This window comes from Catharus ustulatus, chromosome 8 (assembly GCF_009819885.2).
Source record: "Catharus ustulatus isolate bCatUst1 chromosome 8, bCatUst1.pri.v2, whole genome shotgun sequence".
Lineage (NCBI taxonomy): Eukaryota > Metazoa > Chordata > Aves > Passeriformes > Turdidae > Catharus > Catharus ustulatus.
Window position 1 is genome coordinate 26,697,308 of NC_046228.1, and position 65,140 is coordinate 26,762,447.

Here is a 65,140-nt window from a genome sequence, read left to right on the forward strand (position 1 = left end):
CATCTACCACCAAAGAACTGTGTAACTACTGCTGGCTGAACCTCGGTGCTTTGAGATAGAATTAGGAGGAAATTAAAAGAGAAGCAAGCATTGCAAGCATAAGTAAGACAAGCAATACCTTAGTGTCTTTTATTACATGGACCAAATGATAAAATTGGTGTTCTTTTGCAGTTACTCTTTCTCAGAATCCATTACCAGCAAAAATAAGTGTATTAAAAACAAAACTAAGGAATTCAGGACTAGAGGCATGTCAGAATCCTACCACCCAATGGTCCTTGCTTACATTGAGCATTTATTAACTTCCTTGTCCTATAATATTTCAGAGGCCTGAGCTTGCCACTTGTTCTGGTTTTGGCTGGGTTAGAATTAATTTTCTTCATAGCAGCTGCTATACAGCAATGTTTTGGATTCAGCGTTTATAACACAGGAATGTTTTCCATATGGCTGATCAGCATTCACACAAAGTCAAAGCCTTTTCTGCTCCTCACCCCACCCCGCTGGGGGTACACAAGGAGCTGGGAGAGGACACAACCAGGACAGCTGGCCCCAGCTGACCTAAGGGATATTCCAGACTGTATTACATCATGCTCAGAATACAAAGCTGGGAGAAGAAGGAAGAGGGGGACATTCAGAGCAATGGCATTTTTATTCCCAAGTAGCTGTTACATGTCAGGAAGGTTGGCTTTCTTGGGGATGGCTGAACACCTGCATGCCCATGGGATGTGCTGAATGAATTCCTTGTTTTGCTCTGCTTATGGACGTGGCTTTTGTTTTACCTATTAAACTGACTTTATCTCCACCCACAAGTTTTCTCCCTTTTACTCTTCCCATTCCTCCCCATCCCGCAGCGGGGGGAGTGAGTGAGCAGCTGTGTGGGCTTAGTTGCCGGCTCAGGGTTAAACCAGGACACCACTGAAATCCACTCCATTGATTTACCACCACAAAGAGAACACAGTGCCTCAGACAAAGAGGAACAAATAATTGTCCAAAGGGTGTTCTCTCCTTGGATGTCTTTAAATGGTGACTGTTGTTTTTCTGGCTGAAAACTACTTGTAAATATGGACAAATGACAGGATAGCAACAAGAAAGTGTCATCCTGTGAGAAAGGTGCCATATGGTACTCAAATCCCATTAGGAGGGTTTAATTGTTATTTAAAAGCCTACAGACAAGCAGGAATAAAAAGGAGCCCAGTTCAGACATTCTCTGGATGCCAATTTTGCTTCAGTTTCGGTTGCAGTCAGGATACAAGATCCGTCCCTCCTCCCACTGGTAGCCCTTAAATGCGACTGGAAGAATGCAGAATAACCCCCAGCAAGCCAGTGCTGTGCACTGTATCTTACCAAGTCACCAGGCTCCTGCAGTGCCTCGGGGCCAGCAGCCAGCCCTTTCTCAGTTGCACTGACAATTTAGCTCAGACAAGCTGGTTCATCGAGAGCACATCATGGGAATTCCATGGTTTAAAATTTTTGTGTCTCTTCTCAGAAGTAGCCCACCCTCCTGCCAGAGCCATAAGGCCGTGGCTGCAAACAACATTACTTGTTGTGAGTCTGTTTCTTCTTTCTTCTTTTATTTCTCTCCAGGTGATGGAAATGAAAGAAATTAAAGAAATTAACTGTGAGGTCTTTTCAGGCGAGGTGGCTGTGCTGTGACCAAGGGGCAGTGCTGGAGCTGCAGAGCTGCCATCTGCACTGCTCCTCACATCCCAGCCTGGGCTTTCTTGTCACTGTCATGGAGGGAGGAATACAGATGAGGAGCTGGCAAACTACTGCTTCCAGCAATCAAAAATTATGGCACAGAGCTAGCTTGCCAAGCTTCAGGCAGTGGAAAAATCTGACCTCTGAAAATGTGTCCTGGCTGTTCCACCAGGGGTAAAACTGAAGTGTCTAGTTTGATTTTATTAAATTGGTGTATGGAAATATTACAAAATTTAGAATCATAGGCTTTGGTTAAAGCTATGATTGCAAGGTTTTAAGCAGGTCAGGGGCCTAATTAAAAAAATTAAGTCCACAAAATTTAATCCCTCTGTACCTTTTTACTTCAATGTGACTCTTGTTAACTCCCTAAAATTAGATTTTTAATCTCAGATTGGCATCCCATTCTCTGCCACTCAAGTAACACAAGCAGTGAGAAGATTATGGCCACTTATGTAGTATCTATTTTCCTATAATCCTTTTAGCACCATAAATGCTAAATATAGCATCCAGTTTAAATTAGCTTTAACCTCAAGTTGACTTCAGTTAGCCATGCAGGAACAGTCAAGGAAAAAAAAGCAAAACCAAAAACAAACCACACCCCAAAGAAGGCTAGAAAGAGGTAGAAATATCCCCATACTTTAAAAAAAAAAAAAGGTAGTAAGCTGTTCGGTGCATATTAAGAGATGACTCAACAGCTTTTTGAAAATGTGGGGCCTGTGAGCCCTTAGTCTGCCACATGAGTGGCTTGGTCACAGCACTCACCCTTACAAACAACCATCCCAAAAAGCACAACAAGAAATTGGGGCTCCTGCAGCTCCTTATTCCTGGCTATATTTATAAATCATTAACACTGAACATGGAGGCATTGCTGTGAATCAAACTCCCGCCAGTTTTCCCAGGAAACGCTTTGTAGGCATCAAGAGATGTTCACAAGGAAAACTGATGCATGCCCTGATTAGGGGAGGACCACCATCGTCAGTCATAGTGAGAAGAGCTAAAACAGGCTCAAAACCTACAACAGGAATGATTTCAGTGAAACACCTGCAGAGAAGCCTGCCTTTTGCTTGGCTATTGCTTCAGGAGGAAATTGCTTCAGGTTCTCAGCACCAAAGCTGGGGCTTCAGGAGGTCTCCCACTCTCCTAGAGGGATATCCCTCAGGGTCCCAGGGAGGGGCTGCCAGCTCCTGCTGACCACAGCAGCTCTACAGCTCAGGACCACATCACCCCATGCATTTGTCCTTGGACATTGACAGGTTACATATTTAGTTGTTAGCCTGTATATTCTCTTCCTGCCTCTGCAGCAGCGCTTATTCTGACCAGCTCTGGTTTTCCAGCAGCCAGTTTGCCTAAGGAGCATAACAGCAAATGAGTCCCAGATCATCCTGAAGTAAACAACCCCACACCAATAAAGTTACAGGTTAATCTCAAAACCTAATACTGGATTTATTTACTGCATGTCTTACTTTTGCCCTTTTCAAACACCACATGGAGAGAAGGGAAGCCCACGCTCAGCAAGCCTGGCATTTTTTCATACTCCAGAGACAGCATGACTGCCAAACCCTCCTCTGGCATGGGAAACGTCATAGAGATGCAAATTAAAATATATCTGATTGTGTCTGCCTGTCCATTTTGCTGCAGCTTGTTTGGAACAATTAAACAGATGCCTAATGCTGAGCAGTAAAATGAGTACCCAGGAACTCTTCCCACAGTTTTCCTCCTTCACTTGGAGGACTGCCACATACACAGATTGCGACATTCTCAAATGTTCATTATTGAGACACACTCATCTGTTAAACACAGATTAGAGCAGAGGATAGACAGAGCTGGGCAAAGGAGAAATAATGAGTCAGGAAATGTTCGTGTGTACTGTCACAGCCACCACCAAAACATGTGGTGAGCTTCCCTTCAAAAAGCTGTGAAATCCCAGCAAAATACACAAGCATTGATGAAATGGAATTGGGGTTCTACATCAAAAGCAGAATCAAACTGACTGTAGGCAGAAACTCCAGAGTCCGTGGCACACTCATGCTGCTTCCAGAATATTTTTCCTTAAGAAGCATCAAATTTGTTTTCTGGAAAAGTTGTGTAGTAGAAGAGTAAACAAAACATTTTCAATTACACCTGGCTACAAAACCAAGGAGCAATAAGATAGCAACCAGTATAGGTCATATCTGGAGGAAATATAAACTCCAGGGTTTTATTTTGGTTTTCCTGAGGTTAGACTGAGTACCCCATGGAGCACAGCAGGAGCATCACTGCCTGAGGGGCACTCAGTCTCACTGAGACATGAGGGGAGCAGCAGCACCACAGAGAGCAGGGGGGATACAGAGGTGAAACACAAGGACACAGTGGTAGAATCACATATTTAGAGAAGAAATTCATTCAGTTTTGCTATATTACATTTGCAAACCTGTTCAACTCTTGACTTCAGCAATCTCTTTCACTTGGGACCAAAGCCCCTACAGCTGGTGATGGACAAAGATCCCGAGTAGGTTACATGAGAAGTTACCTGCCTTTCATAAACTTGGCCCTTTGGAATAAAATCTGATTGCTTTCATTCTGCATAATTTTCAAAACTTGCTCACTGATACTTTTAAAGTGATTAGCAAGTTGAGCAATTTTCTAGGCTGTGATTTCCTCCTGAAATACAGGTTAGTTCAATCTTCTTAGGCTCTGCAATAGTACTATGGCACACAACTATAGTACAAAACACTCCAGATGAAGGAGGCTGTAAAGGTTTTGCTCTCCTCTTTTTTCTTAAAAACAAATAAAAAACAAGGTCTCATCATAACATAAGAAAGACCAGTCTTAGAAATTGGAAGAAAGATATTAATGTTATTGTGCTAGTAGGGCCATGGCCTGTAATAGTGAAGAGTCAGCATAACTTCTCTCCATATCTTCTCTTTATTCAGTCCTGTGTTGCCATCACCAGAGTACACTGAAATGGCAAAGTTCCCCCAGAGGAGCAAAAGAAGTGTCCCTATGCCAAGTGACCCCATCCTGTGCCCACAGCCAGAAAAGATGCACAGCTGGTGCACACCTGAAATTGCCTAATGACATTTCCCATCACTGCAGCAGCCTCAGTGGGCCCCAAGGAAACCTCAGTCAATGCTTTTTTTCTTTTTTTTTTCCCTTAGTTCTTTTCCTATCAGAAAAAAAAAGACTTCTAAACTCCCAGTCCTGCAGACATATTAAACCTCTTAGGGACCTCTCTAACCAGGTCTCTGTCATTACTTCCAAATAATGACAAAATAATTTCTCCAATAAAGTGTTTTTAGTGAGAGTAAAGTGTTGGAGGGAGAGAACAGTCCCTGCCTCTCGTGCTGAGGGGACCTGGTGTCCTGAGCACACACCAGTCCATTTAATACAGTGACCCGTCTCCATTTACTGAATTGATCTGGCATATGAATGTTTACACTGCTGAGTGTATTTAAACTAATGGCTGCTAAAGCAGCTTATGTGACTTTTTAATCTAGCTTTTCCATAGAGTCATTTGTGGAATGACTGTTTGAAAGGGAAACAGACAAGAAACTGGGGCAAAACGTTCGCTGACAGACACTGGAAATGGGATGATGTGGCCGCAGCAGCTCCGCAGGCAGATTTCTGGCTCATTCATTACCATCAGACTGCTTCCCACAGCTGAGCTGAGCTTTGCTAAAGGCCACCTGACCCGAGGCAGAGCCCACTCCCACTCCCTCAGGCAAGCCCTGGACAGCCTGGACTTTACAAAAATTAATTTCATCCTCTGAAGCAGAAAATACAAATTCCTCTTTCTCCCCGAGGAAGGGGCTGGTGGGGAATGTGGGAATGTGACCAGTTAAGAGATGCCCAGCTGGGTGGCTCATTCCCCTGTTCTCTCAAGGGCTTGACTCCAAGATCTTTTCCAACCTAGCTGATTTTGTGATTCACACATTGTTTAAAGGATTCTGTGTGAATTACAGTGAACCTTAAATGTTGCCACAGATAATTCTATGTGACTGCCATTAAGCACTGAGCCAAAAGGACCATTGGTGGCTGAAAGATAGTTTCAAGGGCCTGCTGCAATGTACAGAGACTGGGTCTGATCACTGATTACCTGATTTATTGAGCAGGTGTAATATTCCGTGTCATTGTATGGTGGAAGTCTCTTTGTGCCATTTTCCCTTAGAGAACATCATGTTGATCTCTTACAAAACACTGAGATCTGTTGATCTGCCACCAGATGTATCTGTATCATACCATTTTCATTTTCTAAGTTTTCAAGCCTTTTTATAGTAATTAAGCACGCAATGTCAAAAATCAAATCTGTGCAAAATCATACTGAGCCACCAATATGTCAGAGAACTCATATGATGGAAAAAGTGAATCAAGGGACAGAAAATAGTCTTTGCAGAGTAATAATTAGATTTACTTCTCCTAATTCCTTGCACATGATCCTCCAATTTGCACTGCAGGCTTATCTACCCACCACACTGCAGACCTGCAGACAGCACAGGAGCAATTCTAGGTATTCTATATAAACCATAACTCCTTCACAGGCTCCCTTGTAGGCATTGCCACTGCTGTTTCACATATGACCAATAAATTGACCTAATGTTCATTTTTAAAATGAGCATTGTCTAAGCCTGCTATTCTGACACTGATATGTCCTCAACAACACTTGGTACAAACATTGCCTCAAAATTAGAGACAACAAAACCAAAAAGCTCCTTCAAGAGGACTGGTGCCTGTCCCATCAAACATCTCCACCTTCAGATGTCCCCACAAGGCCAGGAGCTGGGGCTGCTCTCACAATCACAGATCCCTGGTGACTGTCCCACTGCACTCACAGCTCTGCTCAAAGCACAGTGTTGGTGATCCAAGATGCAGACATAGGAAAATGAGATGGGAAGGGATACATAACACAGTTCTGGTTCCCATCTTTAGTTTCCTGAAGGAAGCCCTATTCCATCAGAGTGACTTTAAAGGTGAAGAGTCAGTTCCCATCACCTGTCACAGCAAGAAAAGAAGAAATCACCTTTGGGTAATCTCATCCTGTGGATAATCATGTTAGCTCAGCCTGACAGCCACTGCAGATCTGAGAAGCAGGAGGAGCAGATGCAGCATGATGTGGCCAGCCCAGCTCTTTGTGAAAACCACCTTTCCCTGGGTGGTTGAAGCCATGCTCTGAGCAGGGCTTTCCACTTTTCTGGGTATCCCACCTCTCCACAGCAATGGCAGCACCGGGCTTTTGCTGCAGCAAACAAAACTTGAGAAGGAAATGGTATGATCTCCTCAAACCTCGAGATCCGGTGGATTTCTGAGTGATTATCACACACCTTAGCTGCCCCGGGACTTTAATCACCCAGGAAGTGTGATAATCCCCAAAATGCATGCCCTGGAGTGTTTTATCAGTGACGGAAACCACAGTGATGCATAAACAATGAGTGGTGCTTTCCACAGCCCTTGGATCTGGCATGAGTCCCCGGAGCCAACCCATGCCCTCTGCCGGGTCAAGAGCAGAAATCACCTCTCCTTCCACCACTGCCAGCTCAAAGGCACACCACAAAGCTGTCTCCAAACACAGCTCATCAAGTATTTGCTGACTAGATACTTGGATTCACAGCTGGGAAATGGAAGGTCATTCAGCACTGTGCCTCCTCTCAGAAAATAACATCACTTGGAAGAAAGCTGCTGAATGCAGATCGCCAGTCCCAGACTGACGGCACAAAGTGGCAGAAAGCCGAGCAGCGAGAAGGGAAAGCCACAGGACCCTGTCATAATTATATCTTCAGTTTCAGAAATTGCTTTGATGTCCTCTCAACAGGGGATAGCTTCCATTTCCTTCAGTCTTTGCTGAAGCTTTAGAAACATGGGCTGTTTCTGTTGGAGTTTTAATTAGAAGTGTACTATACAATTTCCTGCAGAAACCAGGGTATCCACCCTCAGCACCCATTCAGTCTCTATGAAAAGGGAGGTTGGATAAGTAAGACCAGAACCAAAGGGGTGCCTGAAAATACAGAAAATATTCCTTGGAAGAAGGTGAAGACACAGAGGTGCATTCAGGCTGTAGTTACAAAATAGTGGAAACCTCTAAAGCCTGGCTGTCTCCTGCATTCAGCAGCTTGTCTAAGGAGCCAGGCCATGGCTCAGCCTGTGATTTATTTCAGACTCCCAGGATGGAGCTGGCTGTGGCAGTGGGAGGAGCGCTCATTATCGGGTCTCCTGAGGCCGTGGGCACTGGCAGCACACACCTCACTGCAGCTTAGCCAGCTCCAAGCAGCCCAGACAGCAGCTGCCTCTCGCTCCGTGCTCTTGCATAAATGCTGCAGATCTTACTCTGAGATCTGGGTTTGACAAACTGGGAATAAATAAAGATAGCTGATGGTGATACCCAGGCATCTGAGCAGACCACCCACAATGGGAAAGAACTCTGCCAGGAAGAAATTTGTTTCTTATATTTTTAAGATTAATATTTTTGTTTGCTGTTCACCAAACAAAGGATTTGAACAACATTAATCTCCTACATTGTAACCCACCTCCACTGACATAATCTTAATGCATTGCTGGAGTTACAATACAAAGAAATAAGAAAAAACAAAAGACAATGTCACAAGTGAATTAATATTTGACCTACTCATCATAAACCACAGGGCACTCATTCTCAGAGAGAGGAAGCTTTTATCAGGATCCTCATGAAATTTTTAGAGTACAAAACTAGGACTTCCTCCTGAAAAATGCCTGTTGAAGCCAACAACTTTAAGGTGGCTCCTAAGTGAGAAAAAAGTTGCTAAATGTTCTATCAAGCATGAAGATACCAGTGTTAGTCAAGGAATGTTTTATTTTTTATCTCAAATACACTGCCTTGTACTTCTTAATTCCTTTCAAATAGTTCCACCACTACATACATACCATTGCCCTACACATAATGTAGTGAAAATAGATAACATTTATTAACAAATTGTCTAAACATATAAAACTGCCATCAGAGTCTGAGAGAGATCAAATCAGACAGCTGATGTTTGTGTGCAGAATTCAGTGTCAGCATACACCAGCCAAGAACACTTGCTAAAGCAGCAAATCAGGGTTTATAGTGGTAATAGAGAATGAAGTTCATATATCAAACCCTCTAAGAAACAAGGGGAAATATAAAATAAGTGCACCTTGTTATCTTGAGGATGGAATTAATTTTTTGGTATGCCCCAATAACTAAGTTGCTTCTCACTTCATGAAAACATACTTTTTACATGCAGAAGGTGTCATCAGATCTTTGTGAAAGGAATAAAAAGGCAGAAGACGCTCCGTAGCTGAAACAAAATGAAAAAATGAAAATTAAGTATTTTCCACCCCAAAAAAAAAGACATGCAGAAATGCATGTTGTCAATAACAATAAAAATACTGTCTAGAAAATAGAAATGAGTTTCTGTAAATAGAGGGAACCCCATTCCCAGCCAGGCTGCATCTCCTGTAGCAACTGGCATATGTGCAAAGTGAAGTTAGATTCTATCAAACAATGCTTGTCCACCTGCTGACACTCTGCATCTTCTGCGTTCTCTTTCTCCTTTGTGGTTAAAAACTTCCCTAAAGGCTAGGCACTAAAGAGATGTGGGGCTGAGCTGAAGAAGAAAAGAACTTTTTTCCCCCAAAACACACGCGATCTTTGCACCCTCTACTGGCCAAACAGCCACGAGCAAAGAGTCTCACCACGGAGATCTTCCATCACCCGAATGTAACCACACAGCAGCAGCTTTACCCGAAACAGGGCATTCCTTCTAACCCCGTCATATCAACTGGATTCTAGTCCGAATCTTTACTGACTTTAGCTGGAGACAGTGAAAAGTTCACACATACGACTGATGCATATGAGAGAAGCTCATGAAAACCCTTTATTTACCACATTCTTGTAAGGTAACTCAGGGTTTTTGGTTGGTTGGTTGAGTTTTTCTTTTTGGATTGTGGGAGGTTTTTTTTTGGAGGGGGGGTGGGTTGTTTGTTTGTTTGTGGGGTTTTTTTGTTTGTGAGTTTTTGGGGATTTTGTTGGGTTTGTGGGGTTTTTTCGGGTTTTGTTTGGGATTTTTTTTTGTTTTATTTCTTTGGTTTTGTTTTTGGTTTTTTTTGTAAGGAAGGAGTTCCCTTGTGCTGAGTAGAAAGGCCATTTAAATACCAAAAAACTCTGCAGCAATACATCATTAAATAACATGTCCAGAGGACAAACAGTTGCTAGCTACTGAAAATCGAACCTTTGCTACTGATACACAGAAATGGCCCTGGCAGATTTTCTGTAGTGATGCTGGTGAGCCTTTTCCCGAACCTTGACTCTCTAAGGTAAGCAGCAGATCAAAATATAATATTTTTGTTCCTATCTTTATTATATTTTTTACAAATATAAACAGTAATCCAAGGGAAAAATTTCATGTTACCTGGTAGAAAAATGTGTAAAATTATCCAAGAAAGCCGCCAAAGAAGTTAGGTATTTGTTATCCCAGTTTATCAAAGACGGCAATAAACCCTTTTAGAGCAGCTCTGCTGTTACATTTAAAACCAGAAGGTGGCATTGAATGGCCACAAATCTGCTCCCAGCGTCCTGAACTGCTGCCTGCAGAGCCGAGCAGGGAAGGGTGGGTGGGTCCCGGGCATTTCACGGAGAGTAAATCCGAAATTTAGGGAACCACTCGCATAAACTCCCTGAAATTAGAACGATGTAGTCAATAACTAATTCATGTTACAGTAGAAAGAAAATTATTTTGTTTCTTCTCTCCTGTCTCTTCCCTTTGTACAACCAACCCATGGCATATCTGCTGCAGTTTTTTTGAAGCCCACTGAAAGCACAGGACTCGGAGGGACCCCACTCCCGTTATGTGCACAGCATGGGCAACACTCTCATCTGGAGAGGGGGAGCAGAATCCCAAAAGCTGGGGAGAATTTCAGAGGAACGGGTCCCTATGATCCTTGCCACATCACCTCCAATGATAAAGGTCACACTAGAGACTGGGGGTGTGCTGAATCCTCAGCTGGTTTCCAGCAGCTCCGAAAGTCTTTCCTGCAGTGTTTCTGTGTAACTTCAGGGGCGCGCGGCTATCGATGGCCAGGCAGCATCTTGCCAGGTTTTACCTTGGACAAAGTGCTCTGAGGAGCTGGTGCACGGACAGGAGCCCTGCCCGAGCCGTGGGTTTGCTGCAGCGGTTCAGCGGAGCAGGAGCTCGATTCCCTCCCCGCCCTGCCCCGATCTGCTGCGCTCCCCTCTGTCCCGGGGAGAGGCGCACCCGGAGCGCCGGCACACCCGGCACTGCTGAGCCTGTGCCACGGCTGGAGAGCTGGCCCGGGACACCGACACAGCCGAGCTGCAGGGGATGCTGAGAACAGCCCGTGAATGTGCTGTACCAGGACAGCCCGTGAATGAGCTGTACCAGGACAGCCCGTGAATGAGCTGTACCAGGACAGCGCAGGCAGCGTGACCCGCGGGGCGAGGCAGCAGTGCTGGGGACACGAACAGCACAGCCCAGCACAGCCCAGCACAGCCCAGCTCAGCACAGCACAGCACAGCCCAGCACAGCACAGCACGGCACAGCACAGCCCAGCACAGCACAGCCCAGCACAGCACAGCACAGCACAGCCCAGCACAGCACAGCACAGCACAGCCCAGCACAGCACAGCCCAGCACAGCCCAGCACAGCACAGCACAGCACAGCACAGTACGGCACAGCACAGCACAGCACAGTACGGCACGGCACGGCACAGCACAGCACAGCACGGCACAGCACAGCACAGCACAGCACGGCACAGCACAGCACAGCACAGCACAGCACAGCCCAGCACAGCACAGCACAGCCCAGCACAGCCCAGCCCAGCACAGCCCAGTACAGCACAGCCCAGCACAGCACAGCACAGCACAGCCCAGCCCAGCACAGCACAGCCCAGCACAGCACAGCCCAGCACAGCACAGCACAGCACAGCACAGCCCAGCCCAGCACAGCACAGCACAGCACAGCCCAGCACAGCTCAGCACAGCCCAGCACAGCACAGCACAGCCCAGCCCAGCCCAGCCCAGCACAGCCCAGCACAGCACAGCACAGCCCAGCACAGCACAGCACAGCACAGCACAGCACAGCACAGCACAGCAGAGCACAGCCCAGCACAGCACAGCACAGCACAGCCCAGCACAGCACAGCACAGCACAGCCCAGCCCAGCACAGCACAGCACAGCCCAGCACAGCACAGCACAGCACAGCCCAGCCCAGCACAGCACAGCACAGCCCAGCACAGCACAGCACAGCACAGCCCAGCCCAGCCCAGCACAGCACAGCACAGCACAGTACGGCACGGCACGGCACAGCACAGCACAGCACAGCACAGCACAGCACAGCCCAGCACAGCCCAGCACAGCACAGCCCAGCCCAGCACAGCACAGCACAGCACAGCACAGCACAGCACAGCACAGCAGAGCACAGCCCAGCACAGCACAGCACAGCACAGCCCAGCACAGCACAGCACAGCACAGCCCAGCCCAGCACAGCACAGCACAGCCCAGCACAGCACAGCACAGCACAGCCCAGCCCAGCACAGCACAGCACAGCCCAGCACAGCCCAGCCCAGCCCAGCACAGCACAGCACAGCACAGCACAGCACAGCACAGCAGGCCTGGCTCCGAGTGCCCCTCAGCACAAGGGCAGGAGTTCCAAGAGGACTGTGGCAAAGAGCAGAGCAGGCACAGAAGAGCCAGGCCCTGCTCCCGTTGCTCTGCCACATCCCCTCAGCCAGCTGGAGTCCTGCCATCTCTTTGGAGGAAGGGGCTTTGCTGCCACAGGGCCAGCTGTCCATCAATCATCCTAACACCGTGGTGCTCTGCCAGAACAGGTGCTGTCTCAACACGGGCTCTGGTATACCAACAGAAAAGAACTTAGAACACATTTGGAGAAGAAAATGCCATTTACTAAAACAGTACCAAAAAAAAATTGCAAATTGGGAGGATCAACTATTCAAAATATGTCAACTATAATGCAGGATAAGGTGACGAGGTGAATACTGGGGTTTCCTTCTTCCTGTGATCATTTACATGCAAATGCAAAAGGAGGCTCTTGCTAAGAACAATCCAGTTGTTGGAATCACTCTGTATCTACACAGAATAAGTAGGAATTATCTCAATGAGCTTCGACCTTCTCTCAAGCTTTATGTGTAGCTTTGCTTAGGAAAGAAATAAAAATAAAAATAAAATATATTTTATTCCTGTATTTCAGATAAATATTTCAGAGGTTTCTGAGTGTTTGGAAGTTTCTTTGTTTAGAAGACAAGGGGCTCCAATGATGGACATTTAAAGAAGAGATCAGCTTTGTCAACCCTCGTGGCAGCCCAGACAAAATGAATATATGCATGCAGAGAGAAAGCAGAGAAATAACATTCAGGGTTGGAAGAAACCTTGCCATTTGGGCTGCCAGTCATCTGGATCAGCAGAGCCTCCTGACAGCCTACAAATCTGCATTTCCTTTTCCTGGGACTTGGTAGTTGAAGGACAGAGAGGACAGGCTGAGACCAGCTCCCAGCATGACATGAGCTAGATGTGGTCCTGAGTAACACCTGGGTATACAATATAAACGTGGTGTGTGTTCTGGGGGGTGCTTAGGTGTGAACTCTGTCACTGCTGCCTCAGAAAACCTAAGGCTGGAAAGGTCTGGCGTGAACAGGCGGTGGCAGGTCGATCCAATCAAAAGCACACTGATGCTCAGCTCGTAGCACATGAAACTGCTGAAAGATTGAGTGCTCAGAGACACTGAGGGAAATGCAAACAGAGCCCCCGGAGGGGAACCATTTTTCAGCAGGTCATGAGCAAGCCAATAATGATTTCCACTTCATTTGTATGTGTGCTAAACATACTTGGCATTACTTCAGAGACTGGGGTCAAAAGTTCGATGATTGCTAAAGGCATTGTGCTAGAAGATGCAGCTGGATAGCTGCTAGGAGAGGGGAAAAGCCAGGTTTGCACTAACCCTTACCCCTGCCTGTCCTGGTGAGGTTTCCCGATTGAGATCCATTATCTGTGCAACTGGCACACTGAAAAATGGCCACAAAGTTTATCTTGCATCGTACCTTGCTGCCAGGATCCTTCAAAGCAGCAAGCAGAAAGCAGAGCAACTAGGGCCAGCATTCCTGTTGCCTCTCTCAAAAGCCTTTCCATGCTGCTGGTCTCCTGGGCCAGCAAGAGCCTTTCTCTGCTCCTGGGCCTCTTCAGCATGTCCACCAAAAACAAATCTAAGCACAACACACACAAATTGAGTCATGCACACATGAGCTGGGGAAGCAGCTCCTTCAAACATCCATTGCCACTGGCAGGGGAGGACACTGCACCATTAGCGGCTCACTGCTGGCTTTGCGGTAATGCAGCAGCAGCAGTGCCAGTCCCAGCACTACCTGATGTGCCTCGAGCCAAGAGACACACTTAGCAAGCAAAGGGTTGGACAGCCAATAACTTAATTTCTTGCAGACACCACTGGCATTTAGCCTCACTCTTCAGGCTTTGGTGGTCTGGTGGCTCACAGTGTTAACATCACATGCTCTGAGATACATGGTGGAGCTTCCCCCACATCCAGAGAACTCCTTGAACTCTATTACCTCCTCATGCTGCCCCTTATGGTCCCAGTAACAGTTCACTGTGCTGCTTGGGGAGAAGTGGAAAAGAAAACAATTTGCAAGCACAGGTTTCTCTGCCTGAAGATGATAACAAAGCTACAGGGGAAAAAAAAAAAGGTGAAGTACACAAACACAATGCTGTGAGTACCCCTTTCCACCAGCTCTCAATTTCTTCTTGACTCCCTTGCCTTTCTCTGAAACATACCTGTGTGACAGAGACTGTCACAACTCCCTCAGTTTCAGCACACAGTTCGACTTTCTCTGCATTGAACCAGGAGGAAAGGAGGAGGTTTACATTGGTCCCAGGTACATTACATTGACTGTGTTTTCCAGGCACAAGTAGCCCCATGCAAAAGAAATCTTCCAGGGAAACAAGAAGCAGACTCAAGGGAAATGAAGGAGCAGAGGTTTCCATTAACTCACACAGGGAGCAGCTGAACTGGATTCAGGTACTGAGTATTGGCTGGGGAAGACAGAGGCTCATTTTTCAAAGACCCCTGTGCAAATGTCTGGAAGGAGCTTGCAAAATGTGCTCTAAGACTGTAAGCCTGATAGATATGCATTTCCAATTTGACTTTTCACAAGGTGCGGAGGAGTAAAGGAAACAAACCCGTATCTTTTTTTAGCAACTCTCCCCTGCCTTTTTCGTAATTAAATTCACCATAATGACCACTGTAGTAAATCTAATAAGAAGTCTTAGTTTCTGGTTTCCATTGGCAGCCATTTGCACTGCTCAATTTAGGCAACTCACTAAAGCATAAGAACAGTATGGCAAGACAAGCTTCTTGAGTCAGTAAGTAAGAAGAAAAGCTTACCTAGACAGTATTAAATCACTAAAATTGATTGCACCCTATTGCTTATGCTCTGATTCCACTGGCAGGAAGGCTCTGAGCTGGCTTATTTACACATGCACTAGTGAGCTCATTCACACACAGCTGCTTTCTACCTCAGAGTGACAAAAATTAATAATAAAAATAATTAAACCTCATCAGCCTTCAAGCATCTGGAAACCCCAGAGCCCCATTGCCAGATCCTCTGAAAATGCATCAGCCCTCCCACGAGAGAGACTGGGGCTCAATTCCTGCAGGGACTGGCTGCCAGAACTACCATGGCGCCTGGGCGTCACACTCCAGCAACAGATTATTCCCTGCTATCGACCCCCCTGCTCCGGGTTAATTCTTTTAATTGTCTCACCACATCTTTTCCCATTAGGCTGATGTAACTTGTTTAAGCATACACAGATTGATTTATGACAGCACTAGGGATGTTAATCTGATGCCTGCTCTCCAGTTAATGCACGCTCGGTGAGAGATGCAGGACAGCAGTCTCCCATATGGGAGCTCCAGCCTTTTGCCTTGAAATCAAAGGCAGCCTCCCAGAGAGAGCAGAATTACAGTGCTCCAAGAATAGTGGCTTCCACTGGCGTTATGGGTAAGGCAAGGTCACTGCGTCCTGCTCTCAATTCTCAAGTGCCATCTTCTTTAAATATAGCAGCAATCAAGGAAATGGAAAATCTCTTTAAAAGTTCACTGTTAGGAAATTACTGGAGCCCACTGAATTCCTAAAATCTTGTCAGGAGGTAAATAGTTCCCTTCAAATGCAACCTCATTTGTGTCCAGTTGGAATCAGTTTCCTTCACAGTGTATGTTCAACATCCTTTAGTTCACTGCTGCATGTTCCCTGCATTTCCCTTTTACTCAAGGGATGTGCACATAGTACAGAAACCTGCAGAGAGCAGCCTTCTGTTCCATACATACAGTTCAGGTCATGAAATGAACAGAACACATAATCCTCATATACTATGAGCTGAAAAACAGAGTTCTCAACAGTACCAGTAAACCAAAGTACTTTTCCATTCTGTTGCCATGTTCACCATTAAAACAGTTGGGTACATTTCAAAAGAATTAAGTTCATCTGCAGGTGCCACCATCTAACTGAAAGTCAAAGAAAACTTGCCCCGTAATTTTGTGTTTCTGGGCCAAAAAACAACCAAAAAACCAAAAAAACCACAAAGAAACAAAACAGCCACACAAAAAAAATCCCACACATCCACTGTGACAAACTGTTTAAAAAAGCTGAAATTCTGCTTCTGAATCTAACCTACATAACCAAGCATTCCTTGGGTTTACAACTGGGACACCACCAGTCCCATCACATTTTGACAGCAAATCCCATGCATTTTCCCACCAGCAAGAGGGCTCAGAGCAGGAGCTCTCTCAGCTGTTTCTCCCTGGTGTTCCTCCTGCTACCCAGTTGGTCCTGCCTTGGTTAGTAGCAAATGGACTTCATCTCCTTGGATTTTCAAATCCTCCAGAGAGCTTTCAGTACAATTTCTAAACATAAATTTACTAGACGTGCTGTCAAATCTCACCTCTTCTTATTAAGTTTATTCCACTTATGATCTACTTTGCTCAGTTTGAGGGGGCGTAGACATGCTCAGGCTAAGACATTAACACTAATTCCATGTGCTTCCAGCCCAAGCAGGGAAGCAACAGGAGGTGCTCCACCCCTGAGAGCCAATCAGTGGAGTCCAGATTTCTAATGTCAGGCATCTCATTCTTGCAGCAACTTCTCTGAAAACAACCTTCATGCTAAGAGCAACTTACAATATATTCAAACAAAGTAAGAGACAACTGTACAAGTACCTTCAGATGGTTCATGAATAAAAAGAAAAAGAAAAAAAGATGTCAATTATTAAACTTTATCCAAAAATAGCAAAGACTGCCTTGATAGACGTAAAAGCACCAGCAGGAGTCACTGCCCTTTGTACCTTGCAAAGAGCCCCCAGCTGACAAAAGCCACATATGGACCATATACTGCTCTGAAGCTGCAGTGGCAACAGAGACTTCAGCAGATACTCCCAGTGACAAAAAAGCACCACACAATCACTTACTTCACTCTTCTGCCTCTACTGACAACCAGTTCCAAGCTTTCCCACCAACAGCAGCTTCACAGTGACACCAGCTCATGCCATGCCAAAACCAGCCTCAGGCTAGCAGGCTAAGAATCAGTCTTGTAAACTCCAGAGGTAGGAAGCATGATGTACCCCTGATTTCCCTTCCTAAATCTGTGTGAATACTAATCCCACAGATCTGTAAGGACCTTCAAGGTGGCTTCAGTCTCCACTGGCTTTATCTATGCTGTAGAAAGGAGCATTTTCCTCACCTCTTTACAAGCAGTTGAAATGCCACAGTCATTCAAAATGTTGGCAGAGGATGAAAGCTACAGAAACATAACTTTTTTATGAACAAAAAGTGCACTGGGAAGAGATGGGTAAGTCTGGTGGCAAATGCTGCCACAGACAAACCTAACATATAATACATGCACATGAGTAAATATCTAAGTTTTAGATATTTAGATGGATCAGATGAACATGAGTAATTATCTGGGATTATATTTCTGATTTCCTTAGGTCACATGGAAAAGTAGGATTCACTACAACTTTATGTCGTTTGTCTCCAGACACCCATGCCTAGTTCATACTTAGAATTTTCTCCTTGGTAATAATTTTGTAGAAAGGCATTACAGACTTGCCAGATGCCTGAGCTTTTCCTGACACTGAAATTTTACTTAAATAGTTAGAAGATACAAGATGACTTGTATCCTGTCACTGGAATATGTCACTTACAATATATCTTGCAAACATATATTTAATTATTTGACAAGATATTTGCCTCCCCATTTAAGTAAAATATTCATATTCAATTCATTCTGCTTTGGAAAAATGAATGTCTTTACAGATTACCAATCCAAAATATCTGACATGTTCTTTGATTTATCTTTCTTCTGTAGTCAGCATGAGGAGAATGTCCAGCATGATGGAAATGCACATTTGAACAGTCAGCAAACAAAACTGCCAATCTGACACCATTTTAAAGCCCCAGAAACTATTTGTGAACATGTGGAAGGTGTGTTTCCTGCTATCACAGTTCTGAAAGGCTGTTAAGCAGTGAGAAATTTTATTTGGACTGCAGCAAAGCCCCAAAAGGTGAGCAGAGATGAGTAGCTAGTGGAGGAGGACGCTAAGCATGAGGAAGCGTCCAAACATTCTTCCAGTCCTGTTCCCTGCAAAATTGGATCAGAAATGAACTTGAGGAGTCTTGGAGCAAGGATAGATTCTGTATTTTTACAACAAAAATATGAAAACCAGGATAACATTGGGGGGAAAAATACTTTTGTGGTTGGTTGGAGAACATTTTCACAGGCTTCCCCAAAAGAGCAAAGACATGACAGGACAAAAATGGTGTTCAAGGACCAGGAAGAGGAGCAGTCAATGGAAGGAACAGCATCTTCCCAGATTTTATAGCTGCTTCTTGCATCTCAAAGACAGACACCAGTTGTCATTCTCATGTAATCTGGGACTAACACAGCAAATGTTTGAAGGATATGAAGAAGATAAAAAGTGGTTTGAGGTGATGCACACAGTAGACAAAGGCTTAACATGAGAAAACAGGAAAAGACATTTCAGACTGAACATTAGGAGATTACTCAAGCCCTGAATTTTATTGGAGAGATAAGCATTCTCCAAGAGGGAAAGTGAAAATTCCATTCACTGAAATGACTTTGTCATAGAGAATACCCTGTACTTTCAGAGCTGGAAGACACACAATCATTTACTAGCTTTCTTTAAACTCTAACTGAAGAACTATCTGTTACAACTATCAAGAACATCAACTATTGCTAGAACTGGTATGAGCTTAGACATAAACCCTTGAATTGCTTTTTCTCTTATTTTTCCTATCTTCATCTATTTTTCCTTTCTCTCCAAGCACTATTTCCAAAGAGTGAAGCAGCATGAAGTATAGGTGTAACACAAATTTTAAAAAACCCACCCTGGTTATTTTACCATTCCTCAAAGTATGACAACCACTAATAAAAAGCAGTTTTTCATATTGAACAATGCTTTTACAGAAGTGGAAGGGCACACTTTCATGTACAGTCCCCATCCCACATTACACCTGTATCACACAAGAAGTTTTGACAGAGCTACAGGACACATGGTCACCTCAAAAAGGCTGTGCCTAGTGGCTAATCCTCCTGATCCCAAAAGTATTGATGGTTGGAGGGGCTAAGGCTTGTCCAGCCAGCACTGCCAACCAGCCCAGCTGGGACCCAAAGCAGGACGAGGGCTACCAAGCCCGGCCTGGCATATCCATGCACAGTGCCACCTCATGGCACCACCAGCCACGGGCAGGACTCCCTCTTTCCTCTGCTCTCCAAAGCTCCTCTGTGTGCCTCATGTGCCTCTGTCTCTGCTGTGCGTCCATTTGCCTTGGCAACAAAGGTTTTAGAGCCGAGCAGGAACCTCAGCTACTACTGACATACAGGATAATGCAAAATATCCCTTGTTTTCTTGGTAATCACATTCACAACAATAACTTATTGGCTGTCATTTGACAGCCTGACCGTTTTCTGCACAAAAATGCATTTGAAATTAAGTTGTTGAAAATGGACCTTAACTTCTATCTCTTCCCTTTTCCTCTACCACACTTCTAAAGATTGTAACATACTTGTCTCCTATTTGGCAGAATCATATTAGCAGGTCTTTTAATCAAAAAAGAAACACATAATTAGTTTAGTCTTAAGTGCTAAAAAGTATTGCCATATACTGAAGAGGGTAAGCTCTCTATTGCAGACATTAAGTACTCAGGCCATTAAGAGTATGAATATTTTGCAGACCTGCAAGACTCTTAATTCTCTGACTCATTGTGTTTGGACACCTCTCAGCAAAAACTTTTTCTCCTGTGAAAGAAAGGCTCCTAAGGAGGCACAATTAACTCAGTTCCATTCCTGGTAGCAGAGTGCATCACAGCAGTTGTTGCTTCTCTCCCTCTCTCTCTCTCCCTGTAAAATCACCCTGATACAGCATCAAAAACAACTGTCATTTCAAAGCACCAGGACCATCAATTCAGTAGGTAACAGGACAAACACGAGCAGACTGTACACAAGTAATTTTATCTGTTTAACTACTTATATATTTGTTTTGATGTTTGGAGAGAAACCTCTCTCATTTTTCCAAAATTTTCAGTGGAGGTAGGTCTTCCTTTTTAAATGTTAGACATGTGATCAATCAGTCATTTTACCCCATTTTACCCTTACAGTCAACTTAAACATCAGCAGACATGAAGGTTTGTAGGCTCATATATGTTACATATTTTCTAGGATTTTTTCTGAAATCTTGAAGATTCTAAGTATAATTTCTCTGGGCCATGGGCTTTTTTGGGTTCAATCATAAATTCCTTTTTATTGCCAAACAGTCATCCTGAGCTACTTTTGCATCATCTACAGCCTCTAGAACAAAGAAAGTGGTAAAAGTCCTGGTGCAGTCATCTGTGTTGTTTACACAGGTCCAAAATTTTCTCTATCTCCTTGACATTAACGGTGGTTTTCCAAATCTGCATGTTCTGCACTGGAGGACAAATGAAGTACATCACCTCCTCGGCATTCCTCCTCTCAAACTAAATAATTGTCACATCTCTTGGCTCTGGGATAAAAGCACAAAATTTTAAGGGTCATCTCATTTCACCTTGAAGTCCCTTCCCAAATATAAATTTCTAAGCCAAACACCAGGGAGACTTTTTTTTAACTTTAATTTACTGTGGGTCCATCAACTTTGATCACACTGGAAGGTACATTTTCTCCCCATTAGTTCTGTCTAGTCAAAGAAACTCACGTAGCGATGACGCATCTCTTGCAGATAAGGGTACCCGCTGATTTGATTTACTAAGGAAGCTAAATTTATTATGCAACATTTTACAAGTATAATTCTGCTTTCTCTTGATGGTAATAAATTCGATATCAACTCCCATGAGACAAGAGAACCAGTCCTTTTATTATCCAGACATGACCCCCAGAGCCAGATTCCATTTTAGAGACGGGAAATGACCATATCTCTGATTAAAAGGGAAACTTTAATCAAATAAAGTGCCTCATCAAGCGAGAGCCAAGATTCCAATACTCCTGACTGCAGCACAGCAATGATCCAAAGTCGTATCTGCCCCCAACCCATTACCGCCTACTGCAAACGTGATATCCATCCCAAACAGAGGGCGCTTCCTGCAGCCATCTCCGCATCATCTGGGTAGCTGCTCCTCCCATGCTCACAGTCCTCTGCAGAAACATGTTCTCAACAAACTGCCCCGGGGTCTGTTTGAGGAATCAGAGGATGGACTTGGTAGTGTTTGGTTTGATTTTTTCCCAACTAAATCAATCTCACAGGTGACAAGTATCTTGACACCGTGCAGCCAAGTGCAGCAGCCTTGGCTTTTAGCTCAGTATCCTTCCAGTTAGACTCTTCTATTCCTTCACTTTCCTTCTACACCCTGAAATGAGCTTTTGAAGCATTTAGGACGATAGCTTATTTAGAGTCCCAAGTCAAGAGCTTTATCCCGATTGTCAGTGGTACATTTCTGCAGTTTTACAGTGGATGTAGTAAATGAATAACAGCGGTAACAATGACAATATAGATGTCTAGGGCTATTGTTATTTTAAATATGCTCTAAGGTTCCACTTCTGTGTAAGCACAATCGGATCTGTATGCTACTCCATGCAGGGATCCATCTTAAAGTCTTTCTGGCCATCTAGAATGTTTTCTCGCAACAGAGCAGGATACAGCAACTGACAGATAATTCATCTCCCTTTCAGCTGTGGAAGCCCTGCTACGCAAGCAAATGAAGTTGCCCAAACTCCACATGCACTCAGGAACCGATCGGCTGAGATGGGATTATTCCATACAGCCTTCCGCAGAGATCCTCCTTGGATCAGCCCACATGTCATTTCTGCTACAGGAGCAATGATATGCTGCTTTGTGCTGAGGAGCGCTTCTCAATACCAAAGCCTCTGCACCGAGTGAGGCCCCTTGCTCCGCAGCGCTTCCAGCTGCCGCACTGGCCCGGCAAAATGCGGTGCAACACAACCGCACTTTGAGGATTATTTCCCTGGTGTTTGAGTGTTAGAAACACGCTCGCACGCAGCAAGGCAGCTACTGCGTTGCTCTGTGATTTCCAGTGATGCTGCCGCGGTCTCACGCCCCCCGTGAGGTGGGGCAGGGCTCAGCCCAGCCCTGCCAGCCCCGTTCCCGATTAGCCCAAATCCCCCTGGGCGCACCCACACGCTGCCCTGGCCGGCTACACCAGCGGAGGGCCCGCGCCGAGCCGCTCTGGGTTGGACGGCGGCAGCACAGCGGCACAGCCCGCGATCGCCGGGCTCCGCAGGCTGCGCTGGGGCAGCGGGGCTGACAGGACACGGGACCGCTGCCCGCAGCACCGGCGGGGGCACGGCGCCCCGGCCCAGGGGGAGGCAACGGAGAACTCCGGGAGGCTGCCGGGGAGCCGGGCTCGCTTCCAGCGCTGCCAGCCGCGCCGTCGGGCCCCCGGCTCGGGGGCGGTGCCGCGTCCCCACCGCCCCTCCAGGCACACCCCCGGGGCGGGGAGCCCCGGCGGCACCCCCGCCCCGCAGCCCCCATGCCGAGGCGGGCAGAGCTGCCGTCCCCGGCGCGGTGCAGCGGGGCGGGGCGGGGCGGGGCGGGGCGGGGCGGGGCGCGGAGTGCGGGCGGGCGGGCGAGCGGCGGGGCCAGCGCGGTGGCGGGGGCGGGTGGGGTTTCCGTGCGCGGCTCTTATTAGTGTGGTGATGGAGGACCGGCCCCTCGGAGCCGCCTGGCAGCGGCGGCGCGGGCTGACGGCAGCCGCCCGGAGGTGAGCGGCGGCGGCTCGGGCGGCCGAGGCGGCGGGGCCGCCCCCGCCGTGCCCCATGCGGGCGGCGGGGCGGCGGCGGCGCTGAGGGCGATGTCGGAGGCGGGGGGCGCGGGCCGGGCGCGGGCCGCCGTGGAGCGGCTCTCGGAGGCGGTGGGCGAGCGGCGGCGGCAGCTGGGCACCGCCATGGGGGAGGCACGGCGGCAGCGGCGGCTGCTGCTGGGGGTGGTGTGCGTGGCGCTGCTGCTGGACAACATGCTCTACATGGTCATCGTGCCCATCATCCCCGACTACATCGCGGCCATGCGCGGCGGCACCGCCGGCCCGTCCGCGCCCGCGGGGGGCAACGGGAGCGGCGGCGGCAACCGGAGCCTTCTGACTGCGCGGTACCCGCCGGCCTCGGGGAGCAACGAGGACGTGCAGATCGGGGTGCTGTTCGCCTCTAAAGCCATGCTGCAGCTGCTGGTGAACCCTCTCAGCGGCACCCTCATCGACCGCGTGGGCTACGAGTTGCCGCTGCTGGCCGGGCTGGGCGTCCTGTTCCTGTCCACCACCACCTTCGCCTTCGCCGAGAACTACGCGACCCTGTTCGCGGCGCGCAGTCTGCAGGGGCTGGGCTCTGCCTTCGCAGACACCGCCGGCATCGCCCTCATCGCCGACCGCTACGCCGAGGAGCCGGCGCGGAGCCGCGCCCTGGGCACGGCGCTGGCCTGCATCTCCTTCGGCAGCCTGGCCGCCCCTCCCTTCGGCGGCGTCCTCTACGAGTTCGCGGGCAAGCGGGTGCCCTTCCTGGTGCTGGCCTGCGTCTGCCTCCTCGACGGGCTGCTGCTGCTGGTCCTGGCGCCGCCGGGCGGCACCGGGGCGCGGGCCAACATGCCTGTGGGCACCCCCATACACCGCCTCATGATCGACCCCTACATTGCCGTGGTGGCAGGGGCCCTGGCCACCTGCAACATCCCCCTGGCCTTCCTGGAGCCCACCATCGCCAACTGGATGAAGGATTCCATGGGGGCCAGCGAGTGGGAGGTGGGCCTCACCTGGCTGCCCGCCTTCTTCCCCCACGTGCTGGGCGTCTACGTCACCGTCCAGCTGGCTGCTGCGTACCCACACCTGCAGTGGTTCTACGGGGCCCTGGGCATGGCCATCATCGGTGCCAGCTCCTGCTTGGTGCCAGCCTGCAGGAATTTCGGGCAGGTCATCATTCCCCTTTGTGGCATCTGCTTTGGCATCGCCCTGGTGGACACAGCCCTGCTGCCCACCCTGGCTTTCCTGGTGGACGTGCGTCACGTCTCTGTCTATGGCAGCGTCTACGCCATTGCAGACATCTCCTACTGTGTGGCGTATGCCCTGGGGCCCATCGTGGCCGGCCAGATTGTGCACACCATGGGCTTTGCGCAGCTCAACCTGGGCATGGGGCTCGCCAACGTGCTTTATGCCCCTGTCCTTCTCTTTCTCAAAAATGTCTGCCAAATGAAACCCTCTCACTCAGAGAGGAACATCCTCCTTGAAGAAGGACCTAAGGGACTCTACGACACCATCAAAATGGAGGAGCGCAAAGGCATGGGCAAAAGCCTCCAGCCAGCGGGTGAGATGGATGAGAACGGCATGGGCTCTTACCACAGAGACCTGAAAGGGGTGTCTGAGGAGGACTCATCAGACTATGAGTACAGTTAGGTTCCCCCATGTGGCCCAGACCCAGGAGCAAGAAGAGACATGTGGGAGAGAGGCAAAGAGGGGGATGAAAATGTTACTGCATTATGTTTCTGTACTGACGTGCAATATCTACAGTTTAACCTTTGTCATGATGTAATGGCTTTCTTCTAGACTTACTTTTAATCGGTATTTCCCTCAGCATTCTGGCAAGGTGGACGGGGTGGAAAATGGGAGACGATGCTGAAAAAAATTATTGGAGTAATCATTAGCAGAAATCTGAGGGGATCTTTCCAAAAAAAAAACACCAAAAAGAAAATAAAAAACCCAACAGCCTCGTAGCTGGGTTATAATTGTGCAGAGTGTTCTCAAACTGAAACTATGTGTGACATACTGTATATCTCTGTAAAAAATACAAGAAAAGCAAAAAAGTATGTGTAAAATTTCAAATGGTGTATTCAGGGACTTAGTAAATCTTGTGTACATATACTCAGACTTTCAGTTGGTTTCATATATTTAAGAAGAGCAACAGCTGTCTCATTTTATTCTTCCCTGGGAATAAACTGAAGTATTGTACCTTTTTTTTCTCTCTTGTGCTGCTCTCCGGTAAGTGCAATATGCTGTATTATGTTGAAGTCCAAGTTACAAGAATAATACAATCTGAATAAAAAGAATTGAAGGGGATCAATTGTCTTTTGTTTTGTTTTTGAGGGCTGCTTCAGGGAGGGAGCCGGTTGTGCTCAGTGTAACCCCTAAAGTAACAATTCCCCAGAGCACAATTCTCACTAGCTACCAAAATGGTACGGGAGAAAACCCCAGTACAAAATGTTCTCATTCATTCTTCACAACATAATGGGTCTGAGCGAACGACATCTCGCTGCAACCGTGCTACTGCTTGCTTAAAAACAGCTCCTTGAATTCTCATGGAAATTCAGTTTTAATTCCCCACAATCATGAATTTCAGTTTTCTAATATTTCAAAAATTACATTACCAGCAGTTAGAAGGGAGGTGCCTTTCTCAGTGCTAAATGCTGCCTCAATTAAAAGGCACCCACCTCAGTGACTCGACAGGGATTAAACAAAAACAAAAGACGGGTGAAACGCTTCATTCAAACATTTGCAAATAGTGGAAACCTTCGATCCACTCACAAGGGAACCAGACTGCATCATTTGCCCTATAAATTTCTCTTAATATAAAATAAAATCGTTTATTTTAATTCTTAACCCATTAGGAAACAAATTATTTGTAATCGCAAGAGAGGGGAAATGACATTTGTAAGGACCCATAGCACCCAATAAAGGGCTCCCACCCGTCCCCGGGGTCTGGGCGCCGCGGAGCAGCTGCCGCGCGGTCCCGCGGGGCTGCCGGGACGCGCCGCTCCGCATCCCGCCGGGGCCGAGTCGCTGCTCCGGCGGCGCAGAACTCATGAGGACAGCGGGACGGCGCTTCGGCACGGGGGCTCGGCGAAGGAGCAATGGCCAGTGCGGTGGGAGATGAGACCCACTTCCCTAGACCGCGAAGCTTCTTTGTGGTAAGCGGCAAAAGCGGAGCCTCCGCCGGCCCCCGGGCCGGTGCTGCCGCTGCCCCCGTGGCAGCTCCTGCAGAGCCCGGGTCCTCCCGGCACCGCCGCCCCGTCGCGGCTTCCCCTCCTCCGGCAGCCACTGGCAGCGCCGCCCGCCCCTTCGGCCACCGAGCTTTCAGGGGCCGCAGAAGCGACACTTCTCGGTACTGGCGACAACCCCAGCGGCAGCGCGGGTCTGTGAGCACATTAGCCCCTTGGGGCTGCCCTTGCCGCTGCCGAGGCTGACCCCGACGGCCGTAAGAGCGCCGGCGAGCCCGGCTGTGCCCGGCTGCGTCCAGCTGTGCCCGGCTGCGCCCAGCTGTGCCCGCCCTCACGGTACACGGGGCGAGCCGGCGGCGCGGCACCGCACGGGCACCGCGGGCGGGGACCAGCGCAGGCAGCAGCGCCTGTTGCGCGCAGCGGGAGGGGCGGTGGGGCAGGGCCGGGCCGGGCCGGGCCGGGCCGTGCGGGGCGGGGAGGAGCCAGCGACGGCGGAGTCGAGCCGCCCTCCGCACGCCCCCACCCAGAGGCGACCTGGCCGCGGAGGAGGCGGCGGTACCTTGGACAGAGCCGCCGCGACTCGCAGAGCCCGCCCGGCAGCCGCCCGGAGCTCCCCGACGAGCAGGTACGGGCTGCGCGCCCCGCGCCTGCCGCTGCCCCGACGGCGCGGCTGCGGGAGAGCCTGGGACCGGGAGAACCTGGGGCCGGGAGAGCCTGCGACCGGGAGAGCCTGGGACCGGAGAGCCCGGGAACGGGGAGAGCGGGAGCGGGGGTCCCGCGGAGCGGAGCCGAGCGAGCTCCCTTCACCAAACTCGGCGGGTTAGGCGGCACCCACGCGGTGTCCCGCCGCGACGGGCGCTTCGGGAGGGAAAGGGCTCTTTCGGGGAACGTGGCTTGGGAAGGTGTCGGGACTCAGCAGCCTCCGGAGGAGCGTGAGCGCTCCCCGACGGGTCCGGCTCTCCCTGGCCCGCAGGGAGCTCAGGCCGGCGACAGGGCGGCTCCTGGCTCCGCTCGCAGTGTCCACGGCCGCGGCAGTGCGCGCTTCGCACGTGTATTCCTGACAGCGCATCCCTTCCTCTTAACTTCAAGCATAGATTGCTGAGAACTTTAAGCTTATCCTCCTGATAGCGCTGAGAGTGAGGATGAATGGATGGGGACTGAACACAGTATACTGCGAGCTGCCTCCCGAGTCCACCATGTCAGGAGAACTCAAGTATAAGCACATGGGCTTAGTCCTTCTCTGCTATCTGCTAACGGAGAGATCAGTGCCTTTTGTTGTGGATTTGAGTTGCTGCTTTGAGCTGTGGGGAAGGCCACCCGGCTCCCCAGCCTGCTGTGACTCGCAGCCACCGTGCTAAGCCGCTCACTCTGGCCCTCCAGCTAAGCCAGCTGTAAATAAAAACAGCTAGGATTATTTTTTTCTTTTTTTTTTTTTCCTAATAACTTTGACAATGTACCTTATAGCTTTCTAGTGAGCAACTTTGAAGTCATCTTGAATTTCTGCAGGATTTTCTTCTGTGTCAGTTTTCTTGTCCTTTATTAAGCAAATACAGGATTGGGTGTGATGCTAAGCTGTCAGCACTTGAACCAGAGACAAAGCCTCCGTTCATCCCCGCAACGGAGAAAAGCACAGTTCAGGCTACCACCTCCAAACTCTTTATCACACTGTTTTTACAGATATGCAGGGCTGTTAGTAGCACTTCCCAGAGACACTGAGCCAATATAGATTTTTAGTCAGTGTGGCACCATATTGCAGTTTGACAAAAAAAAAAAAAAACATAAGGAAAGAAAGAACAAAAGTCCCACCAAAAGAATACCATCAGGATTTTTCCTTTAAGGGTTTACAGTTTGACGGGCTCTAAAGACAAAATGGCTGCTCTGTATTTGACTGCAGGTGGGGGGCTGAGGCCAGCCCATAAACAACTGGGCAAGCCAACAGTCTTCCAAGAGTTACAGGACGTGCATTATTTGAGCTTTGAACCTGTTTCAGGATTAGAGTGCATGGCTGAGGGGCTGGCCCTGTGCAGCACACCAGAGGGAGTGGAGCAGTGCAGTAGGCTCATGTGGCCTTTCCATGAGGGAGATTGTCTCTCACCTGGGTAAATTGTGAGCAGATGACAGATCAACACGAGTTTGCTGTGTGCCTCATTGCAGGGCCCCAGGGACAGCTCTCAACCTTACACAACCTATTTCACAGCACATGGCCCTACTGACAGTGCAGGACAGGATCAACACAAGGTGTCAGTGACCACATACACATTGGCAGAGCCACACTGAAGCTGCAAGGCTGGGATAGCCGATTCCTCAGGAAAGGAATAATCCACAGCCATCTCTGCCTATTGCTAAACAAAACTCTTAACTCACTTTCATATGCTGTAGAGTTTTTAACCGAAATTGTTCTTATTCCTGCACAGGAGTTAAGAGGCAGCTTTAGAAGTGAAAACCAGGATAAGCTCAATACCAGAGAGACATGAGTGGAAGTATTTGCTCTGTCACAGATTACTTTTGTGACTTTTGGCAGGTTAAGCCGTGTCCCTGGATAAGTATGTGCTGTTTGGAAAGACTGCTCTACCAAGTGGCTCAAACCCAGGGTACAGCACCCCTGCCCATCCTCCCAGAGCCTTCACAGGCAGGCTCACAGGGTGCCCCAGCCCAGACCTATGCCCCAAAGCGCTGGTACCCTGTGAGATTTTAGGCTGCAGAGGGCAAAGGCACATCTCCATCAAACTCCTTTTTACATCTTCCAGCACAGCACCTCACTGTACCCATGGTGAAGTGCCATGAAAACTACATTTAAAGGCTGTGGTGCTTTCATATAAATTGGCAAGGGAAGGAAATATAAAATCCTAATACAGAAAACTGCATCATTACTATTACCTGTGTCAACATAAGTACATTCAAAGAAAAGTCCCCTCTTTCCTCCAGCTAACATATAGCAGTAATACAGAGCATGCAGATTATGTCACAATAAATTGCAAAGTAAATTACAGTGACAAAATAAACCATGCTGAGAAGGGACCTTTTATGAGCATGAGATAGTTCTGAATAAATAAATTTATAGCAAAATGAGACAAACAATGTCAGAGCAATCTCCACAGGGCTCAGTTCAGCTACTTTGAATGTTGTACTTCTATTTGTCTTCAGGTTTGCATTCTGAAGCTTCTGTGTGTGTTTGCACAGGGAATACTCCCCTCGTACATTTTGGTTATAAATAATGGGTACTGATAGGACTTTAAATCTTTTCTATTTCCAGAACTGAGGCATCAGGCTCCCTAAGTGCCCCCAAGTGACTTCAATTTCTGTCCTCAACGAAAGATACCAAAAGAAATGCAGGAATGCCTGACCTAGAAAAAAACATGCAGAAGAACGAGAAAGATACATGCAGTAAAGATGAAGGAGTAAGTAACTCTTTCTGGGAAAACAAAAAGGAAAAAAAGATGAATTAACAACTTTTAATTCTGTAAATTAATATCATCATTGTAACCCAAGCTCTGTTCTAGAGCCAGTTTCTTAATTTCAGGGAACACCAGTTATCTTGCAACAGTTTATAGCCAGAAATCTTGATCTAACACTAGTGCTTCTCATATGCAACTAAACTCTTTCTCCCAGCATCCTCTGGAGAATTACAGTAAAATAAATATTATTATACAAAAAATACTTTTATACTACAAAGCCAGAGATGGCATGAAATTATTCATGCTAGTACAACACTATCAGACTATCACATATGATTCATTTTCAAGCTGGTTTATAAGGTGCTGGGTGTGTATAGTCAATAGTCAGCCTCTGGGGTTTTTTTCCTAAACAGAATCATGAACTGCACAGGAACCTTACCCAGAAAGACAGGGCCAAAGCCAGGTATCAAAGAGAAAGACTAGTTAGCACATCTGTTTCAAATGACCGAGAAACCAATGACAGAAGAAATATGTCTTGACTAAACATAGCTTGGAACTGTAGAATTGTTATTCTTTTATTTCTGGGTGTACTGCAGGCTAAATTGGAATTGCATTTCCATTAATAACAGGTAATCCTATGACATTTTTCATGAGTATCTAAAATCTTTGGTTTCTAGATAGGGAGCATAGTGCAGCACTGAGTTTTCAGTGGATGCCAAAAGGCAGAGCTGGTACTCAGCTCAGAGGACACCCAGCCCCTGCCTGCTGTTCAGAGCACTTCCTCCCTGCATGCCCTGGACTAACTCTGAGCAGCAGGTGGGACATGCAACTGCCAATCTTTTCTTTCACCCCAAATCACACTATGGCCTGCAATCCTACTAAAATTAATCTCTGTTACAGCAGGAGCTAGCAAAAAAATCTGAACATTGCCTACTTTACGAGATGGGAAGAAATCAAATTAGAAAAACAAAGCCTTCAAAAGTTTGACCTACACTAATCACTAATGGACAAGTGTAGCTGCATTAGATGACCATTTCTCAGCTAGGAGACACAGCTGCCTCCCTGAGGAGCCACTCTTAGAGCATCACAGCCTCTTGCAATTTCCCAGTCTTTCATGAATTACCTCCTTGCTTGGTTTTCTCACTGCCCCCATAAATGCTCTGGCTTTTAAATGACTAATTACACTTTACTTGGTTAATTCTACATTAAAGAACAAAAGAAACTGAATTGCATGGACAGCACGGAACCCTTTACTTCCTAGATACTATTGCTCTGAACAAGGTAAGGATAAATAGAAACGTTTTATCAAGCCTTCCAGAGGGGTTCCAGACTGACTGACAGCAGAGCTTTGGCAGGGTAAAACACCAGCTTATTGAGCACTGCACATGGTCAGTACTAACAAATAGATAGACCTGCGTGTTTTCTACTCCTATACTTTTATAACCATTCATATTACCAATCAGACAAGTATTAACCCATGGTTTTACTAATCATAAGCTAAATGCTCTTCCTTACTAACGAAATATCTTAAGATATTATTTTATTATTTTGTAATGTATTTGCAGATTTCCTAGAGTTTAGTTCAGGACATTTGCTTGTGTCGTGCCTTTGTCCTAGGATTTCTAGAATTTTTACCAAGGAAAAAGTGTCCTTGATAATTTTGCACTAATCCCCTTCTCTATCCATTTGAAACAAACTTTACATTTGTACAAACAGGACATTTGCAGTAATCAGGCCTCTTAACTGCTAAAACAGAATAAACTAATTTTTAATGGGATGTAACATACTAATCAGCAGCCAAAAAAAAAAAAAAAAAGAAAACACAAGAGGACAGATTGGAAACAAGTAGAATACTCACTAATATATATTTCTTTTTAATGACTAGGAAGTGCCAAAACTTCCAGTTCCACCACTGCAGCAGACCTTACACATGTACCTACAGTGCATGAAGCACTTGGTGCCAGAGGAGCAATTTAAAAAGACCAAGGCCATCGTGGAGAAATTTGGGATTCCAGGGGGCTTGGGGGAATCCTTGCAGCAAATGCTTGAGGAAAGAAGTGAAAAGACAACAAACTGGGTAAGTAAATGCAGTGGAAAAAAATAATTGCTGTGTTGGCTGATGCTTATTTATGAGTTCTTTCTGATGTTCTCTATGGAATCACTGTTTTCTTTCAGCAGGTCAATGCAAACAGGGGCCATTCTGACAAAGGACTATCTCAGACTTAATAGGCTAGATTTTTAAAATTATGTCAAAATCCATGTCATTATTATGTTTTCAGATCAACAGTTTGTTGATATAAATGAGGACATTAATTCAACTCAGGTTCATACACAGAAGTGCCACAACACCTGTAGGAAACACGCCTTTTGGATGTAATTTCTTCCTTTCTAACAGGATTTAGAATTCTTATTGGAATGAAAAATACTTTCTGATAAGGCTTTAAAAATGCCTTGCACAGTCATCTACCCGAAGTTCTGATCCACTCCAATTATTCTGGAATGGAATACTTCATTATAGGAATTAGTCTTTTAAAATTGAACTATTATTTGTCATTCATTGTCACACTATACCATTGTAGTTACCCTGAAGAAGTTACTTTGCCAAATATGCACATATATGTGTGTACATGTGCATCTATCACACAAACCATACTGAGACCTCTGCCTTTATAAAAGTTCAGCTTTCTGTTTCCCAAGGCAGGCGAATTAGGTAAATTTTACCATTCCACAAAGTCACAGTTCATCCTGCCCTCATTAACCATGTTAGAATATGGCAGCTGAAAATTAGAGTTTTATTGAAGTCCTTCCATCCCAACAAGGAAAATGATTTTATGGATTCAGTGAAATCCTGAAGGATGTTACTGATGTCAGTGAATTGTGGCTCTCCCTTTTGTGTGACAAACATGAAAACTCCATTGAATTGCTGCTGCAGTCAGGGGGAAAAGGTGTAGAGTGCTGTCAGTGCTTTCATTTTAAAAGCAGTGCTTAATTTCTGAGCAAAACGCTGCCCAGTCTTTTCATATTGTGATCACAGAACTTCATGGTGGCTAAACTAACCAGCATTTAAACAGTGTTCCTGTTAGGAAATAATATTCCAGAAGGCAACTGCTTGTTTAAATGCTTAGAGCATGAAAATTACAGAGGACGGATGCATAAACACTTTCTGAAATTGTGACAGTTTTTAATACTGGTTATTAAAATAAATACCTGATTCCTAAGGTAAATTAGAAATGGGTTTATTTGGAATTTAACTTGCCAGGAGTATATCTCTAGCATGTTCCCCTGAAGACTCCAGAGACTGTAGGGGAAGCATCTGTTCTAACAGCAATGAAATATCTCGGAGGAAAACTTTTTCAACTGATGCATGCATTTGTAATTATTTTTGCATAATTTTGTTGCTGTTTATAGTTACCATATGCAAAGCCTGCCCTCTCAGAAAGACCATTTGATCTTTTTATGAAAGCCTCCATTTTCCAAATAATGATTCTTCAATCTCTGCTCAGACACAAAGGAATGAAGTTACTGTTCATCTGTGTTTTCAGTAAAAATGGTTAGAAATTTAATGTGTGTCTGGGTCAAGAATCAGCAATCTGCATTTGTGTCAGTGGACACAAAGGGAATTCTCCAGGGACCCTATCCACATGCCACTCTCTGCAGGACTGAGCCATTAGGCTTGGGAAATTCTTTTCCCACTCTGTCTTGCTACAGGACAATATCTGATGGGTAGCACTGGAGCATCTTGGCATCATTGACAAATATTTGAAGCCCCCTGAGAAAAGGCATCACCAGAAAAACCCTTGCCCTCTCTTAAACATATTCTAATTGCTATGAAAGACCTAACATGTTGCATTCAAATATTTTCTGGTTGTAGAGAGAAGCAAACAACAAATTACCCAAAGCACCAGAATGTGGAGCATGTTTAGTTTTTAATGGAACACCCTGTAAATTGCCATTGATTGAGAAATAGGATTATGGAATTGCAGCTGACTTCTGCTGAGCTGAGGTCACAGAGCCCAGCCTGAAAATGCTCAGCAGCTCCATTAATCAGAGCCCATGGCTGACACCAAGAGCACCAGGCACTGTCCCCTCACCCCCAGCCTGCTTTTCTGTGTGCTGTTGGCAGCTTTAAGATGTTGTGTCCCCTTCCCTCAGGTGTTTAACTACTGGCTGGATGACATGTACCTCAACAACCGCCTGGCTCTTCCAGTCAATTCCAGCCCTGCAATTATCTTTGCTCGTCAGCATTTCAAGGACGTGAATGACCAGCTGAGGTAACGTGTTACGACTTTGCAGCTTTTGCTAAATGAAAGGATGTTTTAAATGTACTGCTTGTGCAAAAAGACAATCAACTTTCATTAAAAAATAAGGGCTGTAGCCATTAAAATGATTTCCTATGAGGCCTGCTGACTGAGGACAGTGTTTCTGGGGTAACTCATACTGGTATTCAGAAAGAAAGATGTCATTACTATTAAATGTATTCCACAAAAAATGCCATGGGATTAATATTTTTAAAGAATATTTACAAATCTTTTTACTGTACGTGATTCAAGTATGAAATGAAAAAATAAATACTAATTTGTGACACACAGTTTCAAGGAAAATAATCTTTAACATGGCTTCACTATGACTCGTAGCCACCCTGCAAACTGAAAAGGCCATGCTGGCATTAAATTGTCACTCTCAGATGCACAAAAGGGCACCAGAAACACAGGGGACCTAAGAAGAAGAATTCAGAAATCATTCTTCCCCAAGAACACTGCTTCCTTCAGGCCCATCAGTCCCAGCCCTGAACTGATCTTTCTGCTTTGAGCTGTTGAGGGCAATTACTGTTATTTAAAAAGTGAGAAGGTAAGCACGTAGCCAAGCACAGAATATACCTCTCCAGACACCCTTAGAACAGGATTTCATTCTACAGCCTTTGCCAAGACATTCTTCCTTTTTAAAAATGTACCTTCATATAGTGCAATTTTCCTCTTTGCTTTTAGCACTCTCTAGCTGCTCATTACTGAAATAATTAACTGCATGTGAATTTATGCTATTATAAAACAGCCAGAACCTTGAAACCAATATGCGTTATTTTAACATTTTGCATAGACAGCTAATGCATCTTTTTCCTTTACTTTAAACTTAACTATAAATGCTTCAATTCATTACTGCATAAATTTATTGTGCACACAGCTTTCAAAACCCTCCACTTTGCATTTTCTAATGCACATGCTTTAATGAGGAAATATTTTTCTTAAAGCCTCCCATTCTGACACAGTGCGAGCAGACAATGTCAGGAAATAATACACCTGTCCACAGCTCTGCAAAAAGAATATTTGCTTAGGACAGGAAGTACTCTAATACTGGACAGGTTATGAGCATTGATATTGAAACCCATGTGAGGATTCTATTAAATATTCAGTCTCTGCTCCCATTCTCTAAATAAGCACTTTCAGGCTTCCTCCTGTGGTGCTCTGTTTAACCATTTGAAGGGACTGTCTCTAGGATTTCATATTTCTCTTGACATGAATTAATTTAGGTTTTGGGTGGGGGAGGAGAGCTCTTCTTGCCAAGCCAGAAGACTTTCTCTCCTTATGCTGTGTCATCAATCATTCAGGCTTTCCTCTGTCTCCCAGAAACAGCCCAGTGTTGCCAAATGACAAAAGACTGATGTCACTTCTCTCTGCTTCTTGCAGGTTTGCCGCCAATCTCATTTCAGGAGTGCAAGACTACAAAGCTTTACTGGACACGTAAGTACCTTGGAAGGAGAGCTTGAGTACTCACAGGGCTTCTGATCCAAGGCAGCTCTCAGTACAAAGCCAGGCTGTATTGCACCTCTCCACCATGGGGAAGGGCTGGAGCTCCAGCACGCTTCAGGGCAAGTGCTTCAGCAATTTTTTATGCCCTCTCTGCTGTATTCCTGCAGTGTAACAGATTGAAGAAGGATCCTTTTTGATGGCTGGCAGTCATCACTCTGGCAGGCACGGTGCAGCCCAAAAGGACACACACAATTTGCCTAACAGAGTTACTGAGAGCACAAGAGGAAGCTTGTGCTCCCCACAAAGGGCAGCAGCACTGTGGTTGCACAGCCTGCACACATTTCCTGGCACTCTCCACATTCTGCACTCTCCACTCACAGCAGCACTGTCCCTCCTCCCACCCCTCAGAGAAATAACACATCCCAGCAGGGGAGGGAAGTCTCACCACAGAAAGGCTGGCTCAGTAGCCAGGAAAAATAAGCTACTTATGCTCCTGCTACTTTCTGAATAAAAACACGGGGGAAATACACAATTCTTCAAATCATGTATGTTATGCACCTGTACAAGTGATACAGAGAATTTGAGAGTTGGGAACTAAAGCAAATATCCCTGGTTTAGAACTGCAACAGTTCTAAAGAATAGTTAACCAAGATAAACTAGCATAAAACAGTACCCCTCATAAGCTGCATGAGAGTAAACCTCCTTGCCTGTTTCTTCACCCCTGCCCCTATCTGACAAGCTGGAAGCTTATCTTTTGCAGGAGGAAACTGTGTGCATTGTAAGATCTTCCTCCTGTGGTCTTTGCAGCTTGTCCTGACCAGCAGCACCATTATTTCCTGCTGCAGTGTCAGTGGGGTATTTTACAATCTATAATCATAATTGTGGCTGTAATAGTTCTTTTTTTTTTTTTCCCTGGCCACTAAAGAAGCCTTTTAAGAGATGCTTGTTTCACCTACCTTCCAATCAAAAAATAATAGGTTTTCAGCACATATTACTCCATAGGTCAAAGGAAAAATTTGCACAAAAGTGAGGACCTGTGGGAAACAGAAATTCCCACTGTGTTGCACAAGTCCTATTTGTCAGGCAAGGCTCTCTCCCACACTCTGTAACCAGTCAGCACAGTAAAGTGCTGCTGTGATTTGCTGGGAATTTCATCAGTACCTTTCTTCAAGGTGCTGATCTTTCCCAGCTGTTCTGCTGACTTCCATCCTGCCAAGTTTCAGGGGTCCCATCTAGGCAGGCTTCCTGTGCACATTGCAAAGCTGCTTGTGACCTGCTATTTCCATTTCCACTAGATAATAATGCAGTTGCTTAATGAATATGCATTAAGCTGCCAAGAATGATGTATTTAACTTTAGTATGGGAATTCATCTATTTCCCTTATACTGTAATCTCATTTTATTATTCAATTTGTGTTATACCTGATCTAATTGTAACAGAACAAAGGACAGATTAGATTTCTTTTCCTTTCTGTCTCTCTCCCCTCTTTTCCCCTGGCTTTGTTTTTGTCCTTCTCTGCAGCCATGCTTTACCTGCTGATTTTTCTCGTGGACAGCTGTCTGGCCATCCCCTCTGTATGAAGCAATACTATGGACTCTTTTCTTCGTATCGCCTTCCAGGACGTACCAAAGACACCCTCGTGGCCCAGAAAAGCAATGTAATGCCAGAACCAGAACACATCATTGTTGCTTGTAACAATCAGGTACATTAGCTTTCTTTTTTCATACCTTTCTATATTTCTTAATTTGCTTAAATTCATTCCAGAAGAGCCTAATCTAATCTCTGATCAGCAATGCAATTAGCGTTCTACGGATGAGTTCAGTTCTTACCTAGCGTTTGCGGTCAATATTTCCAAAAGATGCTTCGGCAGCATTTTTGTCCTTGGCCCACATTATGTTCCAAGTACTGTGATGCAGAAAGGAGGAATGTGGCAGAATTCATTTGCTTTCTCTTTCAAACAGAAATGTTTAATAAACAGAGATGAAACCACAGAGAAAAAAGAATCCTATTAGAGTGCATTTGCTGGAAATGCTCTTCTTTTGACAGTCAAGTATTGGCACACAGTTCATGGCAGCTATACCACCATCACACCTGTGCATGGCATAGACACCATGTAGGACCCTCAGCTATGCCTGAAGAGTTTAGCACAGATGCAGGCAGAAATACTGAAGTGTTGGAGTGAATCTGCCCCAGCCAGTAATCGCCAGGCAGCAGCAGAATCTGTTTCTTGGGCAGAGCATCTTATAGCCCAGCCTTATTTGCAGTACCAGAGCCATGCCTGCAGGCCTTCTTGGAATGAGAAGGCAGCTTCCACTGAAGTGTTTTCTGCTTTTCCAGGAAGTGCAGGAAATTTTCTAGATTCTCTAGGTTATACTGTTTAAACAGATAATACCATGAAAATTACTTACATACTGCCTGATTTTATCTCTCCAGGTTTTTTTAAGTTTGTTAAATAGCCTATGTTTTATTTGAGTCCAACACACAGTGTAAGTCTCCTACGGCAACTGGCATTACATTGGTGTTAAAACACAGGAGGGGTGAGCCCTGGGCCATTCCCCAGTGGTTTTGTGTTCCATTGCATGCAGGCCTGGCTCTCCAGGCAGGACTTCAGCATCTCAACATCTGCCTAGGTGGCAGCAAAATGTTGGACTACAAAGGGTCCATCCCACCTCTGACTGATCTTCTGACTTGTGTCATTTTTTTGCAGTTTTTTGTTTTGGATGTTGTCATTAATTTCCGTCGTCTCAGTGAGGGAGATCTTTTCACTCAGTTACAAAAGATAGCAAAAATGGCAGAGAATGAAGAGGAAATGCTGCCTCCAATTGGCCTGCTGACAACAGACGGAAGAACAGAGTGGGCAGAGGCCAGGATGATCCTTATGAAAGGTTAGCAGCAGCAACCCCAGCTTTCTCTTCATCATCTTCCTCCTCACCATCACTGCCTTTCTTTGCTGAGAGCAAACTTCACAGCAAATACAGGACTGAATGTGCAACCCCACTGCTGAATTTTTCCAGCAGTAGGAACCTCAGTACATGTAAGATGTGTGTTGCCAGGGGAGCAGCAGGAGTGGCTTGACCCTTTGGCTGTGTATGTTTAAGTGTTATGCCATGTAATAACTCTCACTCCATTCTTTGTTTTTCATCACATAAATTACATTACATCAGATCTTGTGATTTGTCTCTTTCTTCATATCCATTTTGTACCAAGAGGAATGATGTATCCTCTTAGCTTTTGGCAACTATTTGATATTATTGATCTTATCCAACAAAAGCATCTGCAAGTTAAACGCCTACTGAATCTAGTTGTGTACTCTCTCTAGTAAATGGAGAAGGTACCAGGGCTGATTCAACCAATTCTGAAGTAAGTATCTAGGAAAGATGGCACCATTTATTATCTGGGGATCTGCTCTCCCTTTTCCAACAGGCAGCATTTAGCTGTGTCAGATTCTGGACTTGAATGTCAAAGTCGGAAACAGATGAAAATAAAGGGTGGGGTTAAGTGATATCACATCACACCTTATGTATTTTACCCTGAGGCTAAGTGATGTAAATGCCCTCTTTTTGCCATTTTACATGTCTTAAGTATTTACTTTTTCATCCTGAAGAAAACATTAACTTATCTCTTTATCTCCAGTTCATCAATGCCACAGAAAACATTGCTGTTTTACTAATGTCCTGGAGCATACAAGAGTTGCCAGTAGTCTCAAAACAAGTTTATCATTCTAAGGAAGAGTCCCCTTTTCTTATTCAAGTTTATCTGTGCTTATAAAAACTTAATGCGGATGCACACACACACACATACAGAGTCCTGGCCATTATTTCAGCAATACTATATAGCATTACTCTCTCCTTTAAGCTTTCCTCTCCTCTTCCCATCATTTCTTTTTAAAGGAGGAGACAAAAAAAACTTGTTTTAATGAAAATTGAGGTGAACACCTAATAATTTATTTTCATGCCATTCTAAGTAAAATAGTCAATGCCTTGAAACTTACAGCAAAATTATCTTTGTTAACCTGCATCATCCAAAAGAAAAACAAAAAGAAAAATCGACAAAACCAGCAAAAACCCTCTCCATAATGTTTTTAGATTGCCTGGCATTAACCAAAATATTCATTTTAATCAGAAGGCAAACCAGCTCAGTTATGTAGCTGAAAAAACAGATTCTGCAGTAGTAAATCTCATAGCACAATGATGTAAGCCTTCTCTAAATAAAGCAAGATTGCCATCCCAGACCATTCCTGTTAGCACAGCTCTTCTGTATAGGTGAATTCATTGCTGTTACACATGGACATATGATCATTACAGCCCTTCTTCTTTCTTATCTGTGATGGTGAAATGTTCCTGCAGCAATAAATAAGAGAGGAAGAGAGAACCTGGGAGCCAGTGTGAGTGAAAGGGTCACTCCACAGCTGGTCTGTGCTGGGCAGGGCAAGAGAAGGTTTTGGGACAAGAAACCTGTGCAGTGCTTTGCAGAGGCTATGAAGGAGTTATATCCATGGACCTGCAAATATAGCATAGGTCTTCCAGGTGAGAAAATGTCCAAGCTATTGCAATAAACCCAGCCATCACTGATTCATAAACACACTCAGCATGGTAACTGCCTTCAGGCTGCAGAGCTGGCTCACTCTTCCTCAGTACAGGAAGTGAATTCTGTATGAAGTGACTGGCTACAGTCCCGTGTGCACTGCATCTGAATTTGATTCAAAACTGTCCTCCCATATTTTGCTTCCTAAAACTAAATTTAAAAAAACCCAGCTAACCAACAGTTGGCCGACCAATTCAATGCAACTGTGCATTAGACAGGAAGAAATGTCTTGCTTTAGGGGCTTTAGGCTTGGTCTTACTCTCCTCTGTTTTCCTCTTCCTGCAGATATTTTCAATCCCAAGTCATGGTTCATGAGTTCTTGTGCAATTTATTGCCTGCTTCACATGATAATTTTTCAGTGTTTGATCAGCTCTCTGGATATGTCTATTTCCTTCTGTAAAGGCATCTTTCCCCTACTTTGCTGTTTCTGGCACAGCTTAATTTTATTCACTCTGATACCTAGACTCCAGATGCCCTGAAGCCATATGTCAGACTAAGGGCTTCATATCTGTCAAAGATGTGTGGGTAGCAGCCACAATGAAATATATATAAACCTATCAAACAGCGTAAAGCAGAATGCTGAGCAAGCTGGGAGCAGTTTGTAAATCACTATCCAAGCTGTTTTTCCTCAAAGATGCCTGTCTGCAAACACCAGAAGCTGATGCATACAGGGCAAGTTCCATTCACAAGGATCTTTTCAGCCTTTGCACCGATGCACCCAGACTGTCAATTAAAAAAATCCGCAATTATGGTCAGCCCTGCAAGTGTGAGATACTGGAAAAGCTTTACAGCCAAGTGGACAGGGATGTGTTTTCTCTCTTATAAGGCTTCTGAATGCTTTTGAAGACACTCCAAAGGGACACTGGTGTTCACGTTTTACAGGGCAGCAACCTCTCTGCGCGCCCCATCAAACACAATCTCTTGGCTCAAGCCTTTGTAGGAGCTGGCAGGTGCTCCAGCTGCTTTCCCTAGGACTCTTGTTCTGTTAGCAAGGGGACACAACACACTCTGCACTCCACTAGGTCCCCAAGGAGCCTGCAAGAAGTCAGGCTGGCCATCTCTGTCCCTTGAGCCCCTGGCTGCTAATGCTGCCTTGCAGGAGCCTCCCAACAGCAATAGGCAGTGCCTTACACAACCTGCACAGGGCCAAAGCTCCCCCTCCTCCTTCTCAGCTGCTGCTATCACTTGCCTCTCCTTCTCTTGACACATTTTTAATTTCTTGCATATTTGGTCTCTTTTTCACTACACAGCATCTGGAGAATGAACCTGGCTGGTGACAAGTGTCTGGGTTTTTTCTAGCTCCTGACTAACCTTGTACCTGGAAAGGTACATTATGTCTTATTATGAAAAATTCTATTCTTTCAGACCATCAAGCTATTTTGCATACTTAAAAGCCTTGAAAACTTGCACATATTGAAATGGCCCCATGAATGTCAAATGAAAATCAGAATTAACTTTAAATATTTTTCCATTCTTTTAGCTAAAGTAATAGGTGCTCAATTGAGCACATATTTGTTGAACTTGAAAGAAGTTTTGATCAATCTGAATTAATATCTTTTGTTGATATGATATACAAATTTACATTTACACCAAAATCTAGCAAAACCAGCAGATGAAAGCTGATCTGTTAAGAGCAAGAGGAATTTTATGTTGATGCTTCAAAGCCCTTTTTCCTTTGATTTGGTTAACAACCATATAACAGCAATTAATAATGTTACATGTTTTTAAATTAAACAAGTTCTTGTTATAGGTTGCACACTTCTATATTTTCAATGAGGAACTGTAGAAAGTGCTCACAATTAAATATTTTCTGTGCTTCAAATTGGTCCTCTGATGCAAACAAGCCCTTAACCTTTGTAATATTTCTGAGGCAGACAAAGAAACCGAGAAGCACATAAATACACCATAAATAAGGAGGAAAGCACTGAGGACAAAGTTAAAAATACCCCTAGTTGTCCATCCATATAAGAAGAGTGTCAGGATAAGGAGAGGAAAAAGAAAGAGATGCAGAAAAGCCCATTTTATTCAGCAGTACAGGAGTGACAGGAGAGCAGTGTAATGTGGCAACCCATGGGCTTTGCAAAACCGTGTTCAAAAACTAAACCTCAAAACCTCATCCGCAGATGTTTCCCCATGTGATGTAGGCAATATAAACTAATAACCAGATACAGGAGAGACAAGAGGGTTTTAAAACAATAAGACAAAACCAAAGTAGACCCTGCTGTTCCTTATTCTGAAATGGGTTTTCATGGGAGAACAACACAAAAACACTCTAAGCTCTGCTATTCCAGAGCAGAATACTGCAGCAATAGCGTGACCTCTGAAATTTTCTGTTTTCCACCTGTCCTCTGTAACTGTTATATATAAAATAAGTAAGCAATGCTGGCTTTAAGAGTAAAATAGATCTATCTTGTAATATAATTACTTCAAGGAAATGAAAGGCAGAAAAAGAAAGTGGTTATTATTGAATCATGTGAGAGATACACGGAGTTACAAAATTTAACACGGGAATGAATGCCTTGGTGTAATGTCCCCGTGTGCTGAGATGATCTGCTGCTGAGAGAGGCTGTGCAGACACCAGCTCGTTGCAGGGTCAGGGTCAGATCCTCCGTGCTCCCCGAGGCAGAGGGCTGCCCAGCCAGCTGTTCTCAGAGGTAAGAGAATGTGAACATCCCACTCTTTTACCCCCAGACTCCACCAACCGCGACTCGCTGGACATGATTGAGCGGTGCATATGCCTGGTGTGCCTGGACAGCCCCAGCAGGGTGGAGCTCAGCGACACCAACATGGCATTGCAGATGCTGCACGGAGGGGGCTGCCACACGAACGGGGCCAATCGCTGGTACGACAAACCCATGCAGGTAAAAGCCTGACAGCTGTGACCTTGCTGCCTTGGGGTGGGGACACTTAGGGTCAGCTGGGGGAAACAGGGGAGAGTGGTGTCAGCATCTGCCTGGGCAGGGACACTTCCACCTTTTCCAAAGCTGCCCTTTGCTCTTGAGACACCACAGATACACAGATGTATGAGCAGGAACATGTAGGATACAAAAAAAACCCATGTCTTTTTCTATACTGAACCAAATGAAATGAAAATGCAGGCCTAGTATCCCAGAATGATAAAAAAGCACAATATTTTCCTTTGTTTCCGCTTCTTACATGTTTTTCTGACAACCTAGAAATGCTTATAATTTGGCATGTGTTTAAGTCCTCACTTAACAGACTGTTTACTCATTTAATGACATCCTTGTTGAGCCTTTCCTTAAGTATTGACTTCTCCAGCCTTTTCCCATCAGATTTTGATTGTCATATTTTAAAGCATCACACTGTTATTTCCACACTTTGCAATAGACCCAGAGTGAAGTGATGTATTAATCTCCAACTGTCAACAATGTTGACACCTTATGAAAAATTGAAAAAACCCTGACTGATACATTGCTTGCATAATGCTTGTTGCTCTTGCCATATCTAAAAACAGAAATATGAAAAGAGAAAACCCTAAAATAATTTCACTTGCACCAACTTACCCAAGAGCAAATACATTTCAGTAATCATTCCTGATTAATGCCACTGCAAATTACATTATTAGCAGACTCTTTTGAAGAACAAACCATTTGTCTTTACAACACTGTTATTTGCAGGGTCAAGTGTTAAGATATTTCAAGCAGATGAGAATAAACAACATTTTCTTTTTGTCTACTATCATAAAGCAGCAGAAAGCAAATAAAATTGTGTAGAGTGTGAGAGAACTTAAATTGTCAAGATGTATTCAGGCCAAAGTAGTTCAAAGGTGAAGAGAAATTCTTAGGGAAATAAGATCTCATTTCCTTTCATGCAAACACAGATTATGTAGGAAGCCATTCTCACAGTAGAATTTGTTCTTTTTCTCCATATTCCTCCTCCCCTTTGCAGTAAGGCTTCAGAAAATGTCCAGGTGAACTTTTTCATCATGCCCACTCTCTGAAAACCTCATGGAAAGCAGGGAGGTAGGATGTGTGTGTGATACAAATGTGCAAGAGAGAGAGCTAAGTGGGTGAGGTCCAGCCAAAAGCACTTCAAAACAAGTGTGGGGGAAAGCCCAGAAAAAGGACAGCAAAGCTGCAGTATTGGCTTAGACATCCACTTTTGTATGAGATGCAGAAGTTACAAATTGCATGGGTGCATCACAGAGCTGGAGTGCAGCAGGTTGTCACCAGCAGTGCCGTGTGTACACAATAAAATTAAGAATGAAGACAAGTAAGAGGGAAATTAAATGAAGAAAGCATCTAAAAATAAAAGATTCAAAACAAGCTATGAGAAAGCTATCAAATGAGCTTTGTAATAAAATTGGGTCCTAAGGATTTCCCAGATGCACATGTTTTATTGTCCTCAAAAGTGGAAGGAGAACCCTGGCCTGTCTTTGTATTGATGGGTTTTCTGTACCATAAAGCAGATGCTAAATCAGATTTTCAGATTCCATTGGGAATTGCTAAAATTTACATTATGACAGGATTCAGTCCCAAATAGCAGCATGAAAATGCAGCACCTTTCAGAGGACAAGCAATTCTCTTGCAGTAGATCTGTAAGTCACCCACCGACCTGGAGGGCAAGGAAGTTCCTGATATGAGCAATAAGAGAACCACAGGGGAATGATAACACCTTTGTCAGGTTTCCCTCATGGATAGCTTACCCAGAACACTATGTATTGCCTGTGTATGTTGCACCTATTCTTTTCTCGTTTAGTTTGTGGTAGGAAGGGACGGACTCTGCGGGGCCGTGTGCGAGCATTCTCCGTTCGATGGCATCGTCATGGTGCAGTGCACTGAATACCTGCTCAGGCACATGTGAGTTCCCTTCCTGCACATTTCATACCCAACCCAGCCCCTGGGAAGCTTCTGCCAGTGGCAGATTTCCCTGATGCACATGGGCACTAAGATCCATAAAACTGTTGAAAAGCAGGAATTCACCTGCTGAAAGGTAGTGTCTAATAAATGGATTATTCCTGTGAACTTACTGACTTCTGTCTCACATACCAACAGGAAAGAAAATTCCAAGAAGTTAGTCCGAGCTGATTCAGTGAGTGAGCTCCCTGCTCCACGGAGACTCAGATGGAAGTGTTCCCCTGATATTCAGACACACTTGGCATCAGCAGCAGAAAAGCTCCAAAGGTAAAACCATGCCTCATTTTTCTCAGCCGTGACTGCAAGCTGGGAATTACCCAGCACATTGCATGGGCTCCCTCCTAGGGGACCTCCTGTCTTCCTGCTCCTCCTCTTCTTACCAAGCTGCACACACCTAGCATCTCTGCAGGATAGGGACCCTTACTTCTCCCTATTCAGGAATTGCATTACCATTGTTTTCCTTCCATGTAAATATTAGGAACTGTAAAAACCACTGGAAGAACTGCTTACTCATATTTGCACAGGATGCAAACAATGCAGGCCTTCTGTTTTTGTGGATGTCTTTTTTGGGTTTGAGCTGACTCAATCTGAAGCCAGGGCAGTAGGGGTACATATAGAGGACAGTAGAATACAACTGGTTTGAATAAACCATTTGAATTTAGGAAAGTAATTTGCTCCCACAAAGTCTAGGTTTTCTGACTCTGTTTCCAGGATGTCAAAGATTTGCATGATCTTTGGGGGTCGAGGCAGCAATAAGAATTTTTTCTCAACATCTCTTTGTAAAGATTTAACTAATTGTCTGCATGATCAGCTGTAAGCATATCCAGTGTGGTTGCATTAGATAAGACCTCAAAGTATCTAGAAAGATACATAGGAGTGAGAACATTCAGGATGCAGAATAAATCCTTTGTTTTTAAATAAAGGTAGTAGTTCTCTAATTTGAATCTTACAAGGAGCTTAAGGTGTTCATCAGGTCCTATGCACCCAATTCTCACACCAGTAAATCTCTCAGAAATTTGTCAAGAGCAAAGGAGACCCCTGCTTAGGCTTCAGGAATGGAAACACTAAGGCTAGGGGAAGGTTGCTGGATTTTTGTTTTGTTTTGTTTTAAAAAGGTATCTTACTCAAATGAATGGACTTGAGTGCCACAGTTAAGGCTGCAGATAACAAGCCTGGTGTAGAATCTGTATGAATAAAAGTTACTGACTAGGAACAAGTTACCAAAGGCCAGGGCTGTCTGCAGAGCAGGAGAGCAGGAGGCCACTCACCTCTAAGAGGGTACTGGCAGGAAAAGATCCCTGGGTTTTATTTGCAAACAGAAATGGGACAGAATACGCTTTGGTGGTGAACAAGGTAGAGTAGATTAATGGTTGGACTTGATGACCCAAGAATTCTTTTCCAACTTTGACAATTCTATGAGATTCTTGCACCCACCCCTGCAGTAACTGTCTTCTGCTTGTTTTCCAGGACAGTGGAAAATCTGGATTTTATTGCCTACAAATTTGAGCACTATGGAAAGGAATTTATTAAGAAACAAAAGATTAGCCCAGATGCCTATGTTCAAGTAGCACTTCAGCTGGCATTCTACAGGTAAGGTTAGTTCAATTCATATGAACAAGGCACATAAGGCAGTGGGGTTTTTTACAGAGGATCCATTTTTTCCTCAACATTCAAACAAATGCTCCCTGCATGGAAGTAAGTGATCTTGCCTAATGACTGTAGGGCAGACAAGATAGAAACTGATGCCTGGTTCTGAGAGAGAGTACTCCTTTTCTTCGCTCCCTTTCCCTCTTCTTGCTCCACCTTCCCATCCCTGTGTCCCACACCAGCCATTCCCAGCCAGTACCCTCCTGTCCCTGTGCTTGGCAGAGAGAAAGGGAGGGAATGTGGCAGGGATGTCTGTAGCAGCAGCAGCTGGGCAGCCCAGGTCCCTGGGGCAGAAACACCACTGCCTTGCCTCGTGGGCAGCTTGGGAGGAGCCACAGCAGTAGCCACACGTGCATCTCTGGCACCACAGGCTGAAAAACATCCACTACAGCAGCATAGCAGACTAGAGTTCCTACACAGATTGGTAACTACTGCTGTTCCCTTCTTCACAGGAATCCCAGATTTGATAAGATCCCCCTCATTTCCATGGTTTTATCAAAGTTAAAAGCTCCTTTCTAGATTGCCAGGACTCCAGGGTAGAGAGAGGTTGCATGGTTTCCTGCAGAACAGTCCATTACACGAATAATTCTTTATCACATCAAATTAAATCCCAGAGTGGTCTTTACTTGGTCAAGACCAGAGATGCTTAACACATTTCATGTACATTTCAACATCATTTCTTTCAACATCTGTTGATCATCCATTTTACATGTTTTGTTAATAAAACTTCAATAATGACCTAGCCCAAGATTTTCATCTAGATCGCAGCCATGCTATAAATCCCATGTTTGCAATAAAAACCTTAAGGAACAGTTTGTTCTGAGACCACCTGCTTCAACTGAAAGACACAGTCTGTCTCTGAAGCAAGGAGTAGTATCTGTATACCTGGACCCAAATGAAACAACAGTCTTCATAATCTGTCCTAATTGCTATGAGGGTTTCCATTCCATCTCACAAATAATACCCTGCTCGCTTTTTATTCATTCTTTTCATTCACACACTCAGTGCATTTTCTCTTGTTTTAAATAAAACATATTTCAAGCCCATAAGTAAATGATTAATTACACAATTACTTTATGATGCAGTACAAATAAAACATTCTTTGAGATCTTTCAGTAAATTTTTGTTTTACTAGACTTGTTTTCACCCAACAAGTCATTTTTTACTGGCAATGCATAACAGATACAGCTGTATGCAGCTCTTCATATTAGAAAGGAGTGAGCATCCATCTTTTTTAAGTTTCTTACAGAATTCCATCAACATTAAGATGAATACTGTGCAAGAAATAAAAGTGTGGCAGTAACGATAAAATGCACCAAGCCTATATTTCTCTTAGTCTTTATGACTCTTTGACAATAATCACTCTTTGTTTCTCTTCCTTACCCTCTCAGGTGCCACAGGAGGCTGGTCCCAACCTATGAAAGCGCTTCCCTGCGCCGATTTGATGAGGGCAGGGTTGACAATATTAGGTCTGCTACCTCCGAAGCACTTGCTTTTGTCAAAGCAATGGCAGGTGACAAGACAGCTGTGTCGGTATGTTGGGCTGGCTCCCTCTGTCTTATTTGCCAAAACACTACGTGAATAATGCATTCGTGGTCACAAGTCTCTCACTTTTTAACTCCTGACTGAGAACATAAAGGCAAAGGGCAGGGCAGCAAGCATTAGGGGATTTTGCTTTTTGTACAGACCAACCATTAAGCTAAATATAAATATTCCCTTATTTTTATTTAAGCATCCAAAAGATTCAAAGGTGCCTAAACGTGACATTATAAGAAGCGTAATGTCTAATTTTAGGTTTAGTACTGTCTTATGAATGTTCTGTCATCAGGTCCAAATTCAGCTCCCTGGAGAGATCTGGGCTGAACATGCAAAGTTCAGGATCATTAAACTGCCACACCAGGGGAATTGCCTGGCAGGTCTCCTGCAGTGAGTGGTTAGTTCTGCTGCAGCCTGCAGTATGTGATGTAATACCCATGCTCTCATTTCTGGATGTGTGGACATGTTCTGGCTGGTCTTTTTTGGTTTAAAGCGATGTTTCTATGAAACAGACTAAGTCTTACAGGATCCTCAAGGGAGCTGAACCTTAATGATGAAAAGCTTCATCAAGCTAATCAAACACCTCTCCAAGCTGTCCTGATATACTGCATAAAGAAAAATTAAAATTGCCTTTCTTTGAGACACCACCATCTGTTTGCCAGGAGCATGAGCGCTGTACAAAGTAGATGGGGATGCAAAGAGGTACAGCTGAGAGCAGAGCTTCACAAACAGCCCTGTGCACTGTCCTGCCCACCGTCCCTGGAGAGCCTCCCTCAATGTCTCTGCGCCACTTCCACCCACTGCACTGCGCTGCTGTACGGGGAATTTCCAGGTGGCTGTTTAGATGCAAAATGCTGCCACAATACAGCTTATTTTTCACAGTAAGCCCATTCCAGTGGCAGCAGCCCACATGGTTGTTCTTTAGAATTTAGCATAACGTTGCTAGATGCATTGCTGGGCTGTAGATTAGGTGTAAATTAATGAAATATTATAAACCAAGATCTAACGTCTCAGAGGATTATGAAAATTTGCCCAGGTAAGTCCTCTCTTCATCCACTGCTCTTCAATTTCCTTAAGATTATCATGCCCAGAACTTAGCTCCTAATGAACAAAGCTCAAATAAGTCCCATGGTAAAATAACTCAAAAGCCCAGAGTAACTCCCTCTGCTGGGTGGGTAATTCACAGCAGATTATGACCATACTATTGCTTGTAATAGTGACTTCCACACAGTAGGGAAGAAGAAGCTGCTTTTATTTGCTATCAGTGCCCTGTCTGACACGATGGCTCTCGATCACATTTCATTACAGGTTCTGTTTTCTGTGCACTTTCCACACCGGGGCACTCAGCACAGTCCAGCCCATGCTGTGGCACACTGACTGTGCTTCTGCAGGAGCCAGCACGCTCCTACCATGGTGTTTCAATGGATCTTTCTAGATCCCTGCAGCTATCCCTTCCTTCCTTCTTCCAACACTTACTGACTCCTGCAGCTCTCCCAGAGCTTCAGCATTTCCCACCTTTTCCCCACCCTGATCTGAGGTAGTGCTGCCCTTTCACAGCATCCTAAACTGTCCTGTTTCACACAAGCAAGCTGAAGAATGCCATGTGTGTCCAACTGGAGCTCAGTCTCAGCCCATATATCTTTCTTCTGCATGTCTTGGCTGTACAGAATAGGGGGGATAATGGTTTAATTTTCCCTGGAAAACCTGTAATCATAAAGCAAACCGACCACTGATAGTTTTCCTCGCCTCCTTTCCACCAAGAGATACGAACGACATTTATATTGGTCTGATTGTTATTTCCAACAGACATTAATAAATCTTTGTTTTAATGTGTTCATCTTTCCATGCAAAACTAAATATATATATATATATATATATATATATATATATATAAGTATCACAGAAACATTAGAAAATTAATTTAATACAACCCTGTTCTAAGGTGATTTCTTTAGATCTATGCACACCTCTGAATGTGAAGGGGTTAATTCTCTTTTCTGGACACAGAGATGCTCCACTTGGTGTAAGTAGCCTTGAAATCTCCAAAATACTGTTTGTTAATAGCCATTAATTCAAATCCAACCAAAAAAAAAAAGTTTTTCTTCTGATAAAAATAAAAATTATCCTCAAACGATAGCTTGAACAGTCACCAAAGATTGATTGAGTCAGATTGATTCTTCAGCAGCAGAAATATCTCATGCATTTGACACTTACTGTAAAAGCAGCAGCTACTGACACTAGAGATTGCTTGAATAGCTGTAAATTAATCAGATTTAAAGAGTGCATTTGGTAATTTAATCTGTACAAGGGAACTAAAGCCTAGCCTTGTGAAAAAATATCAAACTTTATATTTTGAAGGTCCCTGATGGTGACCTTGACTTGCTTCTAAAATTAATTCTTTGTTCAAAAGATCATTCATCGTCTATAGGAGCTGAAGGTCCCCTGTTTATCTGGAGACCCAGACATTTCTGGCTGTTTCAGGGTCTCCCAGAGTTACAGTGTTGGACTTAATGTACAGCAAGGCAGCACTTCTTAAGATCCTTCCCTTAATATAAAAGTCTGCCATTTGACAGGAGTTAAAATTTACTAGCGTGTTTTCTGAAATGTGAGGCATCTATGGAGGGAAGAGCAGCCTTGGAAAATTCTAGATGCTCTTTCCCACATGGGAGTAATTTTTTGACTGGCTAGTAAAATAGCATTAATGGCTTTCACTGATACCATTGTCATTGTCTAGATAAACCGTTCTGGAGAAGATACACTGCCTGTCTGTTTTGAAAATACGGAATTACACTAGGCAATTATTTTCCCTACTTTAAACACAGTGATTCTATTGGTAATAATCTACACCCCCAAAATCCAGGCAAGGAATACACAAAAGGACCTGCAAGCCTTTTCTTGACTTCAAACAAGAAACCTGTTCACCCCTTGCAGGACCAGGTGTTGGTGCTGATCAGGACATTGATCCCCGTGGCTTTTCATGTATCAGAGTACTCCCAGCTGAGCCAAGAGCAAAGGACATTTCAGGAGCTTGCTATCTGGCTCCTGGTTAGTTGATGCAATGTGCTATTTCTTTGAGAGTTGATTCAATAACACATATATTCTGATTGTCCCCACAGGATTCTGAGAAGATACAGAAATTTAAGGACGCAATTGCAGCTCAGACTAATTACTCTGTTCTGGTGAGTAAAACACTGCCTGTCTGAATAAGAGTTAGTCATCTTTTTCAAGAAAAGTATGAAGACACTGTCATTAGCTATTTAAGCACTAGAAAAATTTAGGCATCTCCAAACAGCAAAGTATCTGCTACATCACACTTAGGAACATCTCTAATGGCCCAAACAGCCATATTCAACTGACCTCAACTTTAAAAGAACTAAGCCTAAAACTAACCATCTATGAATTTTCTTACATTTCTCTTCACTAGAGGATAGAGGTCCCTATATGGAACCTGCTCTTCAGATGGACTGCTATGCTGGAACATGTATTCTGGTATTCTAAATTGCCATTTCTAATAAAGGTCATTAACAAAGTTTTCTTTTAAAGACCTGAATGCAGTGTCTAATAAAAGTGAGAGATGCCCTCCAGTGAAGAAATCAGTTTAATATCAAATACAACTCATTTTCTGTTGATTAAAAATGAGACAATTCAGTCTGGGTAATGCCTTATGTCCCACTGTGCCAAGACAAAGCAGAGACTTGTTCTATAAACAACTTAGTCATACCACTCATGAAATTAATAAATATTAATAACCAGCTATGAAAAGTGAATTTTCTACCTATGTTTTTTGCCTCAGACCACTGCCTATAAATGCATATTGTTGATTACTCTTTGGATAACATAATATTCAAGCAATCATTCATCTTTGGAGGTGCTTTTAAGGGTATATTCTGAGTATTGAAGAAAAAAGAACAAAAACAGGGAAGAAAAACAATTCTGTGTCTCAAGCCTTGTGCTGAGAGCCCGCATCTTATAAGATGAGACTTCACATGTTCTGTAAAGCTAAGTCAAGTCTTACTTCAGGGCGACTGCCTCACCTGAAACATCTCAGGGTAACCTCACAATGAACACAACACACTGCAAATCTGCCAGTGGAGTTTCTGTACAACAGATCTCAGGAAAAAAAAAAAAAGAGAGAGAAAAAGAAAAATGCCCATTAATTCTCCCCTCTAAGTTATTTATTCAGCCTCCAGTGTAGCTCATGGGAAAATATTAAAACTGCCATTGGAAAAATAATTTATCTTTAAATTTTAAAAGCTCTTCAGGTATTTCTACTTACCAAGCTACCCCTCCTTTCTCAGAATAGCAGAATGTAATCATTGGGGCTTTAAACTCTGGGTAAGACTTAGATGGTCTGACTAAATTGTGCATAACAGACTGAAATGTAATAGCTCCCAAGGAAAACAAAAAAAAAATCTACTTCATAAAACAAAAAGCAATTTAATGATTTTATTTCCCCTTGTTAAGGCTTACTAGTAGCATTGCTATCTTAAAAGTGGAGCTCTAAAATTCAATTTAGCCCAGTTTTTTCCTATGCGTTGACTCAGAGTTTATTTCGTTAGCCTGTCTCAGCCTCTCTTCAGACATGACATTGATCTATGTTGCAAAAATGTCATTGCTAACAGCCTTATAAATCTTGTGTGATAGCAAAATATTTCCTTTGATTATCAAGTCAGTTTCCCCATATGGGAAAAAGAACATAAACACAGCACCGATGTATGCTACATTTTTGCAAGCATTTTGCAAGAATTTTGCATTCCTCTGTCTGGGCTGATGAACAAATAGCTCCCCTACCAATGGGTGCCTAGTTCTTAATAAGCCAAGCCAGGAATGCACTCCCAACCCCCTGCTTCAGGCATTTATCAGTGGTTAAAATTATTCTCCTCATAAGAGAAGAAGTAAACTTGAGCTTTTCTTTTATTATTTTTAATCCTTAAGAGGAAAACCAAGCTCATGCTCTTTCTTCACTCCTGCCTTCTCTCAGGCTGTTTGCTCCCCTTGTTGCAAGGGTCCTGTGCCACAGGGGTGTCAGCTGTGCTCTCAGGGCACTACAATGTCCCTAGTTCAGCATTCCCTTCCTACACACCACAAAATCAGTACTTTCACCAGCAAGAACAAACCTGGACTGAAGGATTTTGAACATATTTATATGAGGCAATTCCTGCCTGGTTGGACCAAATTTTGGTTTGGTTTCCTAAAGAAACAAAACTCTGTAACTGTCCTTTCTGCCAAGCCGCCAGCGCTGACTTTAGATCCCATGAGCCATCTTCAATCACATTTACTAGCAGGGCAAAGCTCTTAAAGCTAATAAATGCCTTAAGTCTAGAGCAGGTGGTAGCTGGAGAGAGCAGAGACCTGAGCATAGGCAGCTGATGGCAGGGACTTGCTGCAGGCTCAGCTGCAGCTCCTGTGAGCTACCACTGCTGCTTCTGTATCCCAAATTTCTCAAGCAGTGGGGCTTGCTCATAGATCTGTGATAGATCACTGGCAAATCTACCTGTTCAGCCTGTTGCAGACACCTACCAGCTCCTTGGATCTAAATTCTATGGAATGACACATGCTTTAACTGCCAGAGGGAGATGCAGGCAGCGAGGCAATGGAAAACCTGTTCCAGTTTGGAGGTGTTTTGGAGCCCTCCACCTTGAAACATAATCCAAAGGATGCACAGAAAATTCCAAAACATGCTTAGAAATTTCTGCTGTCCCATATGCTCCCCTCAGTGTCTTTAGAAGCCCAGCTAATGATCTTCAGCTCTGAAAGACAATGAACACACAGGTAGCATCAGCACATAATACACCTCAAGACTGTCTCCTTTCTAATTTGTAAATCTTCAGAGCACCGTATGAATTTCTAGGTACATACTCAGAGTAATATCTGAACATTACAGGCTTTACATCACTCAAACCAAGTTCTCAGCTCTGACCAGAGCACTAGGCAGTAACAGTCAAAATGCCCCCAAACTCAGTTAAATGCTGTTGTCTTATCCCATCTTATCACAGGCTGTTACTGGAATGGCAATAGACAATCACCTGCTAGGGCTCAGAGAGGTGGCACGGGAGCACTGCAAGGAACTGCCAGAGGTATTTACAGATGAGACTTATCTGACAAGCAATCGATTCATCCTCTCAACCAGCCAGGTGAGTTTCTCCTGTTCACTGGTCTTGCCAAGCAAAGGGTGATTCATTTGTGTTGTGGCAGACCTTGTAACTCACAGTGAGAACAATGTGAAGAGGGCAAGCAAACAAAAGCAGTGTCATCAAGAAGTCTGCAAATTGCTCCACGTTTTCAATCCAGTTTTGGGTTATCAGCACAGTAAATACTGATTGTTACCACTTTATAGGCAACATCCCAAAGTCCTTTGTAGAAATTCTGGAAATTCCCATGAGGGCTCAGTTTCCTCTGTTTCCAAACTACATATACTCAAATGGCCTTATTTTCCTCCTTCCCCTGAGATGACAGCTCTCCTGTCCAGTGACAGTAAAGCCACAGGCCTGAAGGGCTGCCACTCTGAGAAGCAAAAAGCCAAGAGCTTTCCATGAGGAAATTTTACTCTTTAAAGTTGCTGCATTTAAGATCTTTGAGAGCCTTCTGTTATTTGCTTCAAGACAGCAACCCATGCAGACATGCAATTTAGAGTTACAGACATTTTGGACAGGTACAGACATTTACAGATTTACAGTTACTTGCACATACAAAGGTACCCTGAGTCAATACTTCCTATATTTAACATTCTGAATAAGGAAGCATCTTTATGGCATACAGCCTAAGAATTAAATGTTTCATTGCATGTAGTAGCAGTCCTAATGAAAAAAGAAATCTATGTAGGAATTCATTAACTGAAACACTAACCCCACTGCAACAGATTGGGACTCTGCAACAAAAGAGACTTACAATATCATGCCACAGCATAAAACCTTAATAAGTAATTTGATCTTGTCATAATGTTTGTAGGCTTTCAGACATGAGTGAATGTAACCAACATGCTACTACATAAATTCTCCAAGAAACTATCCATGAGCAAAGAGAGCTTCTGAATAGCTTTATGGCCCTCGGCTGTTGCACAGCAAATTCATCTGACAATTCTATGGCTCTATTAGCAGGACTAATGGCCTGTTCTACACCATTAAAAAGGCAAATGTTGTTTGAGAAGGCCCATGTACACAAAGTCTGAAACATACAGATTTCTAACACCTTTTATTTTCTGCAGAAGAAAGTGTTTCACTACCATGGTATGCCATGATTAAACTGAGAATAGAATGCCTGTTGTATTAAAGTATTTTTATACAGCATCACAATTATAAACTATAATTATAAATGGACAATGCTAATTTCTCTAATTTAATGCAGTCTTCACATTACAAATTTAACATAACCTTAAGAAATTAAAAACCTTAGAGAAGTTTTATGTATCCATTTTATGTACAAGGATTACATAAAATTCCTATCTATCAATAACAAATATTATAGCTTTCAAATAGCTATATAAATTGAGCAAAGAAATACTTTATAGCCACCTCAAATTACACCATAGTGAACAAATAGAGCAACCATACTCTATACTGAGATCAGCTTTTGCCTTCCAAGGTAAATCATCTCCAGGTCTGGACTTCTGAAGACAGTGATACGCCACAAGGCTGGATTCACCACATAACCAGCATTTGTAGCATTTTTTTCTCTTTTTCCTAATTCCTAAGCAGCTGATTTTAGGTGCCCTGATTATTCAGAGATCACTCTTTCCCTTCTCCCTGCAACCAGGTTCCCACCACTATGGAAATGTTCTGCTGCTATGGGCCTGTGGTGCCCAATGGATATGGGGCATGCTACAACCCTCAGCCAGAGCACATATTGTTCTGCATCTCAAGCTTTAAAGAATGTAAGGAAACCTCCTCAGGCATGCTTGCAAAAGCTGTGGAAGAAAGTCTCCTAGCAATGAGAGATCTGTGCAAGAAATGCAGTTCTACTACAGCAAAGGCACCTGCTAAACAAGATGCAGCCACCCAGCTGCAGTGAGCACTGGCACTAAGAGCTGTGGGAATTATTCTCCTGAATCCACAAAGCAACATGACATAGCTGTTCAAAGGCAAGATAATATTAGTAATATAATAGTGTAGAACCAAAGTGATATTTGTTTCTCATCTTTGCCAACATTTACAACTCTGTGTACTAAATCTGCCATTTCTTGCTTAGGGGTCAGTGAAAAAGTTTTGGTCTCACTGGCTGAAATGAAGGAGTAAGTCATGAAAGTATGTGTTGTGCTGCCATTTCTAACCATAATTATCCTGTGCCATTTTATCACCTAAAAATTGAGTAAGTTCGTGTATGACATAAATTAAATACTAAGGCACACCAATTAATTAATATCCCCTGCCAGTAGTTCTAAAATATTCACATCTATTACTACAAGATATGCATGTTAAGAAAAAAAGAAATTTCCCCTGTTGGGAATTTTGAGAGTAACACTGTAAATAATAGGCTGATGCCATTATATCTTGAACTTTTGCATGAAGATTATTTAATAATACCAGTCTATTTACTATATAAGAAAACCTGATTATTTTTAGAAGAGTGGCCCCTGTGCATTTCCACAGAGTTAGGAACATAACACGAGTGTTTGCATGTTTCCCCCAGTCTGAAAATGCTGCAGAAATAATTTAGCTTTTATTCTGGTTTGCACTGGTCTCAAGCACAGTCCTGTTCTGAAAGCAGCATATTGGAGACATGATCCATCACAGAACTGGGAGAATTTTGTCCCTAATGAATTGACTTAATTATTTCTTTCTATCAGTGAGCAAAACCCAGCCTGACAGTGTGGCAAAGCACAAAACATAAGTACTTTTCAATCCTACTTAAGACCTTCTCTGTTTGCATTGGCATTAAATTAGTCACTGTGAGTGGCAGGAGAGTGAATGCAACCACACAAAATCAAAGAGCAATAACTATAATGAAGAGGTAAATTTGCAATATAAGAAAGTCTTCAAGCTAAAGTTATAAATACCAGTACAGGTACTCATATCAGCTTTGCATCATCCCGCTTGGAAGGATTTATATTTTATATTTTTTAATAGCAGATGTAGGGTAGCATATTCTGCAATATACAGTAAATTCAACCAGGAAAGTGGTAATATATAGTGTCTGGTAATTCCCATTTTATGTGAGTGTTATCCTGAGGTTTTTCTCATTATATCTTTCATTCCCTGTAAATCCTTCCAGAGACCAATATTTTCAGTTACTTTCTCATGAGGTGAAATAATGCTGCCTCACTTAGAGGTGTTCAGTACTGTGTTAGAACACAGCTTACTCACTGACTGAAGACAATTCCAAACTGCAGTGCAGATCCAGCTGCCCAAGCTGGAGCACTCTGAGACCTGGCCAGGGATGGCTTCCCTGCCTGTGGAGAGGTGGAGATGTTTTCTCCTCCTTTGTAGACTGAACAATCACACAGTTAAGCACTCTGAAGCCTAAAACAGAATAGATTTATTGCAATAACCTAGAGATGCAGATGTTTAAGAACTCTAGATACAAATTCAGGAGATTCTCTATGTCCATGATTATTTCACTGCCTCTTTGAAGTGGCATGCATGCAATTAAGCAGTCTGCAGGATAAAGGACATCCACAACCCCATATATGAAAGCACAGTGGGCCTGATAATCAATTAGAGCAAGTAGCTATGTTGAGGTAAACCAACTATGATGATTTGCAGACATTAAGAGCTGGGCTCATTTTTTTAAAGTTATTATATTTCACTGAAAATATGTATGTTTTATTACTCCATGAGCTGTGGTTCAAATCAAATATGAAATCTGGTTTTACATTACATAAATAATACCATAGCATAAAACCTGCCCCAAAGCTATCATAGAATGGTTTAGGTTGGAAGGGATATTAAAGATCATTTTGTTCCCCCTTCCCTGCTATGGACAGGGACACCTTCCACTAGACCAGGCTGCTCCAAGCCCCATCCAACCTGGCCTTGAAAACTGCCAGGGTGGGACATCCACAACTTCTCTGGGCAACCTGTTCCAGTGCCTCACTGCCCTCACAGTAAAAAACTTCTTCGTAACATTTAATTGAATTTAAAAGTAAATATGTAAAAATACATAAGCAAAACCCAAGAAAACTGTTAGACCAAAAGTTTGCTTAAAGAATGCACAGTTCAAAATAAAACTTTGATTTTTTTCCTATACTATAATTATGAAAATTAATTCAAAGTATTTCCAGTAATTTTGCTTCATCACATTTCACTACAAAAGCATTTTGCATTTCTAACATAATGTAGCACTACGTATTTTTTGTAGAATTTATGTTTAAAATTGTAGTCATATTTTAAGTGTATAAAAATACTGTGAATAGTTATTTGATATTTTGTTACATTTCTTCTAATTATATATATATACTTCTATTTTGTAATTCTAGCTACATAAGTACTGATAGTTATTTGCAAACATTACCTATATCTCATTTGACTTTTTTTGTCTGGAATCTTAACAGTCACTGAGAACTCAGGATGCATCTACACCCATACCTGATATTTTTTACCAATTTATCTTTAAGAGTCCCTTAGTTGTCTACAGCTGCTGCAACTGGTGTTTTGCATTCTCCAGCTCTGGAAAATGCCACTGGTGGTGGAAAATACTGACTATATATTTTTACTTGAGGACCAGTGACCACCCATCCTTCCTATTTATTTAGCTAACAATTCTGTAATTGTATCTTACTGATCTGGTTGTAGTGTTCAGCCTAAATACCTGAAAGGAGCAGCTTTGATGAGCTCAGTCTCTGCAGAGGAAGTCTTTTGTCTATGTGGTTTACCTTTGCCACTGCCTGTGCTAAAATATTCTCTGCAAGGTACCTGACTATGTGCAGGAAGCTTCAGACTCAGTTCAGGTCTGTTTAAATTGGAGGCTTCTGGTTAAATTACAGATAGATAAAAATTCACAGGCATTACAAACTTCTCTTGACAGCAGGAGCTTCACAAGGGACTGTACTGCTTCTCAGTTAACACAATTCCCTATGCCTGTGTGGTGTCATCCCATGCTGTATCTATCAAGGATTTCAGGAAATAGGTTTTCTTAAGTTCTTACTTAAAATTATGTTATGCAGATCAAGTTCCTTTATGAATTTAAAAATACACACTTTTATGCACTTACGGAAACCAAACATGAAGCTTTAAAAATGTTTCTAACCAGAATACTGTGGAATATATTGTTCAGCATAAAAAGAGAGAAAATTTTGATTGACAAACTAAGTGTAATTATATTAATGTAACAAGTGGCTATGATTTAATGAGCCCTCTTGGTGGGACCCGGGGCACATAACCCTCTGCAAGAGAACTTTCAGGAGGTAATTGTTCCTTTCTCCCCGTGGGTGTACACCAATGTACACGCAGTGCCGGGGTGCAGAAACTAAAAAACGAAGTTTTAATGGAATTCCGTGTTCACAGTGATCAAAAGTAAAAGACATTCTACTTCAAAACAGGGGTGTTTCAAGGGTGTGAGAGCCCGACCTCGCTCCTTTGACAGGAGTGCTGCCAGAGCCCCTGTGCCACAGGGGACAGCAGGACACGGCTGTGACAGCACAGCGTGAGTTGCAGAAGACAGAGAAATATTTTAGTGATACTTTTATTTTTATAAAAAAAGTATATATTTATGACAAATGTAAATGTGTATTTATAGCACATGCTGTTCCCGTAATGTTTTGTCTCCATTGAAATACATTTATCTGTCTGTATCCGCCCGTACGCCCTGCAGTGCCCGCTGGCAGCGCGCACCCAGCTCGCTCACGGGCGGAGCTCCGCACCGCAAATAAAACCACCAGAGCAAAGACCTTGTCGCCTTTTTGTGCCGGGCAGCACAGTGTGCCTCCAGCCCAGGGGCCGCCCCAAGGGACGGAACCGGGACGGGGCCGGGAATGGGGCCGGGAATGGGGCCGGAGCCGGGAATGGGGCCGGAGCCGGGAATGGGGCTGGGACTGGGAATGGGGCCGGGACCGGGAGTGCCCCGCCCGCAGCTCCCCTGTCCGGTCCTGCCCTGCCCAGCCCGTGCCATATATCGGGTCCGGAGGGGACTCGGGCATCACCCTGCACAGCACAGCCCCGACCATCCCAGCGTGTTGTCCAAGCCCTTCTTCAGCTCTGCCAGGCTGGGGCTGTGACCCCTGCTCTGGGGAGACTGTCCCAGTGCCCGGCACCCTCTGGGTGAAGAGCCTTTCCTGATCCCGAGCCTACATCCCCCCCGGAGCAGCTTCAGGCCGCTCCCTCGGCCCCTGCTCAGACCCCCTGTGCCGGGGGCTCTCGGGGGTGCAATGCTGGCAGGCTGCGGAGGGGGCTCCAGCAGCTGTGCCACCTGTGACACACAGGAAAGGGCTGCTCCTCAAACACGCCTCAGAAAGCACCAACACCTCCATCTTTTGTGTTTACTAAAACAAGCCAGTATTACAATGTGTATCTATTTTCCAGTCACACAAACCTCGCTAAAACACAGACTGAAATAAACACCTCAAACAGCGATGGAAACATTTAAACCCAAATGCAGCTGCAAAGTGCAGAACTTGGGAGTTAAATGCGCTGCTCAGAGCTGAGCTGGTACTTCCAGCAGGTACCCCCGGGGTGGGGCAGCTGTGCCGGGGTTTGGAGCAGAGCTGCTCCGCCCTCCCGTGCGCAGGGACCCAGCCAGATGTGCCGCGAGGGACCCAGCCAGATGTGCGGCTCGGGGCGCTGCTGCAGGGCTGGAAAAGGCTCCACGGCAGCGCTGACACCAGAGCACTGCCTCGGGCTTTACAGAGCTTGCAGGTGCTGCAGAACTTCGCTAGCCATACCTGAAGTTGCAGTGATGTATTGCCCACAGAGGAGGGGTGTAACTGTTTTTTTCTCATTCATCTCGTCAAGGACTGGTGCAGTCTATTTCCTGTTTATGAAGGAATGGGCAACACTTTTCCTCTGCTACAATCCTCTCCAGCTGTAATAGTTTTTCTATTTTTCTAACATTTTTCTACCTAGCAAAATTAATCTAAGGTTGCAGGACAAATCAAATTGCATGCATATGATCACAAGTATTCAAATAAGTAAAATTTTGTGAATTTAAAGGCTTTAGATAACATAGAGGCACCTCAAAAAATAAAAGAAAAAAAGTAAGCTCAGTATCAGACAAATTCCTATTTGCTTGACACTGAAAATTTATAAAGAGTCAATGCAATAAGAGGGCTACTGGCAACTCACTCCAATTTTTTTTCACTGGGGTTGGTAGATCATTGCAATGTACTGCCATGGCCCTAACCCAGGGAAACTAATCAGGCGGGCTTTTTAATTTAGAGCCCACAGTATAGAGGTGTCATCTCTCTCACCCATTTTATAAGTGTGAATTAATTGTCTGAGATCACCATCAAAGCTTCCCAAAAAGCAGTGAGAGCTGTCTGATGAGAAAGGCAAAACAGCAGCAGAAGCTGAAAGCATGCTACTTCATGAAACAGGCTTTCCTCAGCCACTTCTACTTTTTCAGTGGGTTGAATTAAAATACTGCCAACAGCTCTCACAGGTGGACACAGTTAGATTAAATGTTTGAGAAATGCTGACCCTTTCAAGTGGACAGCTACAGTGGAACTGGGACAGGGAAAGTGCCTCCACCTGCCAGAATAACTGTGGTGTCAGTACAGCCTTGACACAGCTAACAGAAACCTGGAAAGGTGAGACCCTGAATGTTTGACTATACGGGGATCTGCTTCTGCCGATTTTCAATAGAAAGTGATGAATTAAAATAAATTTAAATCTGGGGAGTGCCCAGGCAAGTTCTTGGCATTTCTATGTTGCTGGAACAGCCAGTTTTCTTATTTCCCTAGTTCTGATTAGCTTAATGTTATACAATGTACCATAATAAACCTGAAAAGCACCTAATTCATCTAAAAAAATATGTGGATCAAAAGATTATTTTGTCCATTCTGATTTGATTCTCAGCTTCACAAAAGTCTCAAGTCTTTAATGTCCTGAGAAATTACTCTTTCAGTAGAAGAAAGATGAATTATGCGTCAATGAACAATTGGGTTATCAAGGTTGTTCACTTCATGTTCCAGCTGTTCTGTAACACCATCTTAATGCTTCTAGGAGAATTCTTTTGAATTTAGTCTTACTCTGTGGTACTTACAAATAAATGCATCGTGTTTCTTACAGCTGCTCTGCCAGTTAATAGCAAATACAAGCACAAAATTAATTTCTTGCCTTTTACCCCTAAACCTAGAGATGACAGAGGGTGGAGGCTTCATTCAAAGGAGATCCATTAATGTACAGTAGTTTCACGAATACAAGCCGCACGGATTATAAGCCGCACCCCCGGTGCCTCGACAATGTTGCTGTCTTTGTCAATAGATAAGCCGCACCCCGAATATTAGCCGCACTTTCGTTCGTCGCGAGAATCCGTGCGCAGCTTTCACAAATTGGCCAATTAGTAACAGGATCGCGGCATAGCGGGCTTTACTGGCTCGGGGCGGGGCCAGGCAGGCTCGGCCCGCTCATGGTTGCCGACGGGGCCGGGTGGCCCAGCTCAGCGCCACGGCTCGGCGGGGCTGGCCGGGTGGTGCTGCCGCCGCCGCCGGGCTCGCTGGCCCCCCTCTCCCGTCAGCACCGCCCCGCTGCCGCGTTCGCTCGCCCGGCTGGCAGGGCTGCCGCCGCCGGGCTCGCCGTCCGCCCCGCTGCCGCTTTCGCTCGCCCCGCGCCGCGCCTCGCGGCGGCGCTTTCGCGGCTCGCGGTTCGCGGCTCGCGGCTCGCGGTTCGCGGCTCGCGGTTCGCGGCTCGCGGTTCGCGGCGGCGCTTTCGCGGCTCGCGGTTCGCGGCGGCGCTTTCGCGGCTCGCGGTTCGCGGCTCGCGGTTCGCGGCTCGCGGTTCGCGGCTCGCGGCTCGCGGCTCGCGGTTCGCGGCTCGCGGTTCGCGGCTCGCGGTTCGCGGCTCGCGGCGGCGCTTTCGCGGCTCGCGGTTCGCGGCTCGCGGCTCGCGGCTCGCGGTTCGCGGTTCGCGGTTCGCGGCTCGCGGCGGCGCTTTCGCGGCTCGCGGCTCGCGGCTCGCGGCTCGCGGCTCGCGGCTCGCGGCTCGCGGCTCGCGGCGGCGCTTTCGCGGCTCGCGGTTCGCGGTTCGCGGTTCGCGGCTCGCGGCTCGCGGCTCGCGGTTCGCGGCTCGCGGTTCGCGGCTCGCGGCGGCGCTTTCGCGGCTCGCGGTTCGCGGCTCGCGGCGGCGCTTTCGCGGCGAGCGGCGGCGCTTTCCCGAGCGGCGCTTTCGCGAGCGCCGCTTTCGCTCGCCCCGCCGGCAGGGCTGCCGCCGCCGCCACCACGCTCGCCGGCCGCCCCCTCCCATCTGCACCGCCGCCGCGTTTCCTCGCCCTGGCCGGCACTGCAGGCCCCCGCACCGCCGGGTTCCCCCACGCTGCTGGCCCCGATTATGCTGGGCTTCCCCCGCTGCCAGGCAGCCCCACCCGCCGGCCTTCCTGCTTCTGCCATGCTCCCCTGCACTACTAGCCCCAGTTCTCCCGGGCTCCCCCGCCCTGCTGGCTCAGGCTCTGCCGCCCTCCCTGCCCCGCCCTGCTGGCTCAGGCTCTGCCGCCCGCCCCCCACACTGCTGGCCCCGCCTCTGCCAGGCTTTCCCACCTCAGCCGGGGCCGGCCGGGCTCCAGCTTGGCTTGGGGCTGCCGCGGGCTCTCACTTCCGTGTTGGCAGCTTTTAGAATTTTGTTAATAGATTAGCCGCCCCGGAATATTAGCCGCACTTCCGGGTTTCCACCAAAATTTTGGTCAAATTGGTGCGGCTTGTATTCGTGAAATTACTGTAATAATAGTGAAGATGGAGATTAAAGCTGATAGGCTTTGTGGGGAGTTTTGTACAGCACTTAACTACATTAACACTGGGTTTTTTCTCCTCATAAGTGCTAAAACTTAAATATACTCAAAATTCACTGGGAATCAAGCAAATGCAGTACTGCCACTGCTTCTTTGCCCTTTTCCAGCTGGCCTGGAGGTAGATGGACATCACCTTATTCTGGAAGTGGTAACAGACTGGAATGCTGTAGACCTGGTGGTCAACAGGGAGATTGTATTTCATTGCAACATCCATGACCTGGATTTTGGTAACTCCTGAATTTTATTAGTTGCAGTTTCTCCAAAAGCACTTGCATTTTGAAATGAGTGCTTCCTAAGGCATAAACAATCCAGATTCTATCAACATTTACACTTTTAAGCTCTGTACTGCTTTATATTCAAGGCAGTTTGAAAGGCACAGAACAGAGAATGGCTTGGGAGTTAAGGCCATGCTTGGGAGAGCACTGTCTGGGGCCATCCCATATGCACCAGCTCACAACCACAAGAAAACCTGCTAGGTTTTGGTCCACAGAGGTACTAGGGCTTCCCTCTGCTTTCAAAATAGCAGTTTTTATTTTTTTGCTCAAGCTGAATCCATCTAAGATTACAGAATTAACCACAGCAGGGCCAAGTACTGGGTCCAAGTACAACGAAAGAGAGCACAAAGGACTATAGGTGTTGGGGTAAGAAGTAGAAATTTAAAAAGTAAATACATTTATTTGCATATATTTTGTAAGTTGTAATTTTCTCCTTTAGGAAGTGATGGCAAGTTAGATCCACTTTGTGAAGAAGCCAGAAAAGTGGTGTCAAATGCTTAACAATTTACAGGGACACTTTCCCTTTAAGCTTGGTTTTTGTCAGGCAGTTTACTTGCATCCCAAAGATATTACCAATATTACACTTCTAGGTCTCTTAAGGAAGAGGACAACCCCACATCAATCAAATAAGAATAGAGCCCCTTTTCCAGAACCAGTTGTCTGCTACTACCCTGAATATTACAAATTTGGATACAACTTATTTGTATGGCATTTTTAAAATTTGAAATAAATTAAAGGAAGATTGAAATTCTGAATATCTTCCATTCTTTGAACTTTAAAAGCTTCCTATGTCAAAGATACTTTCAAAGTCATTCCTAGCTGATAATACCTATTTTTACAGTTATACCAGTTTACAGTTCTGCTCTTCTCTTGGACACAAATATCTCAGAGAACATTTGTGCATTACTAGGGAGCCCAAAAGTAGAGAGAAAGAAGTTACCATAGCCATAAGGACAGGATTAAAACTGGGTGTTATCACAGCTGATATTCCATGTACCCATAACTTGAGTATGAAGCTCCTTTTTTGTCAACATACATT

General features: G+C 44.8%; 2 protein-coding genes across 2 annotated transcripts; both read left to right on the forward strand.

Moving 5' to 3' along the window:
• The first annotated feature begins 23,057 nt into the window (after positions 1-23,057).
• Positions 23,058-25,298, forward strand: SLC18A3 (solute carrier family 18 member A3). Its single transcript, XM_033066122.2, has one exon. It carries the CDS (start codon positions 23,058-23,060, stop codon positions 24,636-24,638), a length of 1,581 nt encoding a protein of 526 aa, XP_032922013.1. The 3' UTR covers positions 24,639-25,298.
• Positions 25,299-26,673: 1,375 nt separating this feature from the next.
• CHAT (choline O-acetyltransferase) lies at positions 26,674-57,885 on the forward strand. Its single transcript, XM_033066685.1, has 15 exons — positions 26,674-26,801; positions 29,430-29,574; positions 31,457-31,648; positions 33,724-33,842; positions 35,253-35,306; positions 36,837-37,017; positions 38,023-38,200; positions 42,591-42,760; positions 44,619-44,719; positions 44,915-45,043; positions 46,244-46,366; positions 47,815-47,956; positions 51,076-51,138; positions 53,956-54,093; positions 55,712-57,885. The coding sequence occupies exons 2-15, from the start codon at positions 29,512-29,514 to the stop codon at positions 55,964-55,966; spliced, it is 1,908 nt and encodes a 635-aa protein (XP_032922576.1). The 5' UTR covers positions 26,674-26,801; positions 29,430-29,511; the 3' UTR covers positions 55,967-57,885.
• The last annotated feature ends 7,255 nt before the right edge of the window (positions 57,886-65,140 follow it).

Coding starts and splice junctions, on each gene's coding strand:
- SLC18A3 (XM_033066122.2), top strand. CDS start 23,058: ATGTCGGAGGCGGGGGGCGCGGGCCGGGCGCGGGCCGCCGTGGAGCGG.
- CHAT (XM_033066685.1), top strand. CDS start 29,512: ATGCCTGACCTAGAAAAAAACATGCAGAAGAACGAGAAAGATACATGC. Junction 35,307..36,836: donor TACAAAGCTTTACTGGACAC/GTAAGTACCTTG, acceptor CCTTCTCTGCAG/CCATGCTTTACCTGCTGATT. Junction 46,367..47,814: donor CTTCAGCTGGCATTCTACAG/GTAAGGTTAGTT, acceptor TTACCCTCTCAG/GTGCCACAGGAGGCTGGTCC.